Consider the following 72,089-nt stretch of genomic DNA (forward strand, 5'->3'; position numbering starts at 1 on the left):
TAAATGTTTCAGTTTTTCAGTTGAAATGGATCGGTTTGGTTGAGACTTTTTAAAACCGACTAAACCAAACTGACCGAATTATATTGTTCAATTATGGTTTATATTATGATTGGTTCAATCATTGCTTCCTTTCTTTTATTTTAATTTAAATATTTTAGAATATCTACATATTTTGTATGGAATTAAACAATTTGTATATAAACATGTGTAATTTTCATTAATAATGGCATTAATAGATTTATGTCGGTTTGAACCGAACAAACGGAAGTATTACTTCGGTTTATTCGGTTCAGTTCTTAATCAATTTATAAATTTAATCGGTTCGGTTCGGTTCGATTCTAATTTTGAAAAAAAAATTAGTTTGATAATTTTAATTCGGTTTTAACCGAACTGACCGTTTGAACACCACTAGATGCATATTTAGGATAACCCCAAACCTTTTTCTGACATACAATATCTCTTTAGCTATATTATAACTTTATTGTCCCCATGATCCACCACAGTCCATGAAACCCCCCATCTGAATTAATTAGTTATTTAAAGCACCACTTAGGCATGCATATAAAAAGTAAACATGTAATACAAAAGTAAAGAAGACATTACTGAATTAATTAAGTAGCACCAACTTTTCCCCAAACGACAACAGCTTACATTTTCTTCTTGCCGGTAACCATTTTAGAAAAAAAAACCACCGCCTCCATCCAGAGAAGTTTGATAAAATACTTTATTAGTGCCTATATATCTTACAATTAAGCATACCAACCAATTGAGCCGCTTCATCCTTTCCTTTATTTTGAGGGACTAATTCGTAATTAACAGAGTTTATTTTTTTTTTGATAAAAGTGGACTAGGCCACCTGTTTCATTAGAAACTAGAGTGTCTTACAAAAGGTGACTAAAAATCGCTAACCAAAATACGAACAAAAATTAGAAATCAGGGATTCCTCAAGTTGTGAAGCAGCAAGAGGAATATCTAAAGTGCCAGAATTAAAGTGAGGGAATAAGCTACAGTTTGCTTAGGACTAACAACAGACAAGCCAAAATTATGACAAACTAAATGCCATGATTATTAAGATGCTACTGAAGAACTGGCATGAGAGGAGCTAGGGTCATTAGGGTCGGCTGGATGATGGTTTGTTGCATCTATGGCATCAAATTCCGCCCGATCTCGGAGGTATTGAGACAGGTCTGAACCCTCTAATCCAAGAAAGGGTTCTTCCTCGGAATCCCAGCTGTACTCTTCCTCCTCTACCGTATCAGTCTCCGACAGAATTATAATGCCTGACTGAGACAAGAATGAAGTGTCCATTGGTAAAACTAAAGTTAATTTAAAGAATGAATCATCAGAATTGATTTTTCACCGAAAGGTAGTTAGAGATATGATTTGAGAACCTAAGGAAGCAAATGTAGGTATGGTTGTATTGTTAAAACATACTTTGTTTCTAGCTAACCATACAATCCAAATAGTTGCAGCTCTTATTAATTCTACTAAGAATATGTCTTTGAGTGGTATCCATGCATCTAATAACCATAAATCAGCTAAGTGTTCACAATTAAAGGTAAAGTTATTATGCAGTGCAATCCAAGACCATATTGCTGCTATAACAGGACATGTTACAAAGAGGTGGTCTATTATTTCCAAGTCATTACAAAAAGGGCAAGATTGGTCACCATTCCATCCCCTTTTGGCTAAGTTATCCTTAGTCAAAATTTTACCCTCCTTGATAAGTCAGATAAAAATTTTTATCTTAAGTGGAATTTTAGTTTTCCACAAGGTTGTGTAAGTAAAGTTCTTGATACCCCCAAATTCTAGCCACTTGTATAAGGAATGTACGGTGAATTGTCCAGGGTGGTGCCAATTCCAAACAATTTGATTAGGATTAGTAGGATTAATAAAAATAGAAGAGTAAGAAAGAGAGGAGAGTAGGTGTTGCCAATCAGTTAATAAGGTACCAGTAAGCTGTCTGCTAAATTGAATAGAGATATTGGTGGGAGTAATGGCCAAGGAGACAGAAATAGTTGGATTGGTAGCAATTTGAAATAGTTGAGGGTAAGTACAGTATAATGGGCATTCTCTACACCACTTGTCTAACCAAAATGAGGTGTCCATATCATTGTCTATCTTTCTATTAATACCTAGTTCTACTATATGTTTGATGGATATAATACCAGACCAAAAGGAGGAGCACCTATTGATCTCTAGACCTGTAGGGCTATATTTGAAAGTTAAAATTTCTTTCCATTTATCATATGTTGTTGGGTCTTTGAATCTATACTACCATTTAGCTAAATTGTCTGTTTTCTATAATTAACAGAGTTTATATTTAGCTCAGATATTTTTTTTGACAAAGAAAAAGGGTTAACTCCTTATTTCATTAATTATTTTGAGGTTACAAAAGTTTTGTAACTAATTATAGAAAAAAAACAATTCTGCTCAATACATTTGAGCATAAAATAAAAAACAAAAGAAAGTAAAAAATCAAGAAATCAGTAAAATTATATTATAAGTATTATTTATTATAATAATCATCTTTCCTTCTTAAGTGCCTGTTAAGAAACTGTATCTCCATTACGCTTCTATCTGATCGGCAAGTTGAAACCGATTGCATAACAATTTTTTTCTAACAGAAGACCATCTGATTTTATAACAAATTAGAATCATTTATACGGGATCATGTAAATAATTTAAATAAATGTGTAACTATTTAGAATTACTTGTAATGGATTATGTAGTGAATTGAATGGACGTGATGGTTTAGAATAAATATAATGAGTGAGTCTGTGGTACTATGCATATCACGGGTTGTTACCGTGCTACGGCTCTATATTTGAGTTTTCAAATTCTAATGGTCGATCCGAACCGTTCATCTTGTTCTCCATATTAATATGTGTTTGGAGACCAAATTTTACATTTTTTTGAAAAAATTTTACTATTTTTTTACATATTTAGAAAATCACTTGATCTGAAAATTCTGGATCATCCAAAAACAGTAATTTTCAATAAATCTAAAAAAATAGTAAAAAAATTTCAAAAAATGTAAAATTTGGTCTCCAAACACATATTAATATGGAGAATAAGATGAACGGTTCGGATCGACCGTTAGGATTTGAAAACTCGAATATAGAGCCGTAGCACGGTAACAAATTGTAATATGCACAGTACCATAGACTTACTCAAGTATAATTGATCAAGTATCTTTTGAAAAAGACAATATGTGCTCTACCTTTCTATACAAGGATCGGTCTTTTTCCAACTATTTATAAAGTTATTCAACTGAGAAAAAGTTTTTTTAGTCTCTTTCTCTCTCTTACTGCACCTTTGAGACAGTTGTTGAAAATCTAGTGATTTAGTCTTGATTTCATCACACTGGCTAGTGAGAACACTATGAATTAGAATAGTCATAAATAGAATATTTGTTCGAGTGATACAAGTCTGAGGTTTTATTTTAATATTTTGTTTATCATGGTTGATTGCAATTTTTTTTTTCTGAAGGACAGTGAAAAATTCCACCAGTTTCATTTAGAAACTAGAAATTAGAATGCCTTGCATGATATTCAAAAGAGGTACCAAAATCAATTTGATTGCAAATTTTTTAGTTGGTGCAAGATGCAACTGATACAAAGTTTTAAGTAGGATTGTGATTACTCAAAATTTGAGAGTTCGAACTATGTTCACAACTTCGTAATCTCTGCTAAGATTTTAAAAAAAAAAAAAAAAAACCTTTTACACAAAAAATAAAAGACAAACCTCGAAGTAGTCAAATATCAGAAAATATAATAAATAATGTTGTGTTACAGTCACTACTGAAATCTTAATTTTAGACATGAATAAGCGTTTCTTACTACTAAGGGTGTTGACAGTGGCATAGTCATAATTTGAATCAGGGTGGACAAAATATTAAAAGCACTAAAATAAATTTGCTGTCCACTCCGAACTGCTTGATTCGCTTCATGATCCGTACATATTGCTTCAATATTCGTGTGGATCAAGTGCACATGCATCATGAAGCGAATCGAATGGTTCAGAGTGGGCTTTAGATTGAATTGGATCCAACGCCTATCGGACGCGTCCTGCTTTCGTCAATCATAAACTATTAAATTTGTTTGAAATTTTAAACTTCTTTTTAATTCAATAAAGCCCCTAAACCATATAACTTGATTCATTTGGCTCCTTTGTCACCAAATCGTCAATATCTTTGTTATCTCTTCCAAATTATTTATTTGTCATTCAATACAAATGAAGGAAAAAGGGGCAATGAAAGAGATTAGTGAGATACTAACGATTTAGTAACAAAATAATTAGATTAACTGGCGAAGAGGCGACTATAACGAAAAATATGGGCATTTGAAAATAAGAAGAAAAATTGGATTGCCGTTGGGTAACCTTGCTCTAGGATTGGGCAAACTCTTTTTTAGAATACAACAATTCAATAACATATGGACAAAAGAAAAATCAAAATTTCAGAAGTGAACAGCTGCTCACTCTCAGCGTACTTTGTCTCCGCCTCTAGATATTTTCATGCTTACATCCATTTAAAAATTATTCTTACACATATCTAACTCCCGAAATTTTTAAATATACTATACTCCCAAAAAAAAATAAACCAAACAATCAAGATTTCTGAAAAATTCGAATTTTGACACGACTGCATCCCGTAGGTGCGGCCATCTTTTATCGGGCCGCATCCCCTAGATGCGGCCACCCTTTTTTTCGTTCAGATTGAACTGCCGTACGAGAAGAAGAAGAAAAAAAAGGTGGCCGCATCCCCTAGATGCGGCCCGTAGAAAAGTAGTCGCATCTAGAGAATGCGGCCGTATCAAAATTCAAAATTTTTAGAAAACATGGTGGTTTGATTTATCTTTTTTGAGATTATGGTATATTTAAAAATTTCGGCCCTAACTCTACTCATTAAATATTTACTTACTTATATTCTACTCTTACTCTGTAAGATAAGAGATAACAAAACAAATAACAATACTAGTTAATAAATTGATAGCATATGTAATTTAATCTAAAACTATGTCAAATAAATATATATTATATACAAATCTACCTAATATTATAAAATATAAAAATTATAATATTTTGTCTCATTTAAATTTTTGATATCACTATTTAAAAGATATAAATAAGTAATTAAATAAAATGATAAAATATTATATAAATCAATTTTATCATAAATTACTAATTAGAATATATATAAAATGTTGGATGATATTAATTTATTATAAATGACTAAATTGAAAAATATATGAAATGTAATATAAATCAATTTAGTTATAATAATAATCATATATAGTTAAATGAATGAATAAAAAAAATCTTATATAATGTAAGGTAACGATAACTTTTCTACCAATATCTTAACAAATGAATCTATCTGTACCGGCTTTACTGAATACAATACGGGTCGGATAAACAGTTAATATGGTAGCATCAACACTCCTATATGTCCCTCCCTCCTTGTACTATTTTCATCCTTAAAAATTTTTCTCGTTTAGAAAACTAACTTTATTCAATATTATTTTTCATATTTGAATTATTGTGAGATTAAATCAACATACTTTGTTCATTTTATAAAGCAATAAAATTAAGCTGAAAAATTGAACCTGCTAAATTCTACTCGGAAATCATGATTCGAATGTCAATTTCAAAGTTATACTCAGAAAATAAAAATTAATTGAAAAACGAAAACAAAAGAAAAGGGTAGAGCCGTAGAGCGACAAGATGCAATTGGAGAGAAAAAGAAATTAGGTTGGTAGGATGGGAAATGAATAAAAGAAGTTGCTTTTTTTACGTGCGTACCGAGTGGGAGCTACGAATCTTTGACTACTGCGATGCTGCGACAGGGACATCTCGCCCACTGTACGCACGTGCGTCTGCGCAAGTTCACACGTGAGCTCTTTTTTCTCTGCCATTCTTGTTCATTTGTTCCTCCGTGGGGTCTTTTGAAAGATGAAAAGACTGTCAGTTTTTATCTCATTCTACTTCCAAGTTCCAAGCTAAATGTGCTTTGACCTGACCATCGCTTGACCCCTTTTACTACTGCATAAACATGTTTTTTCATACACCAACGAGCAACATGTATTTTTTTTTTTTTTTCCTTCAACATATGATAAATCAATTTCAGTTTTTGCATCTCTATCTCTATTACAAAAGTCGACTGCTACATCAGCAATTTTGGAAATTTTTATTTAATCAATTTCATCCATGTAATTTATTATGTTTGTAATTTACTTTTTTTTTTGAAAAAAAGGGAGGTTGAGGCTTCAAATTTCATATTTCTGTTATTACAGCAAAGAAATTTTCTCAAATTAGAAATCTTGTGTCTTTATCACTAGATCAGGTGCTAGTTCTTTATGTTTTGTAATTTTTCATTATCAAGTTTTTATTGTTAGTAAATGAATTGTAAAATAATATTGCACTTTTGAACGTATTAAGAAATAAGCAATTATTCTACGTTAGTATAATTGCATTTAATTGTCACGCCAACATTTATAATTGATTTGCAATTGGAGTTAAGATGCTCTTGTACATTCATGATATATTTATTTGGAGTAAAAAAAATAGGGTGTTCTTAATTTCATCAAGTCTCTTTATGAATTTAACTTTAAAATTTATTGAATTGGCTTCAAACGACAAATTTAAACCATTGAAATACTTGTACCTTACAAGTGATGCGTCTACATATAAAATTTTAAAATTTCAATTAATTTTGTATAGGGTCAGGTGGTCAAAAAATGTTCAAAAAATGAATGCAATAAAATTAATATATAAACCTTCTCATTTTGACCGCTTGACTATATATTAAATTAATTCAAAAGTTTGAAATTTTCGCATGTAGACATATCACTCGTAAGATAAATGGATTTCAATGATTTGAATTTGTCGTTTAAAGTTATTCCAAATTTCCAATAGATTTTAGAGTTGAGTTCACAAAAAAATTTGGTGAACTTAGGAACACCTTATTTTTACTTCATCTACATACTTACAATTACAAATAGTCATGTGCATTTTTAAACATATTATCAATTTTGCAATATTGCAAAAATATTAATTGCTCCATATTTCTGCAAATGAATTTACAAATTCCACATAAATATTTATAATTATTTTGTAAGTGATGTGGAAATGATCATAACAACGGAAAATTAAGTGCATATATTTTATTAATCAGTATAAAAATTACAATTAAATTCTTTGCCGCTATGCATCATACGATACAAAAACTATGACCGGAAATAAACACAGGAGACAAGTACAACTCTACAGGTAAAAGTGTCTAAGTGTCAACAGATATGAAACAGAAGTACAGAGCGGGTTGAACCGTTGAAGTATTTTCATACATTTATCTTTTATGTTAATGAAAAAGGGGGAATTTCACGTATACCCCTCAAAAACTTTAAAATGACATATTTCCCCCTCTAAACTTCAAATACTCACAAATTTACCCGTTTTATTGTCTATTATATTAAAATTCATTCTAAATTTACAAAATACCCATTTTACCCTATATTAAAAGCATATAAAGCCCATCAAATTCAAATTTGAATCTGAACAGTTTTTCTACCGTCCAAACTGCTTTAAATATGCGTGCGCAAGATTAGCACGAATCTTGATGCAAACATGCACGTATATTGAAGCAACGTGCATAGATTTTAATGCGATGCGCACGAATCAATATTGCTTTAAGATCTGTGCATGCTAGATCAACACAAATATTGAAGCACTATGCACAGATCTTAATGCAGTGCATGTGGATCGAACGGTCGATGAACCCTTTAGATTTAAATTTGAGTTTGATGAGCTTTATATGCTTTTAAAAGGGTAAAATGGGTACTTTAAAATTTTAGAATGTGCTTTATTATAAAATACAATAAAATGGATAAATTTGTGAGTTTTTGAAGTTTAGAAGGGAAATACGTAATTTCAAACTTTAGAGGAAAAAATACGTAATTTTGAAGTTTTTGAGGGGTACACGTGAAATTCCCCGAATGGAAAAAACTCTATTCTTTAAGTTTTCTCCATAGCTGATAAGCTAAATAAAAAGAAATTCTTATCAAATACAACTACAAATAAGTAAATAAATAAAAAATAACAATTAATATAAATATATGAGTCATGAATAAAACTATAACATATTATCCATCATCTTTTTATAACTATCTATCTATTTATCTATATATAATTATGAGGAGGGTTCAAATGCCTCCATGTTTTTGTGCCTCCATCATGCCTCCATCTCTCTCCATCATTTTCAAAGTTCAAACAGTCGATCCGAACCGCTCAACCTAACCTCCATACTAAAATATGTTTGGAGACCAAATTTTATATTTTTAGGAATTTTTTTACTATTTTTTTAGATAGGTACAAAAATACTGTTTTTAGATGGTTCGGATTTACTGATTTTGTACCTATCTAAAAAAATAGCAAAAAAATTCCTAAAAATATAAAATTTGGTCTCCAAACATATTTTAGTACGGAGGTTAGGTTGAGCGGTTCGGATCGACTGTTTGAACTTTGAAAATGATGAAAAGATATGGAGGCATTTGAACCCTCCTCTATAATTATAGATAACAAGTAAAAAATAGTTTTACTTGTAACTTTCTCCGTTATGTTAACATTTTTTTTATATTCTTGCTAGTTTTCGATAAGTTAAATAAAAAAAATTATCTACATCTATCTTACCAAATAAGACACGGCTTAAGTAAACGGATAAAACGTGTTATTGACAACTACAAGTCTACAACGCTTGATTAATCCTAAATTTATTTATATCTCGTCTCTAAACAAGACCTTTTATTATTTTAGAAGAGTGCCATATTAAGACGCAACTAGGTAATAACTAACAAGTACAATGGATGATCCATTATATTGAACTTCAACACGTGCTTCGCAAGAGGTCGAGATTTATCCGAGGATGAGGTCGTGACACGTCATGCGAACGCAAACACACAACAAGTCAATTTTTGGAATTTGTCATACTTGCAAAGGAATTTTTTTATCCATAGAAATTATAAAATTTGAACATACATAAATACAAAAAGTATCTCATTTGAATCAAATGTAGTAAGATTGAACTCATTGAGTCCGATTCATATATTTTTTAATATTTCTTAAACTGTAGCAGAGAGAAATTTTTTTTTTATGAATTAGACTCAATAATTCCGATCCATAAAAGTATTGATTTTCTGCGGTACAAAATCCTATATTATCATATACTTATTTATATATATATAAATTTTTATTTAAAATATGCTTATATAAATCCACATATGAAACTGTATACCACACATGCAATATGCAGTAGTCTTCCGCATGTATCACATATAAATCAAATATTAAAACACTTGCTTTCAATATGGAGTTCGGCTAATATGACACTAGTGTTATATCAAACTAAATAACACCACATCTTAAACCCTTAGATCTGCTTTAAGATTCGTACTATCCGCTTTTACTGTTCAAACACTTCATTTTGTACGAATCTTAAAGTAGATCTAAGGATTTAAAATGTGGTGTTATTTAGTTTGATATAACACTAGTGTCATATTAGCCTAACTCTTCAATATGGGTTTGCCTTTGGAGGTCCCGGCCGGTTTGACAAACATTTTTTTACAAATTTAATTACAGTGGGCATTGAAACGTGGCAGTTCCTTGCTGAGATCAGGTTAATTGACTTGTCACTAGAAAGATTCCATCGACCACACTTTCTCTATATATTATTCCTGTTGACCTTTACTTATTTACTTTTGTTACACCTGGTTAATTAATGCCAACAACCATCGTTTAAATCTCCAGACGCTTCCAATTATTATTTTAATATTTATGAGAATAATTGTTAAGGTATGATATAGGTGAATTTGAACTATTCAATATGATCTGCGCATCAAAATTTCGTAAGAAATTAAATCCAAGACTTTTATATATTTTTGTACTATTTTTTGGATGAAAAAAAAATATTATTCTGAAAATTCTGGACCGCCTGTAACACCTTTTTTCTATTACAAAAGAGGTAAAAATATTATCTAAGAAATATAATTTGTAACAAACGAGATTTGATATGTAAATTATAGTGCTGAATATTGTATCTTTATTAATTAAGTGGTATATTGAATGTTCATATTTACATTTATTGATTTTCAAGAGCCAATTTTAATTTGGATTGTCTTGAATCAATTATAGAGGGAATTTTAATTCAGTTCAATAGAAAAATAATAAAGGAAAATGCTTTAGAATTGAAAAATACTTAAATTTCTCATCTTCGGAGAAATTTAATTACAATCACGCGGGGATATCAAGTCGGGTTTTTTTTTCACATATTAGACGAGATTAATGTGAATTTTCTTGCTGCTTGAAGAATCGGCTCCAAGAAGGTACTACAAACGAGCCTTCAAATCATGGACGGAAGGTAAAACAATCAAAAGGATGCCAAGTCACCCCTATAAATTAAAAATTTATTATCTTGTTCATTAAATTTTATAATTTTTATATGCATTAATACTTTCAGCTTCCTCTATAAAATAAAATTACACTACATTTTATTTTCTAGCCCCTCCTCATCTCAATTTTCTTGTTCCGCCCCAGCTTCAAATTACAATTACAATTTGAGATGACTTGTTCATTAATCTATAATTATAATTTTCGAATGAACAAGACAACATATACACAATTTGCTCCAACAAAAAGACAAACATTCTGGATTTCAGATTTTTTAGTTCTATGTTATAGGTAGCTGTACTATGTGTTATATAATACATACGGAGGAGAGATCCACTTGTAACTTTTTTTTTATTACATCGGATTATATTATATATTTTCAAAAGTCAAATAGTAGATTTAAACTGTTTAATATGATGAATATATTAAAATGTGTTGCAGATCAAATTTTACATTTTTTTTTAATTTGTTTACTATTTATTAAGATGTTGTGAAATACATATTAAATAGTAAACAAATTCAAACAAATGTAAAATTTGATCCCCAAGTACATTTTAATATATTTATCATGTTGAACTGTTTGGATCGATTATTTGGACTTTGAAAATTTTAAAAATGTAGGGTGTAATTTAGTGTCACTAAAAAAGAGTAAGTGGATCCCTCCTCTTATATATATTTGGAAAATTATAATTCTAAAAATAAAGTAATCTTTAAATCTTGCATTATCTATATGATTCATATACATTACTTTTATAAAAAAAATGAGATTCGTTTATGGTTCATCGCACATTAAATGACTTGAAATTTATGATACTTTATGTACCATGAAATAATATTTAAATTGGATAAAATTTAAATTATTGAACTATCTGTATATCTAAGAACATTGCATATAAACTTGGACTCTAGTTTTAAAATTTTATTTTAAATTATTTTCAAGAAAATATTGTTCGGGTCGTTAAAATATATAAGTATGGCTAGGTGATATCGAGGAATTTTTTTATATGTAGAAATTAAGAAAAAGGAAGAGAGAGAAACATAAAGAGTACATTATATTTTTGTTTGATAGAAAGATCGATAAGATTTTTACCGATTTTAAAAATAAAAATGTTTAGATCGGTAGGAATAATACCAATCTAAACCAGCTTGTATTTTTTTTCTATAAATTTTTTCTAGTAAAGTATAAAAAGTAAAATAAATAAATAAATAGAGTATCGTAAAATCTACATATAATAGAAATAAATATTTCATCTATTTTTTGAATAACTTTTTTTTACATTTTACCATAAATATAATATAAGAATTATCTCTATCTATGTATCAGATTAATAAGAAAAATGAAAACTGAGTTTGGAACTTTGGATCGGTAAGATTTCTACCAATCTAAAATACAATGTACTCTTTTGCTTCTATCTCTTACTTTTTCATAATTTCTAAAGATAAAAAATTTCCGATATATATAAGCACTAATTTAAATATCACAAGTCACCTGAATCTAACCTGTGAAAGAGAATTGACAAGGGAAGCCAACGCCAGTAAACTCCAGCGTTAAAAAGATAATAAGTTAAGATCCTAGCTAGAGTAGGGCTCACAAGCACGCAAATGAAACCTAGCTAGGCACATGATATGAATATGACATGGTATCTATCTATCTATCTATCTATCTATCTATCTATCTATCTATATACACTATACATTATACACTGCACAATCAAATTATCTTGAATGGTTAATTGGTTTCCTTTTTGTTTTCTAATGGAGGAGGAACATTTAATAACAAGATCCAGGTTTCTCCGTCATTTATGGCACAAACTTCAATGGAAATGTTACTCGTCTCCTTCTCCCTTCCGATCCAATCTAGTTATCTAGATCTACTGAACAAGGGGCAACGCAATCCAGAGTCGCCTGAATGCGTATCCCCTGGATTAACTCAAAAGATTAGAGAATCTTTTGAGTTAAAAAGATATCAACTGTCTGATTTTAAACGGAGTTAATCCGGTATTTGCTTATAACCATAGTGACAAATGAATTATTCGGATTCGGTTCGGCGAGATCAAAAATTCGTGATTCAGGAATAATTCAGGTATAATTCGAGAATGATTCGGATAATAAATCTCAGTCCTGCAAGGGAGCAAAAAAAATAAAATAATTGTTCTTGAAAAAATTCGGGAAAGGTTCGTAAAATTTGCAAATTATTAGGGTTTAATTCGGTCAAAATTTGCTCAACTGAATAATTCGACGTTCGGGTATAATTCGGGTATCCTGTCACTATGCTTATAACATAGGGGTCTTTCAATATTAGTGTAGATTTAGTTCACACAAATCTTAAAATAGATAGCAATCTGATCAATAGGGCAAACCGTTCGCCAAGCTGAAGTAATAAATCACGAGTAGAAATTGGGTGTTCTTGAGCTTATCATTCTATTTGTGAACATAATTTCAAAATTTATACAATTGATTTTAAATGACGAATTCAAATTCTTAAATTTAATTTTTCTTACAAGTGTATTCACATGTCAAATTTGTAAATTTTGAATTAATTTAGTATAAAGTCAAGTAGTAAAAAATAATAAAAATTGAACACAATAAAATTAACCTGTAAACCTTCATTTTTTCAAAAAAATAAAAAATATACTTAATCAAGTTGAACATTTATAAATTTAACATGTAAATGCATCGCTTTTGAAGTAGATCAGTTTTCACAATTTAAATAATTCATTTCAAATAAAATAAATAGTGTAAAAATAGGATAATAATAGTGTTACTATAATAAGGCTGTGCAAATTTCATATGAACTAAATAATTCAAAATTATACTAATTTGAAAAATACCGTTGGTCCTATAAATTATTGAGTTTAAACAACAGCATTAATCCAATGAAATTCCAAATAAAATGAATAAAAATAGCGGCATGTTTCTATTTTAGCACTATTTTGACTTCAATTTATTTTCTGCACCTGATTTCACTGTACGCCAACATAATTTATTCATTCACGTTTCTCTACATTTCAATATCATAATGCAAATTAATTAAAAAATTATGTTGGATTCAGTACACACAGTCTTCAAAATCAATACAGTAGCAGGGCCCTCAATTTTAATCAAGACCATATATCTTAAATTTGAATCACGGGATTTATATCGTACGGTTAAAAATTTATGCTATTACTTGGATCAAACGATTTTTTTTTTTAAAAAGGCATCAGAAAGCAATCTTACGTGCTGAAGTTAATTCAGGCTATTTATATGTACTTTGTTTTTGTTGCTTCCCTTTGGCACCTTCTCTGCTTCCTTGTTTTTATTTGTCTAGCACTGTGCTTCGTAGTGTTTCATAATGTACTTTGACAAGTGTGAACATTATTTCGTGTGAGATATGATATTCTGCATTACTGTTTCCGACATGCTCAGGGGCGGAACTAGCATGTAATAGAGGTGTAGCCGTTCTTTTTAGATTTTGAGTTTTAGGGTGTGCTCCAATTGGGGGGAACGGAGGGGAGGGGAGGGGAGGGTGAGGGATTTTTGCACGTTAACCTGCTCCAGAAATTAATATCGGAAGGAAAGGAAAGACAGAGCGGGTGGATAGTTTACTCCTCAGGGCCAAAAAACGTCACCCCCAAATCGGGGTGTAGCCAAAGGGAAAACGGGCCCACCAGCAAAATTGACCAACTTTACCCTCTTTCCGCCTCTGAAGCTTTTTACTGTCTGAAACCAAATAGAGGGCAAACTAGTAATTATAAATAAAATATAAATAAAGTTAAAAAATAACAGCTAACCTCGCCCCTTCCTCCGTGAACTTTATTGGAGCAAGTAACTTACTAAAAATATCCCCTCCCTTTCCAGCCCCTCCCCTCCCTTCCCCTCCCCTTCCTCTCTTCTATAATTACTGGAGCACAGTCTTAGTGATGAAAATTTATTGGTACTGATTAACTTTGTATCTATTTAGAATTTATTTTGTCTCTCTTAATGTTTGATTTGTTATTCGAGTTAAATTTAGTGTTAAAATCAAAATAAATTTCTTGAATTACACTCCTGCTTATAATGAATAAGTTGTTGGCTTATAATTTACTTGTTGCATATTTTGATGTTTTTTGTACTTTCTTATGTTGTTGCCTTACTTAGTTGCGTGCATGTTATGAGGTTTTGCATTTCTTTTATTTTTGTTTCTGTTTTGAACAGCTATATAAGAATTGTCATATTTGATTTTAGTACCAATTAGGTACTATGTCAGATATGCTATGATTTTAAATGAAATCGGTGGTATATACCACTATTTTTCAAATAATTTACTTGTTGCGTTCATATATTGAAGTGAATATATGAATAGAGTTAAACTAATTAAAATTGTTTTACGAATTAACACATCCATAAGTTTCAAGAGTGAGGCAATGGTATTATGAATATATCCATGCTATGAATTCATATCTTCGCTTTTAAAATTTAAATAGTCGATTTGAACCATTGAACACAAATTTCATATAAAAATGTACTTAGATGACATTTTTTATTTTTTAGATTTTTTTTAGGATAGTTAGAGAATCACTTAATTTGAAAATTCCGGACCATTCGAAAATAATGATATTTTACCTATGTAAATATATAGTAAAAAACTATAAAAAATAGACTATAATTTTGATACAAAAATTATGTTTAACAATTCGGATCAATTGTTTGAATTAAAAATAGATACATGAATCCATAGCAACGGTCAATCCGTAATATGCATATTGTATACCGTAGCCGCACTCAAATTTCAATATAATCTAAATAGTTCCAAATAATAACTACACTTACAAAAAGTTCCTGACATGAAATTAAGATAAAGAATAATTTTCGTTCTACATTATAGTATTTATTATAATTGCTGAAACACACCTGAATAAAAAGTGGAACTATCGCGATGAGCTATGCTACTAATTTCTGTAAAAGCTATTATTATTATTATTTTTTTTTTCAAAATAACAGAAAGAAAAGGAAAATGTAGGTGGAAATAAATGGGACGAATCTCGTGCACATGAGAGCCTTCCCATGAGATACCCGCAATTCTCGCTCATGTGCCACAAGGAGTAGCCCGTGGGCCCTACCCTCCTCCTCCGCATACATATAAAAAAATAAATAAAAATAAACCAATTTGATAATAAATAAATAACATAAAACATCCAGCCGCGGCGGCCCATCACGTGATCTCTCTCTCTGGCCCAATCCAAACATCCTCTGACGCGAACTCTCCACCTTCTTTACTGTCACTTTATTAAATAGAATTAAGCAATTTAAAATTCTCCTTTTAAACTCGTAACACCCCTTGTTTAACCTTTTAATTGGGATTAGTGCCTGTCTTCTCTTCTTTTCCCTGCCGGCTCTTTGTTTATCTTCTTAACCTGTCCCAACCACGGTCAACCGTTGTACGGCACGATCGGCACGTGATTGATTGCCTTCCCTAATCCAACGGCTGAGACTTCTTTATTAAAAGTCACGCTGTTAAGTAAACGGCGTTTTGTGGCAATGAGAAAGTATTAGCAACAGAGAGAGGAGAGAGAAAGAGAGAGAGGAGAATAAATAAAAGGGAGAGAAGCAAGCAAAAGGGAGTATAAAAGGATCTCAGAGGGGAGGCCCGCTTACCTGTCTCCACCACCGCCGTGAGACAGAGAAGAGAGAGAGAGAGAGCGCGAGCGAGAATTGTCTCAGACTCCCAGTTGAATTCTCTCTCGAAGTGGCATTAAGAGTAGTAGTAATTCAGTCCAAATTGCACCACATTGAATCGAGTGCTTCGATCTGGTTTGTTTTTGTTCTTCTTTGTTTATCCCGCTTCGATCTGAATTTTAAAAGAATCGTCTCGATTGAAGAAGTGTCTCGGTTCGGTCTTTGAAATTCAAAAGAACTGAAGTCTGAATTCATTTCGCTTTCTGCTGAGGTGAATTCTTCAACGGGAAGATTCAAGGAAAGGAAATTATATTGATTTCTAGCTAGATTGAGCAGTGTGAAGAACGGAAGATGGAGCTTCAAGGTATACAACTCTAGAAAAGCATTTGAATAGCTAATTGCGTTCTTTTTATAAAGAGCTAAATTTCTTTTGTTTATTTTGGAAACAGGATTTGCTTAATATAACGAATTAGTTAACAGCAGTGACAATTCTGATTAATTAACAGGAAACAAAGCTACTCACGATTTTCTTTCTCTGTACACGACGAAGGATTCTTCTTTCCAGCACCAGGATCCAAGACCTCCTCCGCAAGGTACTTACTAAACTCATCTTTTCTTTAATCCAGTTTCTTTTGTAATTTAGATACTTCGATAAATATATGGCAAGTCTTGATCTGCTAAGAACAAGTGCAGTTGAAATATTTTCAAGATAAATTGCGATTAAATTACTTGGATATGAGCTATCTTTGTTCCTCCTCTCACGGTAAACTAAAGCGCAGCTGCACCGAGGTGCATAATTCCCGGGGACAAAAACTTGCCCAATTTAGCAAGAAGAAGTGGTTGGTAGAAAACATCACCCTCAGGCCTCAGCTTTCGAATTTACCGCGTGGCGGTTAAAAAGTTAAAAAAAAACTGTGTTTTATTTTTATTATATTTTTTTATAAAGATAAAACTATTGATGAAGAAAGGGAGAGTAGTGCATAATCCGTGAACTCTTTCTCTTCTCTAATCAGGTGTGTAGAGTCTACTGCTTAGCCTTCCTTATCTTAACTACCTTTTCTTTATTAATCACGTGCATCGGTTCCATCACTTCGTTGTTTGTTTCCCCTCTTTCTGGCCCCACCACTTGCTAGGTCCCATCGCTAATCAGTAATCACTCTCTAATTTTCTATTACCATTTTTAATTGTTTCTACTTTCTAGGGTTCTTTCTGAAAACGCACGATTTCCTTCAACCGCTTGAGAGAGGGGAGAAGGGGGAGAATCCGGCCCGTGAGGTGTCAGGTAAGGGTCCCACGGAACACGTCCTTCCAGGCGGCATCGGCACGTTCAGCATATGCCACGTGGCAGACGCAGGTGCCAGACCGGTGGTGAAGCCGGAGCTGGTAACTTGTGCTCCAACGGGAAAACCCGAACCCGATAGCAGTGGCTACGCCCGTTACGCCGGTGCACCTTTTGCTCTTTGGAGTGAATCGGTTTCTAGAGAATCCGCATCTGCATCCAGAGGTAAGATATTATTGTCTGAACTTTTAATTTACTTAGTGGATTCGGTTAACGATAGCGTGTGATGATGGAATCCGGTAAAGGCCAGCGCAATTGACCTCCACTAGTCATGCAAACTATTTAAATTCTATAAGCTGTCTACCTAAAATGTGGCGTAGCAACTAGCCAGTTTGACAACTAGGAGGTGTGGGGGTCGACGAGCACGTGACGACACATTGCTTCCTCTTGTGGGAAGTCGTAAGTTGAGGTGTCGTCCGTTGTGTACTTGTACAACGTGATTTGGTCTTGTTCTTTATCGCCTCTGTACTGTACTATATCATGGAGAAAATCTTCAAGGTAAAGTAATAGAGCCTAGAGAGAGGATATGAGAAGATTAAAAAAAAAAAGAGGGAGGATGAGCCGATTGAGGTGGAACGGGAAGACTAGTCCTCATCATGGTCCATGCACATTTATTAGGTTACATGATATCTAAACTCAAAATTCATAAAAGGAGCGAATGTCAGCATTTTAGTCAAACGAGTGGTAACATTAAAAGTTTAATCAAATGAATGTCACTATGTCAGCATTGTAGCTGGACCCTAAAACAATCGGTCGGTCCCTTGCAATGTTCGATTGAACTCTGTTTAGTGTAGGTAAATATTTTTGACGATCAAATTTTGACGCAAAGGATTGTACAAAACTGAAGGTTGTTTTTGGATAACTGGAGATATTTATAACCGTTTATAACCCCGAAATGCTGTCTTGTACGCAAGTCAGGTGGTTGTCACACGCAGTCCACGTGATATCCACGTGACTTCACGCGGCCCCCGCAGTGACGAGAGAGATCTATCTCAATAGCACTCCATGCCATTCTTTCACCATATTTACGAATGCGTATCCTCTGCATTAACTCAAAAAGGAATCTTTTGAGTTAATGGATCTCCGGATTTTAAACGGAGTTAATTCAGTTCCTGCTTATATCTGCTTATGATATAGGTGATCCTTTAATATTAGTGTGGATCTAGTACGCACGAATCGTAAAACAGATCGGATGGTCAAAATTTAGTAACTCAAAAGATTCTCTTTTGAGTTAATGCAGAGGATACGAATTGCATATTTGCACGGTCGCAAGTCACTGCCTGGTCCCAAATCCAGGCACCCAGCATTTAAAAAGGAGCGCATTTCCTCATTACGCACCGGATTTCAAACCCCCCTCTCTAGCTCAATTAACCAGATTTGAATCGCCGCTGGTTCCGGTTTGTGGGTACAGATCCGGAATGATTTCATACCCGAACCGAGGCCATAAAAGAAAAATTGCCTGAAAAGTAACCATCCTAGCGCTAAATCTCCACTACACCTAGCGCCAGTTTACTATTTTTTATTTCCCACCTTTCTGTTTTAAAAAATTGCCAAGTTGACCTCCGACCCGGGCGTGGTATTTACTACTATTCTCTTTCCTTTTGCTTGCTTGTAGGCGGGCATTGGACGCTGCCGTACGCCGGCCGCGCCAGCGGCGCCCCCACCTCCTCCTCCTCGAGGTTCGTCGTTATTCACCTTTATTATCTCTCCACTCCGAAACTTTTTATTGTCGAAGTTTTTTATTAGATTTTGGTTTTCTTTTATGGAGCTTAGGCATAATCAAGCGGCTGAGAGAAAGGGGTATATGGACGCGGTCTCCCGGTCCAGTAGAGGATTTGATGATGATGATAACGATGGGGAGGAGTTCACCAGGAGAGAGGCATCTTCTTCGCTTAAAGGTTGGTTATCTCGATTATCTGTTCTGTGTTTGCATTTTATACAACTAATATTGATTGCCTGGATTGAATTAGTAGCGAATTTAAAATCTTTTGTTGAAGATTGATTTCTTGTTTTGCTCTATGTTTTCTCAGAGTTGACTGTGAGAACAGATGGAAAGGGGAGTGGTAGTGGCAGCGATCAGAGGCCAAACACGCCAAGATCAAAGCATTCAGCTACAGAGCAGAGAAGAAGAAGCAAGATAAATGATAGGTGCGGGGAACTTTTTCATTTGTGTTGTGTTATTCCTTTGTAAAGAGTGCAGGCTTCTTCTCTAGCCTAACTTGATGTCTCCCTTCTTTCCCCGATAAGCTGTCTAGATATGTTTGGATACATTGGCAGACTAGTCAGATTCTACATGCAATTAATGCTACCTGAAGTGGGGTGTGATGCTTGTCTGAATAATAATTGACATTTAGTTTTGTGGTTAATTCAGACAGAACAAACACCAATCAAATATTATCAATATCAGGTAGCTTTTAGTTGAAATTAATGCTTGGCATCCATGGCCCCTTTGTAAAATTGGTAAATATACCAGCGAGGGGTGGCATTGTTGGACTGAAGCTGTGCAATTCAAGCTATTGCCAATCCAATTATTATGCAATTTTCAACTAATATGGTTCAATTGTCCTGCAGGTTTCAGATTCTTAGGGATTTAATACCACATAGTGATCAAAAGAGGGATAAAGCATCTTTTCTTCTTGAGGTACTCCTTATTTCTTTGTGTGTGCGGAGCATGTGCGTTGTGTTTTGCGGGGAGGGGTGTCTTTGTTCTGTGTTAAGATTGTTGATCTTCGAATGAACTCTGTTTCTTAGGTCATTGAGTATATACGATTCTTGCAAGAGAAGGTGCAAAAGTTTGAGGCATCATACCCAGAATGGAATCAAGAGAATTCAAAGCTAATGCCATGGGTCAGTTCTACTTTTTATTAATATTAGCTGACAGTCGTGATAAATTTTATTTTGGTTAGGATAATATCATAATAAACCTCCATCCAAGATCAGAAATTCAAAGCCAAAAGTGCTTGTGTTTTTAACAATCATATATATCCATACATCTACTACAGAAATCATGGAGGACATCTTATGTAGGGTCTTTTTTTTTGTCAGAATTGGCTTTTTTTACCTTCCAAATTTAATTTTCATTTCTTACTTGTTTACATGGGTATATTAATTAACATTTTGTCGTTTATGTTAAATGGTTCACAGGCAAATGCATACTTCAGATCATTCTGGAAACAAGCCGAGGTGAGCTCCAACTTGACTTCAGAATTGATAATTGTCCAGACAGTTCTTTCTCAAAACCCAAAGGACTTTTCTTAATATTTTTCTCTTGTATAGAATAAAAGTATAAATGGAGACACGATGCCAGATCCTGCTCAGGTCTTGAAGAATGGTGCTAGCCCCCCTGCATTCCCATTTCCTGCAAGTGGAGCTGCCACAGTCTCGGCTGCAGCTAGTCCTATGGAAGCTAGTGTAGTAGCTGGTTTCCCCTACAAATCATCAGAAACTCCCAAAAGTTATTCACGTTAGTGTTTTTTCTCACCTTTAGGTCTTAACAGGTTTGTTCAGGGATCACTTGCACTGTGAATGTGCCTGTATTGTTCAGTTCTTTCTTCTTCTCCTTTTTTTTATTTTTTGGGTGCAGGGGCTCCTTTATTGGGGGATTATATTCCTAGGCCTTCATTGTAGTCTTTAACTAATCAGTTGAATTGTTTAATTATGTTTTTGTGAATTAGATGCTGAGAATGCTACATCTGAGGCACAAGCACAACCGCAAGCACAGGTGCATACACTGTCCCAATGGATGAGACCAGCAGCCGCAGAGGAATGTTCAGCTAGTAGAGATATGCTGCATGAACATGAAGAGTTAACGATTGATGAGGGCACCATTAGCCTCTCTTCTAATTACTCTCAGGAGTACGCTCTTATTTTCAATGATACCCTCTCCCCCCCTCTCTCAACCTAGTTAAGCTGTTAATTTTAATCGGGGTTCTTGTTGTTAAACTTTTGTTATTGACATGAAACAGACTGTTGACTGTACTAAGTCAAGCGCTGCAAAGCTCAGGAATAGATCTCTCTCAAGCCAGTATTTCTGTCCAGATTAATCTCGGCAAGCGTGCATCAAACAAGCGATCTGACACCACTGGTACTGCCTACACACCTCAGGTATTCATTATTGTGATTGTTATGTTTTTTTGTTACTGTCCATCTTTTGGGGAATAATCTTCCCGCCAATACTCTGGCACCTGCCCCTATTTAGCATGGTAATTGGGACCAAATATGACCTTTTTGATCTGATTCACTGTCTTGCTGTTATTGTTATCAATTTTATTTTGATGTCTTGGGGGAAGTTTTCAGTGGTGATCATTATCAGTAGACCTCTCTATATTATCTAACATTGACATAGCGGTGTTGATTAGTCTCTTTTGGTGATCCTACTTCAACATCTAGAATTTGTTTTGATAACACTGTTTGCTAGCCAACTGGTACAAATGTAGGTCCATCTCTGTACCTGGCCTTTTGAGTACAAAAACTTGTACCAAGCAGTCCAGCCTGATTGGTTGAGCAATAGAAACTCTCAGATAGTTGAGTAGAATCTTAGGTCTCAGTCCTTGGTTTATCCATAAAGAAGTCCTCTGTACTATCAAAAGCTCATAGAATGTTTTGTTTAATTACTTTTAGGAGCACAAAGAGGCAACATCTGATAATCATGCAAAAAGGCAGGAAGAACCTTTGCATGCACTAAAGAGACGCAAGTCTGATAACAATAGCTGATCCAGTATCCCTATTATTCTTCCTTTGATATTTTTGTGAATTATAATTTATGATATTGTTATTAGTCTTTTTCACGAGTGTATAATATACTTTCTAGCTGATAACACACATAGTGGAGCTGCTTTTTGATCCAAGGCTTCCATTCACATGAGAAGCTGCTCTAGCTCTTTTCTGAAAAGCTTTCTTGGAAGGTAGCAGAATTAACAGCCATGTTATCATCATTTTCCTATTTTGTATTATTCATGTATAACCACACGATTGTTTAGAGGTCAACTGTATGTAGTTATTTATGTACAAGCACAGTTTGGCACTGGCTTAATTGAAGTGCTCATTAAGAAAAAGCTTGTTCTTTCAAAATGATCATTTATTTTATTTCTCAATAGAGATCCTATAATTCAATCCTCTTATTCTTTTGTAAACCAATTTCCCAATTTGATATGGTGTAAAAGCTGGATTTATGTAGTTCCAAATTCCAATATGCCATAATGTGTATCTATTTTAAATTCGGTGTATATTCTATAAGTAGCTTTAAACTTTGTTTCCGCATTAAATAAGATTCATGGAAACTAAATATGCTCCCTTCGAAATATTAACCCAATATTAATTGTTTTCATTGTTCTTGTTTGACCCATCATCGTACCTGAAATCTATCTAGTGCATTTTTCACTAATTGAAGTTTTTAAAGTTACTAGTACCTTCATAGAGATAATTGTCTACTGAATGTTGGGAATGTTTAAATTATATTATCAGCTAGAAGGCCTAAAATTGACTGCAATTTTGAAATGGGTTTCCTTTGTTCTGTTTTCATCCATTTAACGGAACGAATTAGTTCATAAATGTAGTGTATTACTATATAGTGAGTTGAGAGTGTCCAATGATCCGACGATTACTTATTTTGTGCTGGTCGGTATGTTATACGTGAGGTTCAATTTTACTTAGTGTATCAACAAATATGTAATTAAATAAATAAATTATTTTTGCAATCAGACTTGGGCCTAGCTGTTGCAACACCACACCCAGCCCATCGCTTTTTGTAGGCCATCTGGAGTCTGAGTCTGGACACTGCACATTACTTAAAGCAGGTACATTGCAAGCTTCTATCGGAGTAGAACTATGATGTTGCTAAGTTGATCAATCATCTTTGTAAACTTAATTCTAAAATTAATTGGATTAATTTTAAATAATAAATTTGAATCATTGAAATTTATCTATTTTACGAGTGATGCATCTACATGCAAAAAATTCGAATTAATTTATTATAAAGTCAAGCGGTCAAAATCGGAAGGTTCATATATTAATTTTAATGCATTCATTTTTTGAACGTTTATTGACCACTTGAATTTATACAAAATTAATTTGAAAATTTAAAATTTTGTATGTAGATGCATCACTTGTTTGGTAGATGGATTTCAACGACTCATATCCGTCATTTGAAGTTAATCTGATAGATTATAGAGTTGAATTCACAAAGAGATTTGATGAACTTAGGAACACCCTAGTTCTACTCCTTGTACCTTGTACCGATCTCAGTAACTCGTCTTACTTGCGAAATAAGTTTTTTCTTAAACTAGGTAAATACTTCACCAGATCATATATTCAATTTTGTATGAAGAATATGTATACAGTATACAATATGTAAAGAATATGTATTTTCTTTTGTGATTTTTGAAGAACAAAATAAAAAAACATGGTTAAGTGTTCTGCTATACATTTCTTGTATATTTGAATTATATATTACAATACGAAATTGTGTACTTCTGTGCCAAACCAAACAACAAGAGATAGTCAACTTTACCGTCTATTTAATTTTCCTTCTTGAAAAATTACTGATACCATAGCTTGCAATAGAAGGAAGAAAACATAATCCAAGGACCCTACTCCAATTTTCGATAACCTTGAGTTATTAATTGTTGGTTTATTTTAACACAGAAAATTATGTTCTAAGTAACATTATATGTCCGAGATGCTCAATTAATGGCTATGCAACAGCATTAGTATAACTAGGCACCAACAAAGTCAACTTTGCCTAACGAGACGGGCAGATCTAAAGTTATTCAAAAGGTGGCTAAGCTAATTCTATGATTTTAAAATTTTAGTTATGTGTAATAAGATTTAATTAATTTTTTTTTTTTTTTAAATATTTTACATAAAGCTAGCTAGTCCTCCATCATAAATATCACATATCTACTTATAGTCTAATAATTAGAACTTAGTCTTTGTTGGTGGAGAACTTGGATTCAATTCTCACCAAGCATAATTTGTGCATTTTAAGTTTTAGCTCTCTTTGTTAAGATTTTCTAATTCTGCCCTGTAATTAACGGAATACTGTATTGTTTGTGTCGTAGTTGTATTATCGTTTTCAGACAAGAATCTAACGATGAATGAAAAAATGACATAAATTTGGAGAGATGAAAAGGGTGAAGTAAACTAGTTGTGACATAAATATGACATAAATTTGGAGCTATGATTAGTTTTGTGGATGAAACATCAACGTTTATCTAATAAATTGACATGACCAACACCCTTGTTGTCGGTGCGTACTTCGATAGTTTGATTCAATAAATAAAAAGGAAACTTGAAAGCAAAAATAAATAAAAAAGGAATGTATAGGAAAGTGTTTCAAGTGGGTTGTCAAAGTCTATAAAAGAGAAGCCATCGCCTAAACGCACGCGTGGTAGGTGAAGTGGTGGAAAGAAAATGAAACTGACAAATCACCACTAATCACAAAAAGAGATGCAAAATTTGTTTAGAAAATCAGGTAATATTATAGGGGTGGCAACGAACTGGCTCGATTCGAGTTAGGTTCTAACTTAGCTTATTAATTTTGGACCAAGTTAAATTTAGGACATCCGAGCTAAAATCTCAGCTTGAAATTATGACAAGTCAGTTCGAGCTAGCTCGTGAGCTGACAAGCAGACTTGCTAGATCTGAGTGGATCTTATTTTAAGAAGAAAATAAATTTTACAAACTTTTTTGAGAGAATGCACACAAATTCATACAAATTCATAAATTGATATCTAACCGAACTAGCTCACGAGCAAGTTAGACTCTAGTTTGAACTCGTTAATTCTAAATCAACTTAGTGACGAACTGGTTCGTTAACAGTTCGGTCCAATAATAAACGAAATGTCAGCGAGTGAGTTAAGTGCTTGTCACAATTGAGCCACTAGCTACTATCTTTTTGCCACCCCTAACGGTAATATATATTAGAGGTTGGGTTTCAACGCAGAAACGGCCAAATTCTGAGGTTCACTGTGCCTCCCCGTGACTTGTTTTATTTTTTTGTCACATGACCCAAATGGCCAAATCTCCCTCTCCGAAAAAAAGTTGCTAAAGATTAGTTCAAAAAGAGAGCAAAATTTTCTGAAAAAAACATGAAAGTGCTTCGCTAATTTTGTTTATACTTGGGACTTGTTTAGCTGTATTCATGGGAAAAAAAAATTATTCAAATGATTTTTTTTTTCACACACACAGTGTTTTAGCCATTTAAATTGGACCGAATCCAAAGTTCATTCGCATTCTCACCTGGCAGCCAAACATGCTCTCATTGTTCCAATCGTGTTCCAGTAATTTAACGTCAGCTTGACAATTTTGGCTTTTAGCCAATTGCAGAGTTACATAAGATGCACTCAGCACTATTGTATGCAAGGGATCTCGAAAAAAAAAAAAATTTGTATGCAAGAGATGAGAGATCTCATAACTCTTTCTTCCATTTTTCTTCTTCTTGTGAAATAGTGATACCTTATAAATCATTTTTTTTTTCTAAAAAAAGAAGAAGATATGATCAAGCTCCTAATTGTTTATTGAAATATGAAGTTTTACATATACAAAAAAAGATGCAATTGATAGATCAATGAGTATTGGATCCTTAACAAAAAATAAAATTGTAATTCCGCCAAAATCAGCACGCCGGTGCTATTATGTCTGCTCGTCTCTAGTGAAAGGATTATCTTTGAAATTAATTGGTGATTTATTTTTTTTATTTTTTTTTATGGTTGATGGCAAACGCCCATCAACGATTATATTGATAAAAAAAAAGTTTTTTTACAAAACAGAAACCATATACAAGCTCATTAGCAACTAAATTGCCATTCCTAGTTTATACAACAATTTTTTTATTATCTTCCCCAGCCGTGTGACCGGCCGGGTCGTCCTCATGTATTTCACAAAACGATTGCTCTCCAAATTTGAATCTCAAGTGCCATGTCCGCTATTAGGTGATGCACAGCCTTCCGTTTGTTAGTGAACAATCGCCTATTTCTTTCTCTCCATAACGCCCAAGCTACTGATTGGTGGTTTATTACAAAATGGAACTGCAACAGACAGTACTAGGGGTATAAACGGTCGGATATGGATAGGATAAGTTTTGCATGAATATGTCAAAACTATTGCGCTATCGGCGCTATAGCGCGCTATTTCACACTATAGCGCTGCTATATGGACGTAGCGCCATTTTTTTGTTCGTTCCGCTATGACACGATAAATGCTATTTAAACCTTTGAATTTAATAAATCAATTTAAAAACATAAAATACATTTTTTGCGGTTTAGGGATGAAACAATCGGATACGGATAGTTAAAAATTTAACCGTGTCCTTATTCGTTATAATTTTTTTGATACAAATACGGATACAAATAGTCTTAGATACGAATATGGAATTGATAATTTAAGTAATTTTTCGAGTTCAAATTCGAACGAAATCGGATAATAACCGATAAGTTTGCACCCCTAGATAGTACCATAGCACCTAACTTTCGTCCTGTCCTCGTAAATAACTATAAATATTTACACCTTTTCTTTGATTTCTAATGAAAATTCAAGTAGGCCATTGGCATTGATTACCTAAAATAATAAATAAACATATAATAGCACTAGTGTTTTCTAAAAGAAATTAATCATTAGCGTAGCAATAAAGCATTTGGAACCGCAGCCATTGGTTGGCCCAATACCCATTCTATAATTTTTAATATATCCACCTTGATTTTTGGCTCGTTCATTGTAATACTCGCTGCTTTCCAACAATTTGCGTACAAATCAATCGTAACAGCTCACACCTTTGTACGAGAAATAGAATTTAGAATGAAGTACAACTAGGTTGTTATTAAACTAACCAAATTTCTTGATATGCTTAACTTCAAACCACATTGAATTAGCTTCAGACAAAAAATACAAACTATTAAAACCAATCTATTATAAAATCAAACGGTAAAAAATTAATGAAAAATAAATGTATTAAAATAAATTACAAATCCCGTTTTCTTTTTCATGCTAGATTTTTTATACTAATTTAATTTGAATACTTATAAATTTTATATGTAAATGCAAAAAAATCATGCAGTAGATCAGTTTCAACAACTTGAATTTGTCGTCTTCAGTTAACCTGATAAATTTTAAAATTAAGCTTACCAAAAAACTTATTTATGAAGTTAAGAGCACTCTAATTTTACTCTTTACGATGTACTAAACTAACCATTTTGTATGTAATAGAGATACTTATGTGATATTTGGCGACCAGATGTTATATCACATCTACACTTCACATAACTTTTTAGCGAGCTTAACTCTAAAATCTATCAGAATGACTTAATGCGTTTACATGTCATATTTATAAATTTTCGAATTAATTTAGAATAAAATCAAGTAGTATAATTTTTTTCATAAGTTAATTTGAATAGTTCATTTTTCATCATATTTATATCTCGATTTTATACTAAATTATTTCAAAAATTTAGAAATTTAATATGTAATATATCACTTGTAAAATAAATCAGTTTCAACAATTTAAAATTAATTGTTTGAAATCATTTCAATAGATTTTAATCACATCACTGTACTTGACAAGAATAATATAAAAACAAGGTTCAAACTAAGGTTTCTCCCAGTTATTCCTTATCACCATCACAGAAATTTCCAAATATAATATGGGACTAATCTATGACCACAACAAGTCAAGGCGGTACTGATGCTGCCAGAGTGGAAACAAATATGTAAAACAATATTAATAATAGACACAATGATTTGCAAAGGGTAAGCAAATGTACTTTTGTGTGTTGTTTAGCAGGACCGCTGCTAACTGGAAAAAAATGCCAGAGACGCATCGTTGTAAGTACATTTTAATCATTTCTCTTTGTTCACTTCAGTCTTCAGATAACCATTAATGATCGACATCTCTGCTTTCGGACATTTTATATCCCCTCGGCTTCACATACGGGGGCCGATCTAAGGCTTTAACACACGGGGGTGAATCTAAGGGGTGAATCTAAGACTAAGCTACCCCTATAATTTCAAAATTTAAATTTTAATCATACATATATGAATTTAATTGAATTTTTTTTTTTTTAACTTTTTATATAATCCACCCATCCTCAATAAATAACAACAAATGTTTAGTTATAGTCTAGTGATTAAAGCCCTATTTTGTGATTGAGAGATCTCATGTTCAAATCCCACTCACCATAATTGTGCATTTTAATTTTCAGCCACCCCTATTAAAATTTTCTAAATTTTCTAGTTCTGCCCCTGCTCACATACCCAACCCTCTCTTCCTATATACAACAATGTGCAATTGTCTTTCACCAGGAGAAAATTCAGCAATCTCAATACAACAAAGAATTTTATATACATGGGCGGCTCTATTGTATATACATAAAGGAAGTACAAAAAACCCGAGCTGGTAGATTATGGGAACAGAGGGGCATCGATCGACCTAGAAGTTTTGTTCCGGGATTACAAAATGGGAATTATTAATGCAAGTATAGAAAAAAATTGACCTGAAGCATTTATTCAACAAGAAGAAATCAGCAAACTCGGTATCGAAAGACTGAACTACCTTCAACAGAGATATGTGCATAATTCTCATTTTTAAACCTGTATAACTGACAACAATGGACATTTCCACTTATCTCTATCCCACGCCATCTCGGCTCCGTACATTAAAAGAACTCCCTCTCTATACAACATTGGCCTTTTATTTATGAAAAAAAAGATTGAACCATCTCAATTCTTAATTTATCTATCCCAGCCGCATTTTCCTTAGAACAAAAACCCACATTTTCTTCTCCCCTTTGTTCCATCTCCAATGCTTATCCTCTCGTGTGGTCCAATCTCGGGTCGGGCTGAAACATCAGCCCAGATAAACGCCCTATTTCTTGAAAAGAATGGCAATGTAAAGGGAAAAAAAAATAATAACTGTGATTTTTTTATCTATATAGAAGTCAATTGATCAATGGATTGAGGCAAGCACTCGTATGGATTGGAATAGAAATAATCCTCCTCTTTGGGCCTATCAGGAATAACAAGTCTTCTAGAAGGTGAGCCCATGCGGCTGGCATGTGCAGCCTTAATAGATGAAGAAAACTCGTCCCAGCTGAGGCTACCATTCGTGTATTGATCAACGAGGTCGACTATTAGCTTTCTTTCCAACAAAATTGTTTTCCTATAACCGAGGTACCTATTTCATGAAAAGATAAAAGATAAAAATTGTTAGAAACGATATTCTGTGAGGGTGGTTCTGCAAAATGTGGAGTTGTAGTAGGTGATATAGATTAAGTACCTCCGGTGACCTTCCACAACTTTGGCCATGTTACCGTCGTAAGTAGGGACAAATATGTCACTCTCAAGAGAAACCATGTAATCTAATGCTGCCATTTGAGATGAATGGTTCTGAAAATATCTCAGATCGTCTGCCTCCAATAGAACTTCCTTCCTCACCTGAACATATTTTTCACATTTTATAAATATCAAATCATCATTATCCTCATAACTATCATCACAAGTATCATGCATATCAACTAACTCAACCCCACAAGTATAAACAACATGCAAAATGGACCCCCCCTACCCCCAAAAGAAGAAAAAAAATTATTTAAAATTATAGGTCCATAATAGCTTCCATCAATGTAGTTCCCTGATAAAAATAAGTTTGATTTTATTAGTAACAAGCAATTACAAGTTTTATAAGACACTAAAAATAAAAATAAAAATGTCACTATTTTAATAATAGTTGGTACTTCTGAAAGAACTTATGCCATCATAAAGGATAATACATGTTATTTGCAGCTTTTGGGAAGTGCCATACACCAAGGACCAAAGATGAAAACTTACCACATTGGGGTATGCAGCAGTGAGAGCCGCCATCCTGCGGGACCCACCATATATCTCTCCAGCAGCTATGTAAATTTGCATGGTCTGGTCAATATCTAGTGCCCGTAAAACAAGGGCCGTCTCCTCAGGAGTCAAGGGGCACAACCCATCTCTCCTTTTTGCATCTGAGTCTATTACTTTCTCTTTCCACCAAGGATATGCATATCTATTCATCGCATGAAAAATAATAGAAAGTCAAGTACTAAACTACAAAATCTAATGTTGCACTCGAGCAAAATTTTTATTCCAGTGGTTTGGAGTACCAATTATGTTATCAATTTTTCATTATTTGACGAATGATAAATTTATTCTTTGCAAAGAGGTCCCTGGAAAATCCATTTAATTGTGTCACCATCCCTGGATCAATTTTCCATTATAGCTCTTCTTTTCCTGAGAAAAATGTTTCTTATTTAATTTTTCAGAGGTTGCGTGTAAAAGACCAAAATCAACATGAAAAAGCATACTGAATATAACTGGTAATATGGCCTCCTATAAAAAGCAAATTATTACCTCATTCTAGTAAGTTCTTGGGCCTCTTCAGTTGAGCAACCTTGCGTGCAGCCCGAAAAGGCCAACATATCCATCTCATACCGTAAATGAAGCACCAGAAAGGGACCGTTTGCGCTTAAAATTTTTATTACCCTTCTACCCAGCTCCTCTATCTGGGATGTGAATCTCAAGGCAGCGTAATTGACTCTGCACCTTAACTTTTGTATCTCAACTGGCAACCCATTATTAGCCAACCTTGCATCAGTTCTATTCAGGTGCACTACCTTGTACTTGTGGAACAACGGTAGAATCTGTATTTTTTTTTTAAATTCCAAAGTAACCTCATTCAGCATCTTCCAAAATTATTGATAAAAAGCTAACTTATTTCGCATTAATTACATATGTGTTTTTATAAAACTTTTCCGGCATCCTGGGTACATCCTTTGCAGGTTCCTAGATAAGAGGCAAGACCCATCACCAACTATTATAGACATGTGGTTCTCACATAAGTATTTTCAAAACTCGACATAAGCTAGGCATAAAATGTAACTGAGCATGTTTATAATATTCAAAGCTGGTACGGAAGGGGTTCCAAAGATGTATAATGGTATTCACACTAATCTGAACATATAAATAAATATGAAAATGTAAATTTTTAAACCTGATTATGGTAATAGGAGATGTCAGACCAACTGACAGGAGGCATTGAATGATACATCCCCAGTTCAACCCTTCGTTTTAGCCTCGGTGGTAGCCCTTTCAGTATTCTAACCTCATCTCTTAGTGAATTTATGAAATGATCCACATCAAATATATCTTGAAACTCGCTGACAGAAAAAAGAACCGGGTACTTTTATGTCACAACTAATTGATAGTTGCAAAAAAAGAGGAAAATTACAGAAGCAGAAAGCATGTAGATTACCTAGGATCAGCCCAAAATGAAGTTTTATCTAATTCTGGCACAATTAAAGTCACATTCAAGTATCTCGCAATAGCAACCATATCACATATCTGTTTAAGAAAAACAAAAATAAAGTTCTTTAAGTTCCAAAAATAATAGGTATTTTTCCAAAGAGCAGATAATTGAATGGTACATTTAAAGAAATACTTACCGCACCTCGCATCTGATTGAGACCACCATTGCATGAAACCATCAAGTAACCATTGTTCTTATATATTCCTGTTTGCAAAAGATAAAATTTTCTTTTATGAATAAAATAGGCAAAACAACAAGAACCAGTTTAGTTGGATACATTCATTTGGCAATTTCAAACTCATTTGAAACTTAACCAAAACTAATCAAATACATAACACCAGAAAGGTATCAATCAATTGCCTAAATTATACGAACCATCACATGTCTTCCAAAGAAACCAACAACGAACTTGTTGCACATGCAATAGTACCAAACTTGAAACAAGAACCAGTTTAGTTGGATGCATTCATTTGGCAATTTCAAACTCATTTGAAACTTAACCAAAACTTATCAAATACATAACACCAGAAAGGTATCAATCGATTGCCTAAATTATACGAACCATCACATGTCTTCCAATTTCCAAAGAAACCAGCAACGAACTTGTTGCACATGGAATAGTACCAAACTTGAAACAAGCAATAGTAACATGAAACAAGCAAACAGGACCAATTGGGAAGGAAATTTTGTATGATGTAAAATTAGGCGTTTTTTAATCATATAGAATATAGCTAAAATATTTCAAATTCGACCAAGCAAAATCTTCCTTTCATGTACTAAGTCAAAGGTATAATCAATTGTTTTTTTTATTATTATTATTATTATTATTATTATTATTATTATTATTATTATTATTACTATTTTTTTTTTTTCGAAAGGCTGAGCAAAATGTCTACTAGTTTCTTTTCAAACAGAGAGCCTGAATTGGCATAAAAATCAACCAACTCGATGGATTTCACAAAAAGAAGAACAAAACGAAAACTGAACAAGAACTTTCCAGATGGCGTTTATTTGATTTAACAAAAAAGAAAGGTTGAGAAAACAGTTACACAAGAAAAATTGCATGACGACAAAAGACAGAAAGGAAAAGATAAAAAAAAAATATATATATACAGAGCTTTATCAATTCCAGCATCAAATACACAAAGAAAAGCACTCAAATCAAATGCCTTGGAAACAATGGAGAACATTATATGCATCATTTTGCCAAATAAATTAACAAAATTGAAACAAAGCACTCCATCACCATGCAAGATTGTTAGTTTAAAAGTTTCAAAAGAACTCACTTTTGGGAGGAAAAACAAGCTTCTCAGCAACAACCGAAGCACTACCAACCTCTGTGGAATCGCCATGAGAGTTCACTGGAAAAGGAGGAATCGACGGCGTAAAACAAGAAGGCCATCCTTTCAAAACTCGAGGGCCCCATGTCTCTCCAATCGCAGTAAGTTGCACCACGCAAGTCCACAGGAGAATAGTCGTACTAGCTCGTAATATCCAAACCTTCATCATCTTCGATCTGGCCTTATCAGATCTCTTGCTATTGCCTCCGCCAAACCAAGCCCCCTTTACACCCATAAAGAGGAAAGCTTTCAAGAAATCCTCCAATTTCGCACAATGCGGCCGAAATCTTCAGCGGAGAAGAATAAAAAAGAATCAATCTTTTCCCACTGGGGTTCAGCAGGAAACCAGAAAAAAAGCGACCAAAATCGCGCCTTGGCAACGATTCACAACTTCTTAGGCTCCAATTCGCAGCTAGTTTCGAATTGTTGAACTCGATCAGGTCAGATTTTGCTCCTGTTTCGGAGAAAGAGATAGGGGAGAAGAGATCAGAAGAGTATCTCTTGTGAAGAAATTCCAAAATAGCTGAATTTTTGGGAGGTTAACAGAAATATTCATACAAGGAATTCAGGAACAATTAGCGAAATTAGCGGCTGGGTATGGTTTTTTATTTTTCGTTATTCCCCGACTAATTTTATTTGCTTCTTGTTTTTGTAATAATTTGGAAGGAATTTTTAAGAGCGGAGCGCTTTTCCTTCCTCTCAGGCTTTCTCTCTCCTATCTTATAACTCTCTATAACGCGATGCACTTTATCTCATCGCTGGCGTCTGTGAATCCACGTTCTCTGCATTACCGTACTGTTTGAATTCATTTTCCAACCGTTCGATCATAATTAAAGCCAATCCTAACCGCGCCAATATCACCCGGGCCCTTTAATATATGTGCGGATTTAAATCGAACGGTTTATATATTAACTCAAAATTTGAGTTAACTCAGAGAATACAATTCGGCGTCGGTGCCGTTTATCGGTTTATGAAAGGAGACCTGTCTGTCCGTACATTTTCTCTCTCTAAAGGGAACGCATTAACGCATTGTTAGGTAGATAGCGACGCTTGGTCCAAACGGTGTTCCAGCCAATAATCGATTTATTTATTCCATTTCCAAACTTGTGTTTTCTCACTTTACAATTAAACCCCTTAACTTTATTTTATTAAATTTTCTATGCGAAGATGAAATGAAAAAACTCTGCTTGTCATTTATAAGATTCTGTAAAGAATAATGAACCACGTGTACGAAAGTAGTGGTAACAAAAGAAGCAGTGTCGAATTTGGTAATGAATTTATATACGGTATTGTTACAAATCAATTTGATTCTTATTATAAAGTTTAATGTCTTTTGTGCAATCTAAGATATTTTCACAAACTTAGTTTGACCTACTTCGTTTTTTTTTTTTTTTTTTTTGCTTTTCCGTATTCATTATATAAAATTCCAAAATTTAATTATGAAATGCATTTCTTGTTCCCACTGTGTTATGAGTAGGGGTGCAAACGGATTAGACAGTGGTAAAACCATATCCGTATCCGCCTTTACTTTTCGGATACAGATAAAGATTGGATATTACACGGATACGGATCAGATATTGGATATCCGTAGATATATACATAAATATTTTCATAATATATATTAAATTATATAGTATATATCTACTGTTTAGATACGAATATTTAAAAATCAAAATCATACCCGTATTCATATCTGCACGGATATTCGGATATCAAACATCCATATTAAATTTTCTGATACTGATCCAGATATGGTCAGATATTATCCGATCCGTTTGTACCCCTAGTTATGAGTCTGGTCTGGTGTGTTGATTTTGTAAAATCTCAATCTTCTACGGTTAGAAGCCAGATTTCATAATTTGCAACTACATTCGTTTTTTAATGAGCTAGAACAAAATCAATGATTTGTTTATTTAAAATAAAGTAGAAAATAAAGCTTAATGGATCTCGCGCATTACTAATGTAAGCTGATAATAGATCTTACGGTACAAAATAAATTTTTACAATAACATACCAGAGTTTACATATCCATATTTTTTTTTACTTGCATTTGAAATAAACCTTAAATATTTATTAATTGGGAAAATGCACTTGATTGGTTGCTCCGGCGTTTCCTTCATTGATGCTTTTTTTAAATGCACCTTTCATAATTCTAACACTGACAATGAAGTTCAATCTAAAATTAAGACAACAAAAAAAGTTGCGGATGTTTCCGCAAAAGCGTATAAAGGAATCAATGTAGAGCCTTAGCCTACATCTCTTGCCACGTGTCACAATCCAGAAAGCCATCTCGGGCCTCTCGGCCATTGAGAAGCACTGACAAGTGACAAGTGACAAGTGACAGCTAAGCACAAATGATGTAGATACACGGAATTTGTCAGGATCTCCGTGACTCCCACCGTTTGGTCCGGTTAATTTTTCGGTGCGGTCGCCTGAACCCGCGTTTAATTTCCCGTAAGAAAACGGCTCCAACCAGTCAAATTTAACTGCTTGGACATGGAGCAAGGTCAGAACTCGCAAGGATTAAATCTACCAGGCAAATTTCAAAAGAACCAGTCAAATTTAACTGCTTGGACATAGAGGAGGGATCCGATGACACTTTTTTTTTGCGATATCGGATAATATCGTGCATTTTCAAACTTTTTAAAGTCCAAACGGTCGATCCAAACCGTTCAACTTGATGAATATGTTAAAATGTCCTTGCAGATCAAATTTTACATTTTTTTGAATTTTTTTACTATTTATTAAGTATTTAACAAAATCGCTATATTCAGACCGTTGAATTTTTGTACCTATCTTAATAAATAGTAAAAAAATTCAGAAAAATGTAAAATTTGATCTGCAAGCACATTTTAACATATCCATCAAGTTGAACGGTTTGGATCGACCGTTTGGACTTTAAAAATGCATGGTGTCATCCGATGTCACAAAAAAAGGATGTCATCCGATCCCTACTCATATATATATGTGGAGGATTCAATTACACCTATTTGGTGATACTGAATTATACTTTTAATTTTTAAAGTTTTTAAAATTCAAATAGTTGATCTAAACTGTTCAACATAATAGATATATTAAAATGTACTTGTAGATCAAATTTTATATTTTTTAGAATTTTTTACTATTTAAGTATTTAACAAAATCGCTATATTCAAACCATTGAATTTTTGTACTCATCTTAATAAATAGTAAAAAAATACAAAAAAAATATAAATTTTGATCTGCAAACACATTTTAACATATCAATTGCGTTGAGCGGTTTGAATCGACTTTTGAACTTTGAAAATATAGAATTTAATTTGGTGTCCAAAAAAAAAAATGTAATTAGATCCCTACTCTCTCTCTCTCTCTCTCTCTATATATATAGGAACGGGATCTATGAATTAATTTACAACACAAAAAAAGGTAATTCGAGATTCGTTACCGAATATTCTATCCGATTTCGTTTTCTAAGAATTTTTTTTTTAGAAAACACTTGCGATCTTATCATACAAGAAATTAAATTTTATAATGTTTTCGTCTTTCCTGAAAAAAATACTATTTAAATGTTGGACACGTAAGACCATCAAAATATTTTTTAAAATTTAAACAAAAAATTTCAGTCGTTCATAACAAATATGTTGAAAAATAGATATTTTCTATTATCTTGTTGATTGGTCTTGTTTATTTTTCGTTGCACTCTGTAACCTTCATTAATCTCATTCTCCTATTAATATCCAATTAAACAATATTAGTTTATGAAGTTAATTTGTATTTCCTTCACCCCTTATTCAAATATAAAGTAACAAAATTTATCTCAAAAAGGATTAACATGATAATTATGATGATGGTTACTACAACAATAATTGTGATGATAATGATTATAATATTTAAATTTCTGACAAATGCAAACATTTAAAAGAATGCTTATATTGTTATGATACACTGTTGTCCTTGTTATGTATTCTAAAAATAAATACAAAATGCCTTAATAGCATGCTGAGTGTTGGGCCAATTGATATTATTTTTTTAAAGTTATTTTAACATTTTTTTTTAGAAGGATACTGACTCTCATATTTTTATTTTTTTTATTGCTTGCCTCTACTTTTTCTTTAAAAAGGAAAATAAAATCAAAGTGCTGTAATTTTGTATATTTATTTTGACCCATATATATTAAAATATTACATTCACTCTGGATAGCATATAATACTTCTATGTGGACTTCGTCGGAGGCTAAGCTCAGGGGCGGACCCAGCACTATGGGGGGGGGGGGGGGGGGGGGGGGGAGCAGTCGCCTTTTTTGGATTTTGAATTTTAGTGGTGATCTGTTAATACTGATCGACTTTGCCCTCCTTTGAATATTTAATTTGTAATTCGGATTAAATTTAGTATTAAAATCAAAATAAATTTCTTGAATTATGATTGGTAATTATAATTATAAGTTAAAGAATCATAAATTACAAGTGAGAGCATTGAAAAATATAAGTCAAAGTAATTTTTTTTATCGAGTACTCAATTAGTTAATAGGTTAAATTCGATTAACTATTTAAATCTGTTCGATATTTTTTTTATCCCCTTTGACGAAAATTCGGAATTCGCCCAGACTAAGCTACTACTTATTTATATTTGTTTCTTTGCTTGACCGTCTAATTCTACTTTATTTTGGACAAAGTATTGCATAATCCTTTTTATTATTTTCTCAGGGAAACATTTTAATTTTAGATAAAAGTTAGCCCCATGACATTATAACCCTGTACAAAATCTGCTTGCATCTGTATACATTTGCAGACAAACCCTTAAATTTGGGCATCTCCAATGGCAAAACCTAAATTTTCAGTCATTTTGTCAATTTTCAATCATTCCCAAAACATTAAAAAAAAAAAAATTGTAGTGGAGAATTAAACTAGGGTGTGCAAAGCAATGCGATTGTGCAGTGGTGATTTGGCGGCATATATGCACACTCTTTGTATATTTAAATATTATAAGCGTAGCTTGGATCCTCTGTGGCAAATAAAGATTGCCAAACCTTGTGGCCAGTCCAAAACCCCATGTCTCTATATAAAATTTTCTTGTCAGGGATAGGTTACATGGAAAGAAGATCTTTACTGGTATACTAAATCTGGAATCTTGCTGGGTTAGGCGTCACAGGAGGTAAATGTGACAGGATATTAAATTTCTTTCTTTGATGTATTCTGATATTTTGTTTAATATTTTTTTATAGGATGCGTCTCTGACTTGCATGACGAGTTGACGACGGTGTCAAACTTTCAAGTTAAGAGTTCAAACTTCAAAGTTAATTAATTGTTATTAATATATCGTTTGAGCGTACCCAGGAGGGAATGTCTAGGTTTGATTTTCCATGACATGAAATGTGCTTGATACTTAGTAACAGTGTAATACTGATTGAGAAGCAATTCGATTACACTCTTTTTTGGTGACACCGGATTACACTCTATATTTTTAAATTTCAAACAGTCGATTCAAAATATTCAACATGATGGATATATTAAAATGTACTTGCAGACCAAATTTTACTTTTTTTTTTAATTTTTACTATTTATTAAGATGGGTACAAAAATTCAATAGTCTGAATATAGTGATTTTGTTAAATACTTAATAAATAGTAAAAAAAAATAAAAAAATGTAAAATTTGATCTGCAAGTGCATTTTAATATATCCATTAGGTTGAACGGTTTGAATCCACTATTTGAACTTTGAAAACTTTGTAAATGGAGAGTGTAATTTGATGTCACCAAAAAAGATGTAATTGGATCTGTCCTCATACTGATTATATATTTATAAGTTGTCTGTTATTCCGACGAGAATGATATGAATTTTATTCAGCAGAATATTGTTCGAGTTAAACTTAGTAATACTGATATAATTCGGATCTTGAATTAATTATTGTAACAAAATTAATTCATTAAATTATTGTTCCGTTATAAAATTAAATAACTTAAATATGAATATAATTCAGATATTCAATCATTATGATAAACAAAATAAATTTGTTCATACTAAACTTGTTTTGTTATTATAAAATATATATCAATTCAAAAATTAATCACCAACATAACTATATTTTTAATTAAAAGATACCAATATAAATATATTCTTCTCTTCAAACATATATGATTCTAAAACAAGCGAATACTCGAAAAAAAACTTGGATAATTATCTAATTATCTGTATTCTTTTCTAACACTGGAAGTCCTCATCTATAGTTGTGGATCATAGTGACAAAATTCTCGAATAATTCGTTTTTGTGGTGTCGGCGAACCGAACAACGTATTATTCAATTGACCGAATTTTTATTGAATTATTCGCAAATTTACAAAATTTTATCCGAATTTTACAAATTATTCGTGATTTTTTTTGCTCTCTTGTGGGACTGGAATCTCTGATCTGAACTCAATGTATAATTTGAATTATTCTCATATCACAAATTTTAAAAACCCCCCAATCCGCACGAGGGGTGGGAGGGGATATACAAACGATATGGAACCACGCTAAGCATGACCTATACATTGCAAACACAGAGGACTTAATGGGAATGTGGTGTGGTCAGCATGCACGTAATCACGATAGAGAAAGGAACGTAAGACTTTTTGAGAATACAGTGAATCGTCTCATAAACGGTACAATACTTAAGATTGAATAATAGAGGACAAGTATTTAGGATACTTTAATTTAAACCGAGTGCGATTAGTGTTTCTGGTTACAAATGAGATAAATGTATTCTCCAATAACCATATATAGGTAGTGTAGGAGGACATTTATTAGTTAAGATCTTGTAAATATACCCTTTTATCAATATTTATTCGCGGCAATTATCGTCAATCATAAAAATAAATTAGATATATATATTCTTATTTGTATTCGCTTTTGAAACTTAAACCACGTCCTATGGTGGAATGGTTAATACTGAATTTACTGCGATTTGGTCTTCCAAAATCCCTCTCAAAATTAAGATTTTCCTTTATTTGCTCAAACGAAACAAGGTTTCAACTAAGGAAAATCTGATTTTGAAAGGGTGGACTGGTGATACCTCATGTGTCTTTTGTGGTGCTTTTGAATCCACTGATCATCTCTTTGTCCATTGCCCTTTCACTATTCAAATTTGGCGATGGATTTCAGCACATAACAACTTTATTTTTGAAGGTTATTCAATGAAAGATATTTGGTATATTAATGCTTGTATCCCTCTCAAGAACAAGCCATTAGTCGAGCTTGTCCGTGGGGTTGTTCTATGGTGTATTTGGCTTGTGCGAAATCAAATATGTTTCAATTCCTTCTTTGCAGGTGGTGGGTTCTAAGATAATATCCTTATCTATCTTTTGGTGTAAATCATTGTATGATGGTTCTTTACTGCCTTTATCTTTAATTTTATCTTTATATACTAATGACATTCCCTGTCAGGTCATAATTCCATTAGAGGAAGAGGTGGATTCATTAGAAGTGGATACAATTGAGAGGGATTCAATGGTGGCAGATTCAACGGAAGATATAACCCATATTCTTGGGTTAGAGCTCCTAAATAGTCTGTAGGCTGTTTGTTTTGGGTAGTTTTCTGGTGTTGCATCACATGTTTAGTTTCCCTTTATTTTGGATACTTGTTAGGTGTACTATGTTTTTGGTACATGTTGTTGCTTTGGCTGTGATAAGGCTATTTTGTTGTACTGTTTTTAGTTTGACTACTGGCTTGTCCCAGCTATTGTATCTGTTCTAGTTTTAGTTTTTTGGAATTAGCACAGTAAGACAATTTGATTTCTAATGAAATCGGTAGAAATTACCCACTTGCTCAAAAAAAAAAAACTTAAACCACGTCCGTATAATTAATATCAGCAAAATCATATCCGTATTCAATTCGAATACGAATTAAGATAAGGACAGATAAGCTCTTATCCGTTTGTACCCTACGTACGTCCATCCCAATTTTTTAACACAAGTTGTGCTCGTGATTCTATGGATGTTACTCTACTTATCAATTAATGGGAACGATTAATACAGAGTTGAGTCTACTAGAGCGCACCCGGAATTTGAAAACACTCCTTAAATTTTTAATGAACGCCTATGTCTAGGGGTGCAAACGGGTTGGATATTATCCGACCGTATCCGATTCCGTATCCGAAAATTTAATACGGATATCCGATATCCGAATATCCGTGCAGATACGGATACGGATATGGTTTTGAATTTTAACTATCCGTATCCGAATAGTAGATATATATTATATAGTTTAGTATATATTATGAAAAAAATTATGTTATTCACTATTATAAAAAGCGGATATCCATATCCGTATCCGGTTAATATCCGATCTGTATTCGTATCCGTCTAATATCCGATCCGTATTGTATCCGGAAAATAAAAACGGATACAGATATGATTTTACCACTATCCGATCCGTTTGCACCCCTACCTATGTCTAGCTTAGAAATTACAAAAGGTGCTTGATTCAAACCATGTGCTTATATAAAAACAGAGCTGTAAGCAGCTTGCTATTTCCCAATTATTGCTTTGGAAATAAATCTGCTGCGATCCTACTGGATCGCAGGGTTCCTACGATTCTAATCTCAGCCGTTTATATTTTTTGAGATTCATGTACTAAAACTATCTCTTTTTAAGATTCCCACACTGTAATAAATGAATGGTTGAAATTGAAATTGCAGGACCCTGTGATCAGGTAGGATCGCAGCAGATTCTCACCCCTATTGCTTTTAGGTGCTTGATTGAAATCATGATCTCTAGATCCTCTATTGCTCTATTCGTTATGACCATTTTAGTTGTCCGCTATGCTAAATGTAAAATGTGTCATATTGCAATTTTCTGAATTTTTTAAAGTATGATCCTTATTCCTTGATATTTTATAATTTCATTGCATTCGATTTTGCTTAAACCAAGATTGGATGTTAATTAAACCCTAATTTAGTTATAGTTGTACTATCTTCTCTTGTGTCTTGTATGATTCATCTCTGTGAATGCCACATGTGCTCTAAAACATTTCACTTAATTATATTTTTGTTATTATTCTGCTTTTGTGATGTCATGACCAAAGTCACAAGGTTTGCGAATTGAACCCGAATAATTCTTTTTTTTTGGTGATGTCAAACTGAACGCCGAATTATTCGGTTGACTGAACTTTGACCGAATTAAACCTGAATAATTTGCAAATTTTTCCCGAATTTTTCTCATAATTTTTTTTTGATTTTTTTTTGCTCTCTTGCTGGACTGAGTTCTGTAATCCAGATAATTCTGAATCATTCTCGAATTATACCCGAATTATTCCTGAATCAGGAAATTTTGACCTCACCAAACCAAATCCGAATAATTCGTTGCCACTATGGTCATAACAACAAGCACTATATCAGTCAACAATATTCTTCAGTTTAATGTTTGAATACATCAACAAATTAAAGAAATTTAAGTGAGATAAATTGTTGAATGCTTATCTCATTTAAATTATACTGCACTTTTATTATTTTATCTAGGCCATAATTGATACTCAATTTGAAAAAATCAATCTCCAACAAATGTCTAGATCAGCATCCATGAATCAAATGAACATAGCATAAACAAATGCCAAAATTACTCTGTTTTCGTAACCATCCAAATTGCAAGGAAAAACAGGTTTTTCTTATAATAGTACAATGTTTTTTTTTTTTTTTTTTTATGATTCATCTCTGTGAATGCCACATGTGCTCTAAAACATTTCACTTAATTATATTTTTGTTATTATTCTGCTTTTGTGATGTCATGACCAAAGTCACAAGATTCGCGAATTAAACCCGAATAATTCTTTTTTTTGGTGATGCCAAATCGAACGCCGAATTATTCGGTTGACCGAATTAAACCTGAATAATTTGCAAATTTTTCCCGAATTTTACGAATTATTCTCAGAACTTTTTTTTTGGTTTTTTTTTTTGCTCTCTTGCTGGAGTGAGTTCTCTAATTCGGATAATTCTGAATCATTCTCGATTTAAACCCGAATTATTCCCAAATCAAGAAATTTTGACTTCGCCAAACCAAATCCGAATAATTCATTTGTCACTATAGTCATAACAACAAGCACTATATCAGTCAACAATATTCTTCAGTTTAATGTTTTGAATATATCAACAAATTAAATAAATTTAAGTGAGATAAATTGTTGAATGCTGATCTCATTTAAATTTATTCTGTACTTTTATTATTTTATCTAGGCCATAATTAAGACTGAATTTGTTCTATTCAATTGAAATCTTCATGTATGAAATTATTGATCTACGAATTTTGTACCATCTATTAATAATGGTTTTATCCCTTTCAAAAAATATAGTTGAAAAATAAAGAGTAAAAAAAAATTAATCTCCAACAAATGAATAGTAAAAAGATTTACAAAAGCAATCTCCAACAAATGTCTAGATCAGCACCCATGAATCAAATGAACATAGCATAATTGCATACACAAATGCCAAAATTACTCTGTTTTTATAACCATCAAAATTGCAAGGAAAAACAGGTTTTTCTTATAATAGTACAATGTTTTTTTTTTCCTTTGACTACCATTTATGAAATAAAACAAAATGTGTCAATAATAATTCCGTGACAAGGCCATGGCAACTAAGCTCAATATTCCTTAAGCCAGCACAACAACTAATCATTCCTTTTAGTATGAAAAGCAGGAAAAGTGGATCCACTAGGAACCTCCAAATAATGGAAATGACATCTGCTCACATGAACTATATGGTTATATAGAATTCTTATATGGCTCCAAGCCTCCAACCTTGATGAGATCAAGGCCATTGTGACAAATGAATTATTCGGGCTCGGTTCGGCGAGGTAAAAAATTTGTGATTCGGGAATAATTCAAAAATGATTAAGAATTATCCAGATCAAAGATCTCAGTTCTGTAAGAGAAAAAAAAATACTGGGAAAAATTCGAGAAAAATTCGAGAATTATTCGGGTTTAATTTGGTCAACCGAATAATTCGGCGTTTGATTCGGTCAACCAAATTAAACCCGAATAATTCGTTTTTAATTCTTAAATTTCAGGAAAAATTCGTAAAATTCACGAATTATTCGGATTTAATTTGGTCAACCGAATAATTCGACATCACCAAAAAAATGAATTATTCGGATTTAATTCGCAAATCTTGTGACAAAACAAGGCTAAAAAATTAGCCTGTAACGCCTATTGCCTGACCTAAACCTCATGTCCCAAAGCCTATTTTATATATATATTTTTTTAATAAATATTAGTCAAATATTTATATTTTAAACATTTATAACAATTTATCATTCGAATTTTGACGAACTTCTATACGAATGACATTGTCTTAAACTCTTAGTCATTAATTAGAGTAAAGATTAATTCTAGAGACCCTTTTTTTCATCTTATTTTCTTATGAAATGCAAATATCTGTTGTTCATTAGCTATTGTATGTGGAAAAAATTATAATTTAATTGTCTAAAAGAGCTTAGAATGCTAAATCATTTAGTATGATTTTGTTGGTATTGCAAACTCGCTGTACAAAATACAACATATTTTACAACTACACAAGAACCGGAGAAACATAGTTTAATAATAAATATATATTATATGATTTGAGAATTTGCGATGAAATCCTCAACAACCAGCAAAATAGGTCCAGCTTGGATACACCGTATCATTATACTTTTTTGCACTGAAGCAAGATTATTCCTTTTTTTACCTAATCATTCGTTGTTTGCGTGTTCTTATAATAGCAAAGTTAGATGCAAAATTATTTCAATTGGGAATTTTTCTTTTCAAAAGTTCTGCGCAGTCCACGTTCAAACCAAATCTCTAGTGAAAAAGAACAAGATTTGTGAATAATTCGAATAATTCGCAAATTATTCATTCTAGTTCATTAGAATTTTTTTGAATGAAGAGACGAATTAAATGAATTTCCGAATTATTTTGCAAACTATTCGCAAATTATGGTCAATTTTTGAGTTATATCCAGACTTTTCACATAATTTATTTATTTCTGAAACTTCATAATTTTTATATGAAGAGAGTTATAAATTATAATGTATCATTCACTTCATGTATTAATCATGTTTTACATTCTTATTTTCGTTTTTAAGATTTGAAGAATCAATCGGAACTGCTTCACACAATTTCTATATTAAAATATGCTTGAAGATCAAATTATATATATATTTTTAAATATTTTACTAATGTTTAGATAGTTGCAAAATCACTTATTTATAGAAGATTCTGGACCATCTAAAATAGTGATATTGTACCTATGATGTAAATAACGGTACTAAAAGCTTGGTTGTTGTTGTTGAGCTCATCGAACGAACGGAGTACCATTAAGCGATTAATCGGTATGCGGTCGATTAATCGGAATATTGCGAATAATTTTACGCTTTTACTAAAGTTATGTGCATATATTTATAATTATTAAAACTAATTAATAAAATTTTATGAAATTGTCATTTAATAAAACACAGATAAGACAAGGCAAGGTATAATACATTTAACGGATGAATGCAAAAATAAATAATAATAAAAACGACTAACTAATTGGTCACATAAACGGAAACGAACGATTTGTAATGATTTGGTCACCGCCAACGATTAATCGGACAAGTTGTCAGACTAAATGGCCGTTTTTTACAACAGTGATTACCTATCTAAAATATAGTAAATAAATTTCAAATGACATAAAATTTGGTCTGCAAACACATTTTAATACGAAGATAAGAGAACAAACTATTTGTGCATTATACTTTGAACTACGAATTTTAAAACTTGCTAATTATTTTCAAATTTTTTTAGAGTAAATGTTGGAGGTCAAGTCACCTAACTATTTAATACCTTTATTATTACAACAAATGATTTCTCTCATCTGGATTTCGAATTCATGACCTCTCATATAGAGACCGTGTGCCTTTGCTACTAGACCAAAATCTAATTCTCAATTCTTTTCGAATTTTAAATTTATTATTGTGCCAAATACAACATAACATGCTGAAACAAGAGCTACATATTTTTACTGTTGCAAAAGAGGCAATGTTCATAAATTGGGAAACAGAGTAGGTCCGATGGGCATCAGACCTACTTTGGTTCTAACGGGTTCACTCACCGTCGGATTGGCTTTAAGATTCGCGCCAGAACTTTCGCGTTGCTTTAATATTCGTGCGCACAAATCCTGAAGCAAATTAGACGGTATATCTGCCATCAGAACCAAACTAGGTCCGATGGGCATCGAACCTACACCTTTCTCCATAATTTGACATATATATTATAAGATTGAATAGAATGCGAAGAGATTTTTTTGTTTGACATTCACACAAAATAAAAAAATGAAAATAAACGACAAATGAAAAAAAAAACAGAAATAAAAATAATAAATAACAATAAAATAAACAACAACAAATGAAAAAAAGGTATCAAATATAACATGATTTTTTTTAATTCTCTCTAGTTCAGAAAGATATGATTGTTTTCATCAGCACAACATCTACTATTTATCTATTCATAAAGATACAATAGCACTAAACAAAATATAGAAAGACATGATTGTTTTCATTTTCATTGTCGAAACTATAAAAGAAGAGGAGAAATGAAACGAAAGAAATGGAGAAATAAGCAAATAATTTAATTGCAAGAATTCAATATAGTTGTAAGGAGAAATAAATTAATAAATAAGAAAATTACCTGAATTTTATTAATAAAAATAATAGATTGTTTCACGAAGAAGAATTATCATGATTGTCAAACTTCAAATTTAAAAGCTTTTTTTTTTCTCCCAAGTTTTCTTCCTGCTAGTTAGGAGATTGTTTTTCTATGTATGCAATTAATAAATATAAATTAAATATGAAAACTTAAATAAAATTTTGTCCTAACAATTTTAATTAAAATAGACATATAGATTATATATATTATAAGTATCAATATAAGAGAAAAAATAATATACAAATTAAACAATATATTTGATTTCGATGGTATTATTGATTACAACATGTGACTCATATTATTAAATTTCTTGAATCGATGTGTATTCTATTTTGTAAATTATGTAGTTATATTTTTATGAGTTTTAATACATAGCTTAAAAAGTTCGAGAATTTATTTAAGTAAAATCAATTTTATTTCCTAATCTATTTTTTGTAATGCGCAATATTAATTGCATTAAGAAAATCAGAAAAAAAAATCAAATATGAATAAATCATAAAAGAATATCTGGTAATTATGGAAATAAAATCATTAATAAATTATCACAATATTCATTACATTATGGAAAATAATAATTGAAATATATAAAAAGAAGGCTAATGTTGTTCATACACTTAATTTATATAAGATGTTGGGTTAATATAAAAGTTTCTTGTGTCAGTATGACTATCCATACAAGAGTGGTGCCCAAGCAACTTATTTACCTTCTAAAATTTTTTTTAGTACCATTCTATTTTGGAAGTCTAATTTATTATTTTCAGTGTTGAGAGAAATGTTTCTTGTTATACCTATTTAGTCCGTATTTTAGAACCCTCTTTATTAAACGAAATAAGTTAAAATTACACTTAAGGAAATAATTTATTGTATTTTCAATGAAATTGCTAATATTATTTGCTTAAATGGACATCATAGCTTAGGAATGATATTTTGTTGTTTTCATTCATGGGATCACATAAATTATACAATTGTTTACCATTTAGTAAATAATTTAAGAGTCTGGCTACTATGTTCTTATTTGTGCATATTTAGTTCATGGTCTTTGGTTCTAAACCCAACTTGTAAAATATTTATTGCTTTAACAATTAAAATGAAATTAAATGTAGTCTCGGTATAACTCAAAGTGGAGGTGGAGATTATACATATTAACCGGATGTGTTGTGGTAAAAAATAATAGTGAAGATCGGCTCAATTCAAACATATGTAATGAGGCCTAACCTTTGGACGACAGAGGGTTCCATTTTTTTTTTTTTATATGTAAACTACAATCCATCACAAAGATATTCCAATGGGTAATAGGTAATGGGTTATCTATTTCATACTGGTTTGACAGATGGGGATATAAAGAAATAATTTAATTGCAATAATTAAAGATAGTTGTAAAGAGAAATAAGGAAACAGATCACTTAAAGAAATAATGAAATAATTTAATTGCAAGAATTGAAGATATATAGTTGTAAAGAGAAATAAGGAAACAGATCGTTAGGAATTTATTCAAATTTAATGTGATAAACCATATAACAATCTGTGTGGCAAGTATATTTTTAACTAAATTTAGATTTCTACACATAAAATAGATGTATTTAATCAAAAGAATACAAATTATGTGAATGAAGGGTTGATATTCAATTCGAAAATTCATCTTTTAATCTCAGCCATTGACGAATCAGGACAACTACGTGCATAATATAAGAATGGAGATATATATATATATATATATATATATATAGGACTTGGCTACGGTGCTATGGGTAGCTAAGAGGCCTCCCGTGCTACGGCTCAATATTTGACTTTTCAAAATTCTAACGGTCGATCCGAACCGTTCATCTTGTTCTCCATATTAATATGTGCTTGGAGACCAAATTTTACATTTTTTGAAATTTTTTTACTATTTTTTTAGATTTATTGAAAATCGTTGTTTTTCAGGCAAATCTGGACCATAAAAAACAGCGATATTCAATAAATCTAAAATAATAGTAAACAAATTCCAAAAAATGTAAAATTTGGTCTCCAAACACATATTAATATGGAGAACAAGATGAACGGTTCAGATCGACCGTTAGGATTTTGAAAAGTCGAATATTAAGCCGTAGCACGGGAGGCCTCTTAGCTACCCATAGCATATTAGCCAAATCCATATATATATATATATATAGAGAGAGAGAGAGAGAGAGAGATGGGCTATGGTGCATTGCAATGCATGGAGGGGTTGGTGTATTGGATCATAAATCTAAAATTCAAATGGCCGATCCAAACCGTTCATCTTGTTCTCCATATTAATATGTGCTTGGAGACCAAATTTTACATTTTTCTGATTTTTTTTACTATTTATTAAGTATTTTACAAAATTGTTGATCCGACGGTGGCTGCTGATTTTACTGTTTTGTTAAGCCACCGTTGGATCAACAATTTTGTAAAATACTTAATAAATAGTAAAACAATTCAGAAAAATGTAAAATTTGGTCTCCAAGCACACATTAATATGGAGAACAAGATGAACGGTTTGGATCGGCCATTTGAATTTTGAATTTTAGATTTATGGTCCAATGCACAAATCCCTCCATGCATTGCAATGCACCATAGCCCACATATATATATATATATATATATATATATATATATTGTAGGTAGGCCAGGAGCGAGCACCACCTGTGGCGGCTAAGATTTGAAGATTGTTGTGGATTTTTATTTCATTCTATTTTTGCTATTGGGTATCTAAGATGTTGGAAGTGGAGATAAAAAAAAAAAAGTAAGTTGCCACCTGTACCTTGTTCTAATAATTAACATTGACTTTTCCGTGAGTCAATACAAAGGATATCGCACGTAATTATCAATATGATTTGCCGGAGATAACAGGGTGATGTTGATATTAACACAATTAATTTTTATATTAGCACAAAAATTTCAAAGATTACCAATATGATCTGTCCGGAATAACAGAGTGATGATAATATTAACACAATTAATTTTTATATTAACACAAAAATTTCAAAGATTACCAATATGATCTGCCCGGAATAACAGGGTGATGATACCAACACAATTAATTTTTATATTGACACAAAAATTTCAAAGATTACCAATATAATCTGCCCTGGATAACAGAGTGATGATACAAACAAAATTAATTTTTATATTAACACAAAATTTTCAAAGATTACCATTATGATATGCCGGGGATAACATAATGATGATACTAACACAATTAATTTTTACATTAACACAAAAATTTCAAAGATTACCAATATTAACATAAAATAAATTTCTATTTTACCCGTCTTTTTGATACAATACAGATCATGATCGGATGAACCGATAAGAGTCATTTTGTGAATTTGTGATCCAAACCAAACATCAATTTTAATTTAATTTTTTTGTATTGTTCTTTTTAAAAGGAGGCGTATTTTTTGAGTTCGGTTAAATCAGATTATAATGAGCGATCTCAGTTAACTATAATAGATCAACTATGATGTTCATTTTTCCAATTCTTGATTTAATATAAATATACTAAAATAAATCATAAAATGTTATGTGTACGCGTGATTTGGATTTGATGTTAGATATACAAAATTGAAAATTAAATGAAAAAGAAGTTAGGGAATTTTGTGGTATTAATTTGCGGTATTGAAACTCTTCTCACTAAAATTTTGAAAAATAGAGGTTTAATTGAAGCACGAATATGAAGAAATTTCCTCGTGTTTATTGCTAGACTTAGAATGATTTTTCTTCTTCTTATAACTATGATTGTTTTTCATATTTTGCTATGAAAAGAGAAACACTTATTTAATAAAGTATTAAGTAAGACAATATTATAAAAATATTGCTTTGACAAATTTTGAAAAACAATTAATATCTATTTGACATGCTACAGATTTGTAACAACGATAAATGGCATGATAAATCACACGAAAGTTTCACCAAAAAACACAAAAAAAGTTTTATGTGAACAACTTCGCACCTTGTACATTAAAATGCGACCATATTTTTATGAAAATGATCATGTACCACTGAAGATAAATAAAGAGAGCAAAATAAACCTTTTTTTTTATGTATTTATAAATTATAATTATAATTTTGCATCAAATACTTCATTCAGTTTTTCTCATTTTGATTCTTGAACTTCAATTTTTTCAATTCTAAAATTCGATTATTCCACTGCCGACCCTCATTTTTCAACGAGAAAAATCTAACAAAGTGATAATATCATCGTCTCCATCAACAAAATGTATTCCTACGTCGACAAAGACATTCAATTGTCCCCTCTATAATTTTTGACTGACTCAATGGCTTGTAGAGACGGACGAAACTAACAAAATTTTAATAGGGATGACTGAAAATTGAAATGCACAATGGTAATGGGTGGGATACTGAGATTTGAACTTAAGATCTCTCAATCACAAAATAGACCTTTAACTACTAGACTACACCTAAATATTTGTTATTTTTTTAGAGTGGCTAGTCTATATAAAATGTTTAAAAAAGACAAAATTAAATTAAATTTCTATACATATAATTAAAAAATTGAAATTATAGGAGTGGCTTAGCCACCTTTAGCTAAACCTTAGATCCACCAGTATAGAGGCAAATTTAATTTAGCAGGTAGCAACTCCTAGTAATAACCCCATTTTGCTTGGGCTTAGGGGTGTCAACAGGTACAATACGGGTCGGGTGGAGATATTTTCATACCCGTACCCATTATGATAACGAAAGAAAATCTTTATCCTTACTCGCCTTTTCGAATACGATACGGGTGGGGTAAACGGATAAAAAAGTGCCATTAACATTTCGATTTGTGCTTTCGATAAAATATTTTTTAAAATAAGAAAAAAAATAGTGAATACAACTAATTTGTATTATGAAAATTTAATAAAATACAAAATTTTATTGTATCATGTATCATCTTCATACAAATATATATCTATATATATATATATATATATATATATATTTTAAAATTATCTTATACGAAAACGGGTAAGATAATGGAAAAAAATAATTATCCTTACCCTTACCCGATTAGCTAATGGAAAAAAAAAATTCTTACCCTTATCCGTGTTTTCGGATACGATACGGGTCGAATAAACGGGTAAAAGGGTGCCATTGACACCCCTACTTGGGCTCCTAGTAATAACCCCATTTTGCTTGGTTCTAGGCTTCTTGCAAAGATCCACAGGAGTCAAAATAATATGGTCCCATCATTTAATTATGCGGGGAAGGTTTTCCTAAAGGAGATCTTAATGCACCTCTTATTCCAAGAAGGTTATATCAGGCGCCTCCATCTTCCAACTGAGCCAAATGCAAAGAAAACTCAGGTTGATGCCTTTTCTAAATTAAGAACCTGCGTCCTTTGTGACAGTTCCAGTGTGGTTTACTTGTGCAACCTTCTTTTCTTTTTTTTTTTGCTTCAGATGATAACACAGTTCTCGCCTTCTCGAAGATATTTATACTATACAGTACTACGCAAATTTCTTCATATGTTAATCGTCAACCTATGTACTCGGGATTTTTGAAAATTAACAAATCGCCGTATCTATATATACGACACCCGTATCCGTATCCATGCAACATAGCAGTAAACAAACCCATTCTAACTCATCATAATTCGGAGTAACGTAAACATGTAAGGTTAGCCATAATTTTGTGTTAATGACTATAATATATAGGATTTCACTTGATCCTTTTCCTAGAAAAAAAATCCTGCAACAGACCTTACGAGTCTTAAATTGCTGGTCCATATGATTTGTTTTGTTCCAAGATTCTTTCATCACACGAAACTAGACACCAAACTTCTGATATGCAAGTACTGTCAAAACTTTCATAAAAAAAAAGTACCGTCAAAAGTCCAGGAGGGACAGTTTCACAGATTTACTGTCAGCAAAGGACCAGCTTCCTCCAAAATTTTACGGAAATGGAACAGTTATAAATTATAATTCCCCAACTTAGGATAATGCAAAATTATGCACACTGCACTAGAATTTTGCTCACGAGATTCAAGTAGCGCTTAGCTCAGTAGCTTTCATTTTGACAATTTAACCTGAATCAAATTCAACCAGCTAGGCCCACATTGTAAATACGAAGTAGGGCTGTAAACGAGCTGGCTCGGGCCGAGCTGGGCCTTAGCTCAGCTCGTTTATTTTGGCCCGAGCCTGGACCGAGCGAGCTGGACCTAGGTCACCCGAGCCAAAACCTCTGGCTCAGCTTGTGACAAGCCAGCCCGAGCTAGCTCGCGAGCTGACGAGCTGGCTCGTTGGGCTTTATTGGGCTATTATTATACAAATTCAAAAATAAAAAAAATAAGAAATCTCACTCAAAAAATTTAAGAAATTGTCTAGCATGCACATCTTCAAGCAACTAAAGCCATATCCTTTCTTCCCAAACCGAAAATACATCAATTTTGCATAATTGCGCCTTTAAAAATGGGACTGGACTTGAAATTATACGGAACTAAACCCTAAATTCACTGTAGCTTAACGAGCCGAGCTGGCCCGGTCCGAGCTGACCCCTGGCTCAGCTCGTTTATTTTGGCCCGAGCTTGAGCCGAGCTGGCTCGTTAACAGCTCGGTCCACTACCGAGCGAGCTGTTAGCGAGCGAGCTAGAGACGAGCCGCGAGCGAGCCACGAGCCGCAAGCTTTTTTGACAGCCCTAATACGAAGTATCACTTTGTAAAGAAACAAAGTGTGAACTGTGAAGAAACAAAGTCAGCAAGGCCTAAACTGAAAATGTAACAGAGGATGTGTGGTCATGATTTATTGCTAGAAACTATCAGTATAAAAACATAATACGAAATATCAGATATTGTCTCTCCCTCTTATCTTATTTACATCACACTGTTTCTTGAGAAAATAGTCCCACACACTTCCTGTGTTGAACAATTAGGTTGAACATATCAAAACAGAACTATGCTTACTAATAAATGACCTAAAAGTTACCAAAAAAATCTCAAGAATTTCGCATGTTGTAATCCTAAGACCCTGATCCAACCTACCGTCATCAAAATACTCCGATTTCCTTGGGGAAAAAAAGAGTTATGTTTGGAATCTAGAATCCCATTCCTGTACTACAGGATCAGAGGGAATAAAATCACAATAGAATTAACAACTACAGGTGCAATTATCCACAAGAACTTAAATAACTATTTAAAATAACCCAAAATAGACCATTGAACAAAAACTTAAGGTAGAAACACAGACCCAAAAGAGATGTATTTCACAAGGTAGTTATGATTAGAGATTGACACATTCATTCTCCAAGTGCCTTTATGAGGAAGGCATATTCAAAAGCTGTCTCATCACATTGTAAAAATCGGCCTCCTTCGCCAAAATGGCCGCTTGCTATGTTAGTTTTAAGAATAATTGAACGGGAGCAGGAGGTGCATGTTACATCCCTTGCCTTGGAAACCCATTTTGCTGCTTCCCACACCCCAACTCTAAAAGGAAAAAAAAAAGTGATAAATTTTGTACAAGAAAAAGAACTTTTCAAATATAAGAAAACTGTAAAGAATAAAGATACCTCGAATCATGGAAGGAGGCTGTTACTAGAACTGGGGGGTAACATGCACCAGGTAACAAATTATCACAAGGAGACAAACTATGAATTGCCTCAAATTCAGGCTTTACTTTTGGGTTGCCAAATTCATCATAGTCCAAGATTGTGAGGGGCAAACTCGGATCTAGCATTGTGTTGCATATATCTAGAAATGGTACCTGATTAAACGTTAATTAGCCTTCCATTATCATCTATGATAGTAACTTTTTTTGTAATGAAATCTCCTATCTGAATAGGAAGTACCTTTAGTATGGCAGCAGAAAATAAATGCGGATACAAATTGATTGTTGCACCAACAAGAAGGCCCCCAGCGCTGACACCAATGGCACCAAGACGATTTTTGTGAACAAAACCTTCTCTAATTAGATATTTTGCACATTCAGTGAAATCATAGATTGAGTTCATTTTATTTGTTTTGGTTCCTGCTTGGTGCCACGATGGATCACCCCCACCACCCCTGTAAACATAGTCAAATTTGAAATATTGAAGCGTGGTGAACTTACAACTGAAAATTCTATGGTAAATGTACATAGGATCGGAATTTGAAATATATACAGGTTTTGCGTTTGTCTCATTGAAAATATTCTCTTGAAAGGCCCATGTATAATTCTTACAACTGCTTGTTATGGTCATTAGCCAAAAGTTAAATCTGGACCTTTCTATTAAAAAATAAGTCAAACTTTCAAACAATTAAGGACACTATTCTCTTTTCTTTTCTGACAAAAAGATGGACACTTAAAATTTAAAAATAATAAACTAAAGAGGAGGGTTCAAATGCCTCAAATGTGCCTCATATGCTTTATCTTCATTTTCAAAGTTCAAACAGTCGATCCGAACTGATCAACATGATATCCATATCAATGTGCTTGGAGACCAAATTTGATATTTTTTGAATTTCTATTACTATTTTTTTTAGATAGGTACAAAAATCGCTGTTTTTGGATGGTCCTATCTAAAAAAAATAGTAAAACATTTCCAAAAAATATAAAATTTGGTCTCCAAGCACATTTTTATACAGAGATTATGTTGATAAGTTCAGATCGACTGTTTGAACTTTGAAAATGAAGATAAAACATATAAGGCACGATAAGGCATGAAAAACACAAGGCATTTGAACCCTCCTAAAGCTAAACTAAAAGGGTTCACTTGAACAACGACTATGTTTTTGTACCTTACATCAGCAAATGCAACAACCCAACCACGGTCAAGTAGGCTCAATCGATCAGCACACCAGCTTTTATCTAAAACTTCTCCATATGCACCATAACCATGTAATATACCTGCCGAAGCACTATTTTGAATATCCTTGCTACCCGAGTATAAAATTGTTAAAGGCACTGAAATCCCGTCATAAGACTTGACCTCTCTTCTCTCACAATGATATTTCTCAGAAAGGTCCCTCCAAGTTATCATATTCCGGGATTCCAATTTTTTCAGAGGAGAGCCAGTTGGATTACTGTTTTCAGATAAGCCCTCGACAACATCTTGTTGTAAGATGGTGAATTCTCTTTTTTTCATGTCATAATCAACTGTTAAATCTGGCATCTAAAAAATCACAAAAAAAGAAATAAGGCCAACATACTAATATAAAAACTGCTTCCGGATAGAAATTATTTTTTCTATTATGGCAGTAAGCATTATCACACAATAGAGGGTAACATGACTGACATTGCCTACAATGTGCCATTTTTAATTCAGAGTTAATTTTATGGAGCACATATTTGGCTAAATCTAGGCCTAATTGCACAGCAGAGGCTTGACTCCAAAGCTATGGAGTTTATGAACAGTTGATTGCTAATATTATAAAACAGACAGAAATTATAGCACCATTACTGCAGCCAAGATGAAATTATGGCTACTAGCTGAGTTGAATTACTTTATGGCAGACAAAGAGACCATATGGAAAGAAAAATATAACATAGAAAAAAGCATAGAGATAACAGGCAATACCACTGGAGATGATACAACAGCACGATAAACAGTGGACATATAATCATGGTTTGAACCGGGTGTGACGCTGCATAAAGTAGTTGGAACTGGGAAGAACCATGGGTCAAACTCTTCTACCTTCTTTGGACCCTGAATAATATGGTTTTTATCAAGAGACTTGTAAAAGAAATAATTATCCATAGAAAGTAGACCAGTCAGCTGGCTCACTAAGATACCTGGATATCAGGATCAATTGGCATGTCAATGGAACAAAACAATGGAAGCCCATCTTTGTGAAGAAAAATAATGAGATTGCCATGAAATATATCCATATCCTGAAAAATGGTGCCCTCTTCTGGCACTAAAAGAACCTGAGAATTGAATCACCAATGCTAAAATTAAGAAAAACCCCATAACAAAAATTTAATCAAGAGAGACATGGCGAGAACTAAATGCCTGGTTGGGTTTGCTTGACAGCACTGACATGGATTAGAGTGTCCGACATGAGCCAACAAAATATTGCACGTCATTTTGGATTCAATTTCTATTAAAGCATGTGTTAAACACGGATACGGTACGTGGTTAGACACAGATACGGCACAATTTTAGAGTGTCCATGCTACATAGCTTGAAACAACATTACCTCCCATTCATTCAACATGGACCTTTCAGCCATGCATCTAGCCAAGTAATAACCACCATAATCTGCTAAATCCACTGCTTCAGTAGGATAATTTGTTAGAATGTAAAAGTAACCATGGTGATGCTCCACAAAATATTGCACACCAGTCACTCGTTTCCTAATCCTGCTCATGCCAGCTCTGACATTAGCAGAATCAATTATGTATACCTGTTACACCATCAAAATGAAAACTATTTCTCAATAAAAGCACATAAAGAGAAAAGGGTTTTGAAAAAAAAAATTTTAGAATTGAATTTGGAATGTGACCTTCCTCAGATGATGTCCTTGAGTTTGAGTTGATAGTTATGTACTTGAAATCTTTTGTGCTTGTTATATCCACACAACAACTTCTATCATGTTCAGTGAATATCAGAGAATCTTCTTCTTCCGATCCAAGTTTGTGGCAAAAGACCCTATTGAAAGGAAAAAAAAAATGATCAAAATCACATATCAAGATTACAGGCGGAAATGTTCTTCTGTTTGGCCGCTTTGTACTTGCTGCTGTTGCTGCTAGTGTCGCTGCTCTAAAATTATTATTATGTTTTGGAAAAAAAGACAAGGATATACTGATAGGGACGCTGAGTCTGATCACATATAGTGTAAACTAAAAACAAGCTGTCTCCAGTCCACGCTAAGCTAACAACACCTTTGTCTACTGAACTCGTATAAATAATACGGTTAGTTTGAAGGTCTTTTATGTGAAGTGAGAAAAATTCGCTGCCAGATGAGTCGAGCGTATATGCAAGGAACTTGTGATCAGGTGATATTCGACAACTGCCAATATGAACATAACCTAAAAATGATACGGAGCTAATTAAGAGAAAAGTATGATTCAAATATTAAACCAGCTTAACAAAATTTTGTCAAGGTCAAACTTGTAGTTCCTAAGTGAGCAGTGACAACTTGAGGCAATGCTTGATTATCAAGGCAGGATTCAATTGAACTGTGGCTTAATTACTTGTCTATCTTAGCTTAGTTGAGGCTTAATTTGCAGAATTGAAAAGTAATGAATGCTACTGGAATATGGAGAAAATGGTTTCTAACTGTATTATTTAGTAAGCACTTGCTAAAATTACACACTTCAGGACAAAAAATCGAAAGAAAGGAAAGAAGAGTAATGCATACCATATTTTTGAGCAACTTGGTTCCAATCTAGCAAAATTTGCTCTTTCTCAAGGGCATAAATGTAATTTATAGCCAATTTAACAAATCCTCTCGATAGCCTGGGCTTTCTACATAGTACTGGATACTCCTTCCCCTCTGGTATGTACTGAAAGTATAACCTGGTTCAGAAAATTTTAGAATTCAACAAAAAACTGCATTGCTTAAGTGCTTTGTATCAGAGATTAGGTAAAGTACCATGTCCCCCACGGTTCAGGAGGTGTGGCCACCGTGGCAGGCATCCGACCTTTCATCTCAGCTATCAACCTCCTACTGAGACCACTTGTGTCAGCCATATAAGCCTCCGTGTAGTCATTCTCTCGTTTGAGATATTCTAACAAATCCTGATCGTCCGTGTTGCGCATCCAGTGGTATGGATCATCCCAGCTCCGTCCGTGAGCGGATACAGTGAAAGGTATCTTCTTTGGCGGTTCTGGTGGTTGTACAGAAGGCGAGTTGAGATTTCTTCTTTTGCATTGAGAAGAACAAGAAGCAGCAAAAGTCGACGATGGAAGGAAGAGAGACTGAAGAGATCGAAGAGAGATAGGGGCGGTTGTTCTTCGCAGCATGGTGCGCCGCCACAGTGGTGGCGCGAGCGTGCCAGTCAGCCAGAGAGAATCAGAGAACTTGAGTAGCCAATTGGGCCGGGTTCCTGACTAGCAATAGCTGCCCATCAGAATTCACATCCCCTCCCAGGTACCTGACACAACACAATTGAAACGGACGGTTCAGATTTACTCTCAGAAGGTCGGGTTTCGGGATGACAGGAGCAGGATCATTTGTGCTTTGAGATGCGTGCCAATACATTTTTGAACCGTGCGATTTAATTCTACTCAGTCAGGTGATCTGAGGGGATCCGAATTCCTCAGGTTACCTGACTGACTACAATTGAAACGGACAGTACAGGATTCTTTTAACTTGACACGAATCTCAAAGCACACATAATACTGGCCTCCTGCGTCATTCCGAATAAGCACCGTCTGAGAATAAATTTGAGCCGTCCGTTTCAATTGTGTTGAGTCAGGTACCTGGAAAGATATGGATACTGCCCATCAACCGCTTACCTTTTTATTAACGGGCGGGGATAAAGATGCTTTGAAATTATCAGGTAACCCACAGTAGTGATCCGAACTCTTAAACTCGTTTAAATTGTTCAGTAGTTAACGCCTTTTAGGCCCAATCAACAACTTCCATTGCTTCTCCTTTCACAGGAGTTTTGGAGACGGAATAGGCCCAATACTAGCTTTGGACCGCCGAATCGGTGACCCAGAAAATTAGTTAAGTTATTATTGTTTTGTCACATCAGGTCAGACCGAAATTTTTTTTCTTACCACTCTCAAAAAATCAGAATTAAATGAATACTACTTGTTTATTTAAATTTAAGATTCCGCCACAAACTCGGACTGAATCTGTGGATAGATCCCGAACCCATGTGCTTATTGGATTTGCGGACCGATCCGCTCGCACCCTGGGCCTGCGCACGGATGATTGCGTTGGCACACCGACCCGTTCGCATCCCCAGTTAGCGTTTGTGTTAGAAAATCATAAAACAAGCTGCGCAACCAATTTTTTTCAGGTTATGTTTGTCTAAATTTGATTTCTTGGTATTTGAACTTGTATCACGGTTAAATAGTCTGACTGAGGAGTACGCGCACGGATGCGTGTGCAGGCCCAGTAAGCGAATGGATCGGTCCGTAGGTCCAATACTCATACGGATCGGGAATCCGTCCGTAGATTCAGTCTGAATTCGTAGTGGAATCTGAAATTTAATTAATCGGGTTGATTTAATGGGGTGGTAAAAAAAAAATTCGGCAGGTCAGATATATCGGTTGACACACTCACAATGATCGTTAGGGTACTGAAATGAATTTTTATTTGTTTGGGCTTTAACGGCCTAACAAAAGTTACGAGTTCAAGATATCCCAAGCTTGAATGGCCCATTATAATCGTACGTTATAGAACTTGTACATACTAAATTTGGGTTTAGGTGCGCATAATATATTCCTGATCCTAAATTCATGGGTAGCTACTAGCAGGGGCGGAACCAAGGGGGTGAGAGGGGGGCAGGCACCACTACTACAGAATAAGTGATTGTACACGGACATAAATAGGAGAGCTACACGGATTTCCTACCGTGTGGAATGTGAGGGTTTAGAAATCCCTGAATATTTATACACGGATATTTATCCGTGTGCGATTATCGAGAGCTACACGGATTATTACATAAACAACCGTGTACAAACGCTTGCCAGCGTCGCTCTCAAAATAACCGAGCTACACGGATATTTACATAAACAGCCGTGTATGATTACTCTTTCTACGCGGACATTTAGCTAAATGTCCATGTACGATTACTCTTTCTACACGGATATTTAGCTAAATGTCCGTGTAGCTCTATTATTTTTTATATGTTTAAATACCTTTCTACACGGACATTTAGCTAAATATCCGTGTAGAAAGAGTCTTTCTACACGGACATTTAGCTAAATGTCCGTGTAGCTCTCTTATTTTTTTTATATGTTTAAATACCTTTCTACACGGACATTTAGCTAAATGTCCGTGTAGAATTACTCTTTCTACACGGATATTTAGCTAAATGTCCGTGTAGCTCTCTTATTTTTTTTTTATATGTTTAAATACCTTTCTACACGGACATTTAGCTAAATGTCCGTGTAGAATTGTTTTTTTTTTTCAATTTTTTTTAATGTTTAAATACCTTTCTATACGGACTTTAGTTAAATGTCCATGTAGAATTGTTCTTTTTTTCTCATTTTTTTTGTGGCTAGCTTCCAATTTTGTTAGCCATTTAAAATTAGAATTCCAAAACAGAGAAACATTAAACAGAGGTCTTTTAAACTCATAATTCCAAAACTATACAACAGTATAAATAATTTATGTACACTAAATTATACAAAATTATACAAATCCATATTGAGCATTACAAAATTTAAATTGAAACTGCTTTGTCCACATACATCTGACATCGTCAATTTGCTCCTTGATGTAACACTTTTGCTTTGGTCCATACTACAATTATAATTTGGTATTAGTTAGTAACAAGAAAAGGTAGAAGATTACAATTCATGCAATATATATATATACAAAGCCTTTTGTACATGCAATCTGATGTGATAAAACATAACATATACTACTCAGGATCCAATACAATGTTTGTATAAAAGTTATATCCTTACCACTTAGTAATCACATGATCAAACTTTGGCCCAAAATTCGTTAAGTTGGGCTCAAATTGCCAAAACTCTTGGTTATGATCTAGTTTGGACCAAAATTTCATACAAACTAAGGTGTATTAGATCCAACATATCAAAAAAGGAGCTCCCATGTGATCCATGACATGATGCCTCTTGGTTAAAGGTCTCCAACATATTGCATCTCCAATAAGAATCCATTGATCAACATATATGTGCATACATAATAGGGAATAAAAATTCTCCTTTAAAATTTTCATCCAAAATTATAAGAAAATATTTATATATAAAATTAGTTGAATCTGTCTAGCTTTTATACGAACCATTGAAAATCAATTTCGTAAAAAAAAATTATTGCATCTTATATGAATTTACGATGGCTCTGATATCAAATGATAGTCTTAATAATTCATGATGTGTTTTGCAATTAAAAAAACACAAGCAATCCAGAATCTGTAAATTCAAAATAAAATAGCAAAGTAATTTAAATCTTACGGTTCTGAAGTGCAGACATCTTTAGGCGGAAGCGTTAGTACTGATCTTCAACGGTTTTTCTCAGATCTGATGATGGAGACCTTAGGCGTTTTCTTTACTTCTCACTTTCATAAAATGGTCCACATTACACTAATTATTTACATTATCTTAACAAATCAAGCATGCATGTATTAATTAATAATTAACCTAAATAAGCAATAATAAGCTAGTAACAGAAAAGAGAAATATATATATATATATATATATACATGACTAAGCTTAGCAAGATAGAGAGGAGAAATACAAATTAACTTCAAAGATCTCAGATCCTAGCTCTTTGTGCACAGAAATCAGAATGACACTTCTGGAAGGAGAGAGAGAGAGAGTATTAATTGATCAAAACGGCGCTGCTAGAATGAGGTCTTTTATATAACCAAAACCCTAGAATAACCTTTCTACACGGATTTTTTACTTAAAAATCCGTGTAGCTCTCTCAAGGCTTTCTATACTGTTATTTAAACAAAAAACCGTGTAAATTTTCACCTTTCTACACGGCTCTTTATTAAACGTCCGTGTTGCTCTCTCAAGTTTTCTACACTGCTATTTAAACAAACATCTGTGTACAATTCTTACCTTTCTACACGGTTCTTTAATAAATATCCGTGTAGCTCTCTTAAAGCTTTCTACACTGTTATTTAAATAATAATCCGTGTACAGTTCCTAATAAACGTCCGTGTAGCTCTCTCAAGGCTTTCTACACTGATTCTTTAATAAACATCCGTGTAGAGATCCCATAGATATTTCGGGCTTCCAAAAAATTACAATTTCTCCACGGTTTTTAGGTAAAATTATCAAATCCGTGTACAATGTGCAGTGTACAATGACCATTTTTGTAGTAGTGCACCCTCCATAAAATCAAGATGTTGCTTATATATATAGTTTAAGTGTACATTTTCATATGGTTTTTTTACAGATGCATACCGATTGGCACTCGCCAAATTCAAATCCTAGGTTGTTCTTTCGTCTTTCGGCGGCTCGGCCCCCCCCAAATTCAAATCCTGGTTCCGCCCCTGGCTACTAGACCCATATGTTTTCGATAATCCAAGCATTTTCGATAACATATTGATTACTATTCATTCAGTGGTTTATTGGGGAAATTTAACATATTAATTGCTGCATATTTTCGATAATCCATGCAATTTTTTTTGACGAAATTTAACATTTTTAATGCTGAATTTGTTCGTTACAAAATCCTTGTTTCTTGTACGATGGCTCTGCCGCTCCTGTTTGATATTTATCACTAATTAGTCCTCCACAGTGAGGTTTTGAGGAATTGGGTCGGATTTATCTATTCAACGATGTTAGATTGGATGGAGATGCTAACAAATATTTAGATGCGGCGCTTTGACATAATGCTTATCATACATGACACAGTTCTTTTTCTTTATGAAATTTTACAGAGAAATTAATAGAGTTAGTTCCGTTTGATAGTTAGTATTATGTTGGTGTTATTTGACAAGGGCCTCTTTAAGTCTAAAGGAGTCTCCTTTAGCTTTCTTAATCGCTTATTCTTGCTGAACATCCGTTTCTTAGCGCAGATTAAGACAACCTCTTTTAATCTCGTTTTGCCCGGATCTTAATTCCCTGCCCCTTTCTTAAGGCACCTCCTCCCTTCCTTTAGCTTCTCTTGGCCCTTCCTTTAGCTTACCGAACAACCCATCCTTAGCGCGGATTAATATTTAATCATCCATGTGTTGCCAAACAAGGCCCTTGTAATTAGTGAAGTTATTAAGAGAATGTTAGAAATATTGTTAGAGTTGTTAAGAGATTATTAGTGTCAGAATTGTAAGTAGATAAGACTCTATATATAGAGCACCAGTTATAATTACTATATTACAAGCTGGAAGTACAATTCCATTTCATATCTCTCTCTTCTATTATCCTTTAGAAATGAAGATGCTTAATCATTTTTGTCTAATGAAATATGGAAGTCTTAATACATTAGGGATGTTTTACAAGCTTCAAGTTAACATACGTAAGCCAAAATTGTCCATCTAAATGTATGCACCGTTACTAGACCCAAAACTGGACTAAGAAAAGCTTGAAAGCATTATTCTATTTTACACCGAATTATCTGCCTCGACCTAATACTTTAAACAAAGAACAAATCTAACATAGCCACATATATATATTTATAATATAATATAGTCCCTATAATTCCTATTAAGTTTTATTTAGGGTTCTTCATCGTCTAAGGGTAATGCTGCATTATTGATTGGCCCCCGACGCCGAGCTTTCTGGGAGTAGTCTCTCTTGAGCATGTTGAATATCTCCATAACCACATCGCCATTATTATGTGGTTCCAAGTTTTGATTTCCACCAGGTTGAGCTAGTATTTTTGAAAGCTCTGTTTTGCTTCCAGTATCCTACACATCAAGAGGTATATATTTCACATGATGCAAGTCCATATATATGAGCGTTAACGACTCATTTGATTTGCTTTTTTTACGACAACGAAGAAAGTTTAAGAAAAAATTGATTAGCAAGTGAGAGATTAGAAAGAGACCGTTTCCTTCGCATCTTTAGTTGAAGAACCCGCAGGCTTCGTTTCTGTCTCAGTTGCCTTACCTGCATGAGAGAAACTAAATATTCATATTTCATTATTACATATTGTCAGAAAATAGTCAAAGACTGACATATTAGAGTACTCTATTTATATTACTCTGAATTACATCTGAAGTTTGTCTAACTTAATTTTTTTACTCATGAAACAAGCTCTGCACATTTCATATCTATTACACAAAGCCTGTTATTAATTATATTATTTCTTTACTTTTCAATTTTCCTTTCTTTATTCTTGGGGAATAACTGATTAGCCACAGAGAAAAAAAAATGATTATTGTTGGAAATTATAAAATGAATCAAGAAACAGTTGAACAAAATTTACAATTGGAGGTCAAAAAGTGAATGTTTTCTTCAGAAAGCAAACATCCAAGTACATGCCAAAAAAAACTTCTATCTCCTTGGTCACTAGAACATAACAAAATTGCAAAAACAATAAACATATATATGTACTAAACAACTGAACTAAAGCTTGTGATTAGTGTTGCAAATTCAGAGGGTCTGCCTTCTAGTTGTGAACTGGTGTATGAGATCTAGGTTGGCGATAGTCAGAACTCAAAGGTATTAAGCCAACAACACTAGCTTTTCCTGAGGCTCCTTTAAATGCACTTAAATCTCTCTTCATTTCATTCACACTTTTTCCAATAGAGAGGTTTGCACCTGTCTCAGTTGAATCCTTTTTCACTTCAAAACCTCCCATCTTTCTTCCTTTCTGATACTTTGTCATCTCCAGCTTCTCCAACTCCTACAAGTCAAGTCCATGTAAAGAGTAAGATAAAAAAGAAAAAACACAATGTGTTACTTCTTTACAACAGTATGAGAAATATGGATTATTTAAAAGAGCTATAAAACTGACCTTGTTGATAATTGCATTATCCTGCTTGTCAGCACTTGATTCAATCGATGCTGTCATCACTGCAAAGGAATAGTGCAAGTTAGGATTGTCAAAAGGAATAATACAAATGCTGTTTGGATTGTATAACTCAAGAGTAATACTAATCTAAAAAAAGAATATCAGTTTGCTATTCCAACGAAAGCCTGAGTTGGCGGAATAAGAAACCCAACACTATTCTCAATCTTTGATTAAGCGTTTCGATTACAAGTGAAACAAAAGATGTTATTTTCCGTTCTTGAACTATTCTAAGTGGAGATGATTGAAAAACCAACCGTTGTGTTCAGTACTTGTAGCACCACTAAGTGAAGTTGAACAGAGTAGCAGTAGTAGTAGAAAAACGCTGGTTGTTATTACATGTGCCATGAGCATTGATTGCAGATGTAGTTATAGTTAGGTGATGAAAGCTAGCTAGCTAGAGGTAAACAAAAGAAGAGAGAAGAAGAAAGGAAGTTGGCTTTATATAAAGGTGGTGTTCAAACTAAAATATAGAAAGTCAAAACAAAGATCTAGTTAGCAAGCTGGTCTTACTTTCTCTGTCAGTTCATGAGTGCGTGTAACTGTTTTCATTATTAATTAATTTATAAATGCTGTCTTGTAGAACGCACTTCTATCAGTTCTATGCAATGGTCCTGCTTAAAACGGAGTCCAATGTTTAAATTAACCTGAAATACAGATTTTTCACATGGGAACTGGTATGAAATGCTTTAGGGCACCAAGTGTTGTTGAATTTTGAACATAACAATTTGATTCTTCAAGTTATTCTCAATAGTACCAGATTTAAATTTCTTATTAATAAGACACGAAAAAATGTTGCAAATTACTTTTGAGTACTATATTAATAAAGTATTGGATTGTTTATAAAGTAAGGAATGATGCTGTACCAGTAAAGATGGTTGTTATAAGTTATAACAGCAATGGAAATTTGCACATAAGTAAAAGCATTTTTTAGAAGGACTAAATCGCAAGAAAATGATATACCAGAGAAGACAGAGGGCTTTTCTGCATAATTGTTGACAAGCATGGCTGAGGTGGATTTATTTAGAAGAAATTAGTTAGTGCTAAACTCTGTTTTGGCAAAATCTAAAATGATCGTAAGATGAAATTAAAAATATGAGTTGTTTAGAATGTAAGGAGCCTAGCTAGGAGCTATAAGCAATATTGCTCTATAAAAACCTCATTTGTTTATTCAATTAGACAAACGACACTAGATTCAAAATCCCATATACTATCACACTCAAATATTTTGGAGTTCCAAGTAATTATGTTGGCTTGATGCGCATAGGCCATAAGCAAAAGTTGCATAAAAATGAGGGTTAAGTACATAACGTGGCTTGAGCACAGTTTCTTATGCAAGTGCCTAGTGGAAATTAACAATTCGGTTGGTTGCCTTTCTTCAAATGATTTGAGATACCACACCAATGGTGCATTGGTGCTATAGCTAATAGATTTTACTTAATTTCGTTCTTTAATATTTATCATTCTCTTATTTATTTTTATTTATTTTAAATGGAATTAGCTTTTGGGGTGCAAACAAAGCAGATACGAAGCAGATAATGCTAAATACCGAATCTGAATCCATCTTTTAATGAGTAGATACGAATACAGATAGTGAACATATATCAAAATTCAAAATCAAATTTGCCTTAAACGGACGGAGCAAATAATCCACCAATACAGATTCAAATATTGATACAGTGCGAATAATTGAGTTATATGAACTTCAACATAGAAATACATATTAATAAAATTTAAATATGAAAATTCATCTATTTAATGACCAGAATTTGATAGCTATAAAAATCAACTTAATAGTTGTCAAAATAAAATTTTGAACTTTATATGTTCTTCATAATTTAGATAAAACGTGTATTGAATTTAGCTTAATATGATATTAGAATTTAAATAGGACATAAAAATTGGGACATACCTATCAGATAATGGGTTTCGAATATATCTGGATATCCGTTCCGTTTACGGATATGTGAAAATATATGTGTCTGTATCCGCACATTTTCTCCTTATTTAATAAATTATATGTATTGTATCCACAAACTATACGCTTTGTTTAATTCGGATATAGATAGTAAGCAGATTTAGAGCGAATTTAGAACATATAATCCGACTCTGTATACACCCCTAATTAGCTTACTACAATTTATTAACTTTTCTTACTCCTTGTATGTTCTTTTTTCCCAAAAGAAAAAAAAAAGCAAAAATAACTATGGCTGAGGGTAATTAACTCGATATAAATTGTTATTTCTGAGAATATCGTTATTAATTGCCGATGAGAGTATTCGCAATAGTACCGATTATTAAATAATTTTACCTCATGGATAGTGGAAGATTATTATAGATTCATGAAGAACATATAGAGAAGTAAATAGTCTATATCGGTGGTTCATTGATTAATTGTCTTTCTAATAGTTACCTTATTTAAAAAAAAAAAAAAAAAAAACTTTACCAAAATAAGTAATTATAATCCTGACAATATAATTAATTGACTTAACAGCATGGTCGTGGTTACCTAGGCTAGCAACAATTAGGTTAAACTTCAGTCAAGATTCATGCTCAATCAGAATCCGATGTTCGCCACAGATTGATGACACATGTTGCTCCAAATAAGAAATTAATTAGTGGAGTGTTTCCCATGATTATGTAATTAATAAGATTCCAACATGATATCCTGTCAGTTCTTGTCGGTAATACGTACCCAAAGTGCAATTAACCATGGTTGATCGTGTTAACAAATACATTGAAATACAATGTCACGGCTACAGGTATAGATACCCTGAACCTCGAATCCAAAAAAATAACAGCAGCAGCAGCACTAAATAGAGGTGGTGGTATATATTATCAATTCTCTCAGGGCCTGTTCGACCGTCTAAAGGGAATGGGAATAGGAACGAGAATAAAAAATTTTAAATGGCCGAAATACTGTGCACGTGAGCTGATTTTTTCGAAGTCTAAGTGAATTTTTTTTTCTCACGTGCAGAGTTAACGGCCAAACAGACCCTCATATTTTGTTACCAGAGGTGGAACTACATTCAAAAAATGAGGATCAATTAACCCCTATTTATTTTAAAACAAATTATACATGTACACAATTTTCTATATATTATAGGGTAAAATGTTATAGATATGGCAGTATGAAAATTTTATATGACTGACATCCATTCACGTTTGACTCCCATAACTTGAAAGTTTGGCTCCGCCCCTATTTGTTACTGCATCAAAACGTTGAAGCAAGTTAAGAAGCCGCTGATACTCAACAAGTAATTAATTGCCAAACTGTTAATTAAGTTGTAAAATTTGATTTCATATTCATAATGGATAATTTAACTTATGTTAAAAAATTTAGTATATCTTGCGAGTTCAATTTACCAGAATGAAAAGTTGCATGCAGAGTCCTCATCTTCTTTTGTTTGAGAGACTTCTTGCGAGCCAGAAAAATAAGTTTTCGTTACTTGTTTTTTTTTATAAGAAGTTTCCATTACTTGTTTGTTGCCAAGGAGGGATTAAACCTCTTAAGCTTTCTTTTACCTCCTTATACTTGTTGAATCCGTATCATCCCAAGTATCTGAGGTGCAAGTGTTAAATCTGAACCATTGTTTTTTACTTGGTACAAATATCAAAGCATGCACCCCTCCTACAGTTTTCATAAGCATTGGATCGATTTGACCTCGCTGAGATTAATCTGGACCGTCCGTTTTTTTAGATTGCACCTCACGTACTTTGGGAATACAGACTCTATACTTGTTTTTGTATGTCGTTATTATTTGAAATCTAATTAAAGAGTCTGGCTAGTATAACATCAGTGTAATTTCAGCCTATATAACACCAATTCCAAAACTTATCGAATAAACTTCAAATAGTGAATCCAAACCGATCTACATCATTAGTTGTGCATTTCATACATTCATTTTTAATACATTCATTTTTTAACATTGTTACCGATCTACATCATTTGTAATTAAAGAGTCTGGCTATTTTTTGAATTTATTTAGTATCAAGTCAAGCAGTCAAATGTGTGAGTTTTTAAGTTAATTTTAATACATTCATTTTTTAACATTGTTACCGCTTGATTTGATACTAAAATAACTCGAAAATATAAAAAAATTGCATGTAAACGAATCACTCATAAAGTAAATTGGTTTGAACAGTTTGAATTAGTCGTTTGAAGTTTATTCAATCAATTTTGAAATTAATATCATATAAGTCCGATATCATACTAGCCGAACTCCTAATTAAAATATCATTTACTTTAGTACTCTCGTGTATTTGACCAGTACCAACCGAATTTTAGCGGCCTTTAAGATGCGTGCGGGCCGTGCGGCCGAAAGCATCTGATCACTTTACAAACGGGCCGGCCAAGTTTCCAAACTCCAGGTCAGAGGAGTACGGGAGTACGGTTACCGATGTGGGCCCCACCGTTGGTATCGATGCCCGGTTCCCAATGTTAAGCAGATGGTAGGCTTAGAGCACGAGGCCCATTGGAACCGAATTTCCAGTAAAGCCGTCGTGGTTGGATCGCAGTCACACTCGTACTGTGTGTAAGTCGGTTTGGTGCTGTCACGTGCCTGTTTCTTGAAATCATGAATTCCTGTTTCTTGTTCTTGGTTTTTCTATCAGGTAATAAAATTGTATTTAATGATAAATAGGTACGTGCCCTAAAGAGATATCATTGTTAGCGGGGTGTTCAAGGGGTCCGGGTTAGTCGGTTTTGAACCAAATTGAATTAATTTAAACTAAACAGTTCAGTTTTTTCAGTTTAATGATTCGGTTCGGTCCAGTTTGTTTTGTAAAACCGAATTATATGTATAGGTAGGCAACCGTTTGGTCTGGACCACCCCGGCTTATTTCTTAATAATCCGATTTATTTCTTAATCAATTGCTTTAAATACTTTGGTTTAGTTCTTAATATCCCAATTTATTTCTTAATACCCTCGTTTATTTCTTAATATACTTCGGTTTATTATAAATTAATTGCTTTAAAAAAATTAATATATTTCGATTTAAACCGAACAAATTGAACAAACCAAAATAAAACATTGGTTCGGTTCGGTTCGGTTTGGTTGCAATGCTAAATTGGTTCGGTTCTATTTTTGAAACCGAATTATAACTTCAGTTTTCCTAGTTCGGTTTGATTTCAACCGAACCGAACCGATGAACACCCCTAATTGTTAGGCAGAGAATGAGTTAGGAGCGCTGAAATCCGCTGCTCTCCAAATAGGAGAGCAGGACCATGCTATTCAAAACCTAACCGTTCATCTGTGTTGAGATCTGTGCATGAAAAAATTCAACGGTTAGATTTTGAATAACAAGGTCCTGCTCTCCTATTTGGAGAGCAGCGGAGTCAGATCCGAGTTAGGAAGGTGGAACCAATTCTTTTAGCATGCTAACAAGGTCTATCTTGTCCATTCACTTATGATATGAACGGTTATGATTAAAGTATGAATAGTATTTGATTTATTTTTTTTAAAAGGGGCATATATGTCCATTTGCATTAGCAAAAGGAATAGTCATAATTACACATCCATCATCATCAAAAAGCACTCCAACTATCCGAAAATGTAGACTAGATGAACGACCTCAGCATAATGCATCATTTGGTCAGATAACATCTATAACTCTACCCTAAATTTTCTCAACAAAAACATAACAAGGTTCATAAGAGAAGCATAATTGTACTTATTACAAAACATGGCATGACATATATGTTGGGTTTTTGACGATTCAAACCCATTGATTTAGCTTAAGGTGCGGAAAGAGTAAAACAAAAAATTTTACATCTACCTTAAGCTACGGATTAAATGAATCAGGAAGATCCATTTAATCCTATTTACAGATCTACTCCATAATTGATTTTCTAAAGCTTTAAATCTATTTATCAATTAAATAGATTAATATAACATGTTTATACCTTGTTTCCAAATCACAATTGGAATGCAGACCGAGCGAGAATAGCTACACCAGGGAAGGAATCGACTCGGAGTATCACACGTGTGATACCTCTATCGGTTATCCACCAGGACTAACCGGAGAGCAGTTTATTTCTTCTGCCAGAAATACCATAAACCGCGGAATTCTGCAGAAACACTATTCACCGAAAAGGGACAGATTAAATATATTTAAGACTCCAAGTTATTCCGTTTCACTTAAAAGCAAAACAAGAAATACCGCAGAGTTTGCAAAAATATATTTTTCCGAATCTCGTAATAAATGAAACCGGGGAAGAGAGAAAAACCGATTAACGAAGTAATCAGATTAACACGTGAATTAGTAAGTTTTCTCTCTACCCTCACCCCTCTATTTATAGTGTTTTGAGGAGGTTCGCAAAAGACCGAAATACTCCTCAAAACAAATCTATTTACCAAAATACCTTGACACCTCATGCTTTAATATGTGAAATGACCAAAATACCCCTTCCACACTCTTCTCCATGCTTCTACACCCTAAGGTGTCATGCAAGGTGGCATAGGTGTGAAATGACCATTTTGCCCTTGGCCCATTAAGGCATGAATAGTAAAAGGCTTTGATTTTGGGCTTTGACTTTGGGCTTTTAATTTTAATTAAGGCTTTGATTATTTTTGGGCTTTTAAACCCATAATTCAAATCCATAATTAACAAATTAAAATCCAAATCAAATATATATAATTGTCATATACAATTATATTTCTTTTCGGTTGTTGTTCGGTAACTTTTATACAACGTAACGTGTACGTTTATAAATTAACCGTTGTTTCTGCTTGTCATTCTAAATGACATTTATAATTTAATTATATCACATATAATTAATTATAACCATCTTAATATTAATTATAATCAATTT

At 33.2% G+C, this 72,089-nt stretch overlaps 4 protein-coding genes across 5 annotated transcripts; 1 reads left to right on the forward strand and 3 right to left on the reverse strand.

Annotated features, from left to right (window-relative positions):
- The first annotated feature begins 15,876 nt into the window (after nt 1-15,876).
- On the forward strand, nt 15,877-22,470 carry LOC144558692 (transcription factor BIM1-like). The gene is made up of 13 exons (XM_078307535.1): nt 15,877-16,441; nt 16,584-16,670; nt 17,279-17,581; nt 19,032-19,095; nt 19,190-19,314; nt 19,447-19,564; nt 19,988-20,057; nt 20,168-20,263; nt 20,561-20,599; nt 20,693-20,879; nt 21,091-21,271; nt 21,382-21,520; nt 22,037-22,470. Exons 1-13 carry the CDS (start codon nt 16,429-16,431, stop codon nt 22,127-22,129), a joined length of 1,515 nt encoding a protein of 504 aa, XP_078163661.1. The 5' UTR covers nt 15,877-16,428; the 3' UTR covers nt 22,130-22,470.
- A 6,453-nt stretch (nt 22,471-28,923) lies between these two features.
- On the reverse strand, nt 28,924-33,788 carry LOC144558693 (rhamnogalacturonan I rhamnosyltransferase 1-like). Of its 2 annotated transcripts, XM_078307538.1 has the most exons (9): nt 33,635-33,781; nt 33,023-33,530; nt 31,873-31,940; nt 31,683-31,771; nt 31,422-31,587; nt 30,782-31,071; nt 30,233-30,437; nt 29,682-29,839; nt 28,924-29,579 (listed from the first exon to the last, which is right to left on the reverse strand). In XM_078307538.1, the coding sequence occupies exons 2-9, from the start codon at nt 33,309-33,311 to the stop codon at nt 29,333-29,335; spliced, it is 1,512 nt and encodes a 503-aa protein (XP_078163664.1). In that variant the 5' UTR covers nt 33,312-33,530; nt 33,635-33,781; the 3' UTR covers nt 28,924-29,332. The 2 variants fall into 2 exon arrangements, with proteins under 2 accessions (XP_078163664.1, XP_078163663.1); XM_078307537.1 differs by having other exon boundaries at nt 33,023-33,788.
- Nucleotides 33,789-53,522: 19,734 nt separating this feature from the next.
- On the reverse strand, nt 53,523-58,707 carry LOC144558307 (Prolyl oligopeptidase family protein). Its single transcript, XM_078307121.1, is given in 11 exon segments — nt 53,523-54,169; nt 54,253-54,446; nt 54,532-54,745; nt 55,460-55,833; nt 56,239-56,367; nt 56,454-56,588; nt 56,861-57,090; nt 57,167-57,312; nt 57,467-57,692; nt 58,025-58,182; nt 58,259-58,707. Coding segments are annotated over 11 exon segments (2,364 nt in total). The 5' UTR covers nt 58,630-58,707; the 3' UTR covers nt 53,523-53,982.
- A 5,003-nt stretch (nt 58,708-63,710) lies between these two features.
- LOC144558589 (uncharacterized) lies at nt 63,711-65,740 on the reverse strand. The gene is made up of 5 exons (XM_078307433.1): nt 65,533-65,740; nt 65,222-65,280; nt 65,026-65,107; nt 64,310-64,371; nt 63,711-64,169 (listed from the first exon to the last, which is right to left on the reverse strand). Exons 1-5 carry the CDS (start codon nt 65,627-65,629, stop codon nt 63,978-63,980), a joined length of 492 nt encoding a protein of 163 aa, XP_078163559.1. The 5' UTR covers nt 65,630-65,740; the 3' UTR covers nt 63,711-63,977.
- Between the last annotated feature and the right edge of the window lie 6,349 nt (nt 65,741-72,089).

This window comes from Carex rostrata, chromosome 8, assembly GCF_964058835.1.
Source record: "Carex rostrata chromosome 8, lpCarRost1.2, whole genome shotgun sequence".
In the NCBI taxonomy this organism is placed as follows: Eukaryota; Viridiplantae; Streptophyta; class Magnoliopsida; order Poales; family Cyperaceae; genus Carex; species Carex rostrata.

Excerpts from the sequence above, each read along its gene's own strand:
- LOC144558589 (XM_078307433.1), bottom strand. The coding sequence starts at position 65,629 with ATGCTCATGGCACATGTAATAACAACCAGCGTTTTTCTACTACTACTG. Across the intron at positions 65,281-65,532 it reads TACAAGTACTGAACACAACG|TGATGACAGCATCGATTGAA; the intron begins GTTGGTTTTTCA and ends ATTCCTTTGCAG. Across the intron at positions 65,108-65,221 it reads ATAATGCAATTATCAACAAG|TTGGAGAAGCTGGAGATGAC; the intron begins GTCAGTTTTATA and ends GACTTGTAGGAG.
- LOC144558692 (XM_078307535.1), top strand. Across the intron at positions 20,600-20,692 it reads CATTCTGGAAACAAGCCGAG|AATAAAAGTATAAATGGAGA; the intron begins GTGAGCTCCAAC and ends TCTCTTGTATAG. Across the intron at positions 21,272-21,381 it reads TCTTCTAATTACTCTCAGGA|ACTGTTGACTGTACTAAGTC; the intron begins GTACGCTCTTAT and ends GACATGAAACAG.
- LOC144558693 (XM_078307537.1), bottom strand. The coding sequence starts at position 33,311 with ATGGGTGTAAAGGGGGCTTGGTTTGGCGGAGGCAATAGCAAGAGATCT. Across the intron at positions 31,941-33,022 it reads GCTTGTTTTTCCTCCCAAAA|GAATATATAAGAACAATGGT; the intron begins GTGAGTTCTTTT and ends TTTTGCAAACAG. Across the intron at positions 29,840-30,232 it reads CTGCTGCATACCCCAATGTG|GTGAGGAAGGAAGTTCTATT; the intron begins GTAAGTTTTCAT and ends AAATATGTTCAG.